Source organism: Dipteris shenzhenensis, chromosome 30, assembly GCF_047967505.1.
Source record: "Dipteris shenzhenensis isolate YYH24624 ecotype China chromosome 30, Dip_SZ_1.0, whole genome shotgun sequence".
NCBI lineage: Eukaryota > Viridiplantae > Streptophyta > Polypodiopsida > Gleicheniales > Dipteridaceae > Dipteris > Dipteris shenzhenensis.
Genome location: NC_141625.1, coordinates 35,762,756 through 35,823,703, shown reverse-complemented (window position 1 = coordinate 35,823,703; position 60,948 = coordinate 35,762,756). Strand labels below are relative to the sequence as shown.

At 40.9% G+C, this 60,948-nt stretch overlaps 1 protein-coding gene across 1 annotated transcript; it reads right to left on the bottom strand.

Moving 5' to 3' along the window:
• Positions 1–23,009: 23,009 nt before the first annotated feature.
• LOC147882039 (mitochondrial import inner membrane translocase subunit Tim9-like) lies at positions 23,010–34,146 on the bottom strand. Its single transcript, XM_087401944.1, has 2 exons — positions 33,912–34,146; positions 23,010–23,593 (listed from the first exon to the last, which is right to left on the bottom strand). The coding sequence occupies exons 1-2, from the start codon at positions 34,010–34,012 to the stop codon at positions 23,404–23,406; spliced, it is 291 nt and encodes a 96-aa protein (XP_087258070.1). The 5' UTR covers positions 34,013–34,146; the 3' UTR covers positions 23,010–23,403.
• Positions 34,147–60,948: the final 26,802 nt, after the last annotated feature.

Sequence of the window (60,948 nt, the reverse complement as noted above, 5' to 3'; positions counted from 1 at the left end):
CACCTGAATCCCATCAGAACTTCTTGGAGCCTGAAAAATTATCCTTCCTTGATGATCTTGCATCCTTTGTCAGTCAAAAGTTGGGGAGGAGGGTTCCTACTTTCAAAAATACCCATCTTCTCATGGTTGATGTTTGAGCCAGCGGCACTACATAAGACCTCAAACTAAGCACCTCCTTCAACTCGGATACCGCTAATAGTGTCCTTGTCAGCCTCATCTTGTATCAACCACCCAAGAAACTCTGTCGCAATAGCAAAAAGCAATGGAGCTGAGGGACATCCCTGTCTAATTGACCACTTAAGTGAAAAAGTAGAAAAGATACCACCATTTATCTCGACCTTCGCTCTTGCCTTTTGAAGCAGGGTGTTAAAAAAATCAACAAAGTTGGTGCCGATTCCCATGTCCTAAAGTGAGGAGAGAATGAAGCCCCATTCCATTCTATGATACGCTTTGACGAAATCAACCTTTGGGAAACATACATATAGTTGGTTTCATTTGTGTGCTCTAGACCCTCCCATAGTGTGAGGATTGCCTCCAAAATGTGTCTACCCTTGATGAAACCCTTTTGATCTTCCTTGATCCATGACTGCATCTTGTCTTGGAGCCTTAATGCTAGGCTCAATATCTTGTAGCTAGTATTTAGCATTGTTAAGGGGCATCAATTCTTCAGGTCATTCTTGGGGCCTCCTTTCGCAATTAACTTTATCATTCCAGGTTTCATTCTTGGGTCCAAGAATCCTCTACCTATAGATTCTTTTCAAAGGTTTAAGAGACCTTCACTCAAGAACTTTGGCATGATTGTTACGCTCTAGCCGAGGTAGCATGACCTCGGAAGAATCAGTCAACATTTCCCTTAAAGGATCTATATTTGTAATATATATTTGTTTGCGCTTCATGTAAATGATAGGGAGGGAATTAATGTCAAGGTCCTAGGTGAGGGTTGATAGCACCAGACTAGGTGGTGGATCTAAGGCTAAGGGCCTAATGCAAGGAATGTGCCTAGGGGCAAAGGATTTTAATGCATCCCAAGAGAGGGGTGAAATGTTGCATTAGGAAGGCCCTGTGATGATGACATGTGGCATCTAGATCCATCTAGGGAGATGGGGCTTGTTGAAGCTAGAGAGAGAAGAGAATATGTAATTCACGTAATGTTTTCTGAAAAACTCTCTGTCTGCTCATTATGCTTCAGTAAGAATTTGGCTGGGTGGATTAACTTCGATGCTGCTCCCGTGATCTACAGTAGGAATAGTTGTATATTGTGTTACATTTGGTATCAGAGCCCAAGGCTAGGAGTCAGAGAGGGATCGTGGTATACGACGGAACCAGCAATGGTCGACAGGAGGCCTTCGGTGATTCGGCGATGAGCGACACAGGATTACGGAGGTTATGGGGAGCTTGTAAAACTCATGCGATCGACGCTCACAAACGACGACGAATTGGAGGGGGCTGCCCGTGATGACGGACAGCAGATGTGGAGTGTAAAGATTGGCGCTGTCCATGGTCTACGGTCGAAGCGATTCGTGAACGGGGAGACCTTCGACGAAGATAGCCCGTGACTGACGCCAGATTAACGGAGAGCCCAACGGAAGGTACTAAGAGCGTGGAGCATTCGGCTATTGCTGACCTGCGATAGATGGACGCACGGTGGTGATTCGTGAACGTGGAGGCCTATAACGCGATGCGTGATCGTTGAGTTCTGGAGCGGACGACAGGCTAGGAGCGAAGAGGCAACGTAGGACAGTCTGGTGGCCCATAATAAGCTATGACCTGCTTCCCTGGCACACATACGCTCAAGATCTCCAACGCCAAGCAGCCAGCTCGTAAGCTATGACTGGAGCGACACTTGAACAAAGCTCTTGGTTGCAGACTGGTCGCAGGAGCACAGGGGCTTGAACAGTGTGGAAGACTGTTGGCTGGATTTGCATGGAACTAAGAAGGCTGTGACGAAATCGTTGATTACCAGGGAGCTCTCTTTGATATCCATCAGTTTCGTGTTTTTTTCTCTTCTCGATTTAGTCGATTGATGCTCTACTTTCATAGATAGGATCTCGTGAGTGATCAGCTTGCATGAGGCTTGGATGTTGTAGCAGGGACAGATTATGCTTGAGGTTATGCCTATGTGCTACAGTCTGAGTTTGTTTGCAGGAGCTTCCCTAGGATAGGGAAAAGCGCTGTTTGAGATATATGCCTATGTCAAATGACTAGTCAGTGTGAATCTGGGATTGCAGGAATTCCCTAGTGTAGGGAATTGTGTCAGAGTGTCAGTACACTGAATTGCGTCAGTTTGTAAATACAGTTTTCTAGCGGTGTTTTTTTTTTTTTTAAACAAAACACCCATTAGACTAAATGGAAGCAGAAGAAGGGGCTTCCAGGAGGGACCCTGGTGAATCAGGAGTCCGACCGACCCAGCAGGTGTCGCGCCCAGTAGCTCATACTTTATCTGGCAGGATTGCATTGCTTGAGGATGCCTTGCAACAGTTATTAGCGCAACAGTTGCAGGCCAATGCAGGGCAGTCTGAACTTAGGAGAGCGATACACAGTATGTCTGCCAGACCTTCTCGAGAGGAGAAGGGAAAGGCTCCAATGGAACCAGAGTCTAGTGTCCATATGGTCGAGCCTAGGAAGGCTAAAGTGCCAAATATTGCCAATTACAAGCCAGAAAAGTATTTTGGTCGGATGAATGACCGTAGCTCCGATGTCATTGAGACCTGGTTACACAAATGGGACAAGGCATTCGCCATTTGTGAAATCAGAAATGACATCAAGAAGATCCGTGAGGCCATCCACATGTTTAGTGAGGCAGCGGATCGGTGGTGGATTAAAACAACAAAAAGATGGTATAGCATCCACTACCTAGGAGGGGTTTAAAAGAGAGTTCAGGAAACACTTCTTACCTCCCGACGAAGCATCCCAAGCTTGGGATCAATATAGGAACCTTCGTCAGAGAAATTTATCAGTGGCAGAATACACTAATAAGTTTCGAGAGAGTGTAATGAAGGTTGACGAACCCCTGCCTCAATCAATCCAAGTGAAAGATTTCATATTTGGATTGAATGATCAAATAAAAATGGAAGTTCGGGCTAAGTACGCGAACACATTAGATGATGCAATAGCCATAGCCATGAACTATGAAGATGCCAAGGGAAGTAGGCCAAGTGGGTTTGCATAGGTCGGAACCCAGTATGGGTACCCGAAGAAATCTGGGTTTAAGAAGAAATGGAATGGACTAGTAGAGGGAGTGGTTCTCAGCCGAGTGGTCAAGCCAAGCAGGCGAAACCGGCTGAAACTCCTAAACCAAGTACCACCAGCCCGGGCTTGGTCTAAGTCTCCCTTAAACCCAGAACAAAGGGAAAAAGCGAGGAGAGAAGGCTTATGTTTTGGTTGCCTTCAGCCTCATCAGTGAAAGGATTGTCCACGTAACAAAGATCATCGGATGGCTGAGAAGGTGATCTCAGAATGCGACGTGGAGATGGAGGGAAGTCCCAGAGTGGAAGAGATGCAGATTCAGCTAGCGGGATCTTCTCAGAGGTTAGTACCTTGTTTGTTATGTGTGTCTCTTGCTAAGCTAGTAACGAGTGCACCTGATAACATCCTATCTAAGCCCGCAGCAATAGGGTATACAGCCTTTAATGATACAGAGCTAATTAAAATAAAAGGGCAAGTGGCCAATCATGATGTCATTGTGTTGTTTGACTCAGCGTCAACTCACAATGTGATTAACTCCAAGCTCGTGAAAAGGTTGAAATTAAAGACAAGTCCATCTGACTATGCGTATATAGTCAGGATGGCGGAAGGAAGTTTCACTGAAGTATGGGACCAAAGGGTTACCCAGTTGGAGCTTCGTATCCAGGAGTATACTGAGAAGCTTGATTTTGAAATGACCAAGCTTGCTCATGTAGATATAGCCCTGGGTATGGCCTGGCATTCTAGGAAGAATCCAGCCATTGATTGGAAAAAGCACGTATATCAATTCAAGATGAATGATGTGCTTTATATCTTGCGAGGTGAGAAAGATATACCTCAGGGACCGTTGGTTTCCATGATGGAAATCCGAAAAGCTCAAGAAGAGTTTTTATTCCTTTGCACAGCATCAGTAGAGCCAATTGATGATTCTTCGGCTAGCACTGATGTTACGCAAAGTGGTGAGATGGCCAAGCTGGCTAATCTTATAACAGAGGAGTTCTCTAAATGTTTTAGGGATGAACTACCTTATGGGTTACCTCTAGAGCGGAATGTTCAACATAAGATTGAACTGATTCCGAGGGCAGAACCTGTAAATAGACCTCCCTATAGAATGAGTTTTACTGAAGAGGCGGAGGAGTGTAGACAACTGGAAGAATACCTCAAGTTGGGGCAGATTCAACCAAGTTTCTCACCTTTTGCTTCGCCAGTGATATTAAAGAAGAAAAAGGATGATACGTTTCGCCTCTGTATAGATTACAGAGCATTGAATAATATCACTATTAAGCACAGGTATCCTATGGCTCGAATTGATGATTTGCTAGATGCATTACATGGAGCCGTGATTTTCAGTAAGATAGATCTTAAGTGTGGCTACCATTAGATCCGGATTAGAGCCGAGGATGTGCATAAAACCGCTTTCAGAAGCAGATTTGGTCATTATAAGTTTTTGGTAATGCCCTTCGGACTTACCAATGCTCCAGCGACATTCGTCATGCTTATGAACGATTTACTACGTCCGTATATCGGAAAGTTCGTAGTACATTTTATTGACGATATCCTGATATTCAGTAAAAGTATTACTGAGCATCGTGAACACTTAAGAGTAGTGTTCAGTACTTTGAGGAAAGCCAGTCTTTATGTAAATAAAAAGAAAACTATACTGTGTATGGTTAGGCTTGAATATTTAGGATTCATAATTACTCCAGAGCGGGTAGAAATGGATCCAAAGAAAGTGGCTGCGATACTAACTTGGCCAATTCCTCAGAGTCTGACTGCACTGCGATCATTCTTGGGGTTTGTCCAGTTTATAGAAGGCATATCAAAGGATATTCCGAGATAGTATCGCCATTGACTGTTCTGACCTCAGATAAAGTACTCTTTATATGGGGACAGAATCAACAAGAAAGTTTTAACACCATAAAACAAGCTGTGGTCACAGGACCAGTGTTAAAAATAGTTGATCCCCAGAAACTATTGTTCCTGGAAACCGATGCAAGTGGCATTGCGGTAGGAGCAGTTCTCCTTCAAGAGGGAAGGCCAGTAGCCTTTGAAAGCAAGAAGCTTTCTCTCTCTCAAAGGAATTGGCCAACTCATGAATTGGAGTTGTATGCTGTTATCCATGCTTTGAAAACATGGAGGCATTATTTGTATGGTTCAGAGTTTTATGTGGATGTGGATCATGATACTCTGAAACATTTTTGTAAACAGCCTGACTTGAGGGGCCGCCAAGCTAGGTGGGTAGAGCTCATGCAGGAGTTTAATTTAACGATTCGGTACCAAAGAGGAAAGGATAATAAGGTGGCTGATGCGTTGTCTCGCATTATGCACAACCTGAGTTTCACGGTATTACAGAGTGCTCTAATGACCGAGATTAGAGAAACTCAAAAGGTGGACGAGTTTGTCCAGAGCTTATGGCCTAAGGCTCATGTGTTAAAACAAATGAAAAGGATGACCTGGCATCCAGAAAAGGCCAAACATATGCAAGATATACCATAAGGGATGGTATGCTAGAAAGAAATGGCAAGGTTGTAGTACCTAGTCAGAATAATCTCAGGCAGAGAGTCATTCGACAGTGCCATGATAGCCCGTGTGCAGGACATCCAGGGGTCGAGAAGACATATGATCTCGTGAAGCGAGATTTCTTTTGGCCAAAGATGAAAAAGCATATTCATGAATATGTGACACGGTGTTTCTCATGTCAGGTAAGCAAGGCCGAGCGGGTGAAGCCACCCGGACTTTTACAGCCCTTGGAAGTACCACTAAGTAAGTGGGAGAGCATTTCCATGGACTTTATTGTAGGGTTGCCTGCAACACAAGGAGGGTATGATTCTATCCTTGTGGTGGTTGATCGTCTAACCAAGATGGCTCACTTCATTTCAACTAGAGAGTCTGTTAGTGCCCCGCAAGTGGCGGATTTGTTCATTAGACATATATTTCGTCTGCATCGATCCATAGTGTCAGACAGAGATGTCAGATTTACCGGTCATTTTTGGACATCGGTATTTGAGGCACTAAGGACTGAGTTGGGAATTAGTGGGGATCATCCTGAGACAGATGGTCAGACGGAGAGAGTCAACCAGACTTTAGAGGATATGCTGAGAGCATATGTGTCATTGAGGCAACATACGTGGAACAAGTGGTTGCCATTGTTGAAGTTTGCCTACAATGATAGAAAACATTCCTCTACTGGGTTCAGTCCGTTTGAGCTGAACTATGGTTATAGACCAGCCAATCCAACTATAGTTGGAGTACCTCAGAAAGTTCCTAATGCCGCGAACTTTGTGGTTCAGATGCGGGAGATGCTAGCACTTGCGAGAGCTAATATCCGCCAGGCTATGGAAAGAGCCAAGGTGTATGCGGATGAAAACTGGTCTATAAGAGTATTTAAGGAAGGAGAAAAAGTTTTTCTCAGAGTTCCTTCGCACTCGAAGTCGTTGACTTCAGGAGAGTGTGCTAAGTTATCACCTCGATACTGTGGGCCGTGGTTAATTCTAAAGAGAATAGGCAAGGTAGCCTATAAATTAGAATTGCCACAGGGGTGTAAGGTGCACCGGGTTTTTCATGTTTCGCGCTTAAAGAAATTTTTACATACAGGTGACTCACTAATCGAAGGTGTGGTTTTGTTTCAGGAGATAGAGGATAATGTGAGGCGCAAACCAACAAGAATCCTGGACCGAGGAACAATGCAAATAAGAAATCGGAAGATACCCACGGTGTTGGTTGCATGGCATGGTCAGCCTCTATCCGAAGCTACCTGGGAATCCGTATACCAGTTGCGGAGAGTGTTCCCAGATTTTATCATCGAGGACGCTGATGTCTAAAGAGGGAAGGAATGTTACGCTCTAGCCGAGGTAGCATGACCTCGGAAGAATCAGTCGACATTTCCCTTAAAGGATCTATATTTGTAATATATATTTGTTTGCACTTCATGTAAATGATCGGGAGGGAATTAATGTCAAGGTCCTAGGTGAGGGTTGATAGCACCAGACTAGGTGGATCTAAGGCTAAGGGCCTAATGCAAGGAATGTGCCTAGGGGCAAAGGATTTTAATGCATCCCAAGAGAGGGGTGAAATGTTGCATTAGGAAGGCCCTGTGATGATGACATGTGGCATCTAGATCCATCTAGGGAGATGGGGCTTGTTGAAGCTAGAGAGAGAAGAGAATATGTAATTCACGTAATGTTTTCTGAAAAACTCTCTGTCTACTCGTTATGCTTCAGCAAGGATTTTGCTGGGTGAATTAACTTCGGTGCTACTCCCGTGATCTGCAGTAGGAATAGTTGTATATTGTGTTACAATGATCCTCGAGGTCGTGTCTCCTCTTGGATCTTGCTTTGTCTGCTCTCTTTTTTATAGCTTTGAGGAATATGTTAGTCCTTTCCATTGCTCTAATCCACTTTTCAGTAATGCTCATTGAGCCTCCAAAGGCGTTGTGCCAGATGCTAATTACTTTGCTTTGGACGTACAAAAGCTAGAAGAAGAAAGTGTTGGCTTTAAACCAGGAGCTCTTCCTCCCTCACCTTTGCCTAAGATGACCAGGATAGCTTGTGATCTGAAAAAGGCAGAGAAGATAGTGAAGTGCTTTTGCAAGTTAAGGCCTCATCTAAAATCATTCTTGAGATGTAAGGTCTATCTATTCTAGCTTTTCGATGGTTTTGGCCTACGATCCAGGTGAAAGACGTGTCTTCTGATACGTCTACCAGTTCAAAGGCTTCTTTGAAGGCATCTAGGGAGTCAACTCTCTACCTTAGAGAACGTTACCAAGTCCTTACCACCTGGCTCTTCTAGATTCAACCAGGTTAAAATCCCCTAGAAGTATCACATTTGGCTACATTAATTTGTCATCCCTCAACAGAGTTCTATCATGAAGTGAATTTAGAGGCAAAATTTGAGAAAATATGGCAGGATAGTTTGCCATGATTAAAATTAATCCCAGTTCCATTGGTCCCAAAAACTGGTGTTCAGAGGCTTCTTTGAAGGCATTCTAGGGAGTCAACTCTCCACCTCAGAGAACGTTACCAAGTCCTTACCACCTGGCTCTTCTAGATTCAACCAGGTTAAAATCCCCTAGAAGTATCACTTTTAGCTACATTAATTTGTCATCCCTCAACAGAGTTCTATCATGAAGTGAATTTAGGGTAAAATTTGAGAAAATATGGCAGGATAGTTTGCCATGATTAAAATTAATCCCAGTTCCATTGGTCCCAAAAATTGGTTGAGTTCCGCCTATGAACTGGCTTAGGCGGACGGCAACCCCCAGAGCCACGCATCCCCTGCCTTCCTCATGGTCTGAGGTGAACCACACTCGATTTTCATCTACTTGTTTTAATTTCCACCTCAACTTGTCTCCTCCCACTTTAACCTCCTAAAGAGCAAGAAAATCTACCCAAACACAACTATTTCTGAGCCACCTCCTAAAAACACGAGGTTTAAGATTGTTTGTCAAGCATTGGACATTGACATTACGAAAAGAAATTTTTTCTTACATGGATGACTGCATTATTGGGTCATACTTTTGTTCCTCTTCTTCTTGAAAACGACTGCGCTATGCTAAGGGGAGATGGCAAGGCCACGTGACATCCTTCTTTTCTCCCTTTCTAATAGATTCTTTTGGGTTACTGATGGTAGGGCTAGCTCTCTGGTTCTTTATTTCTGCCTGGATTATTTTCTTTCCTTTAACTAAAGTAAAAGGTGTCTCTTCCTCCTCCACAGTGAGCATCCTCTTCAAAGGTGCCATCCATTTTGTTGTCGTGATAATTATCAGTTCGTCTTTCTTTCTAGCGGTCTAAAGAAGTTTTTTCATGCTCCATCGAAAGCAGACTAAGTTGTTTGTCTTTCTGAGAGACGGTTTTCTCCTCTTTTGATTCCGTTTGATCTTCCTAGGTGGGATCTCACTACTCTCTTTTCCCTTTCTCCGGTTGGCTCTGGCCGGACTTTAATGAAGTGACCTCCAAGTCCTCACAGGAAACAGGAGTTCAGAATGTTTTTTAAAAAAACTTTCTAAAAGAACCTACTTTTTTCCCCATCAAGGACCCAGATAGAATTTGGAAGATCAATGGCTAGGTCCATCAGTTACCCCTTGGGCTAATAAACCTTTCAGTTTCTAGGCTAAGAAACTGGCCAAGCGAGGCATACAGCACGTCAATCTGCGAGAGAAGAGAAAGTGGAAGGTCTAGGAACTCCACCCAAATTGGCACTTGACGACAGATCATAGATTTGCATAGATAGCGGCTGGTTTCTAATGGTCCAGTTTTTGTTGTGGACGACCTCTATTACCATTTTTGGCTTTTCAAATAGAAAAAGCATATACCTATTGCGAAGAAAGTGAATACTTGTGACATTCAACCCCTTCCTCGTCCAAATATTGCGAACCCATCCCACCTAAAAACCTGCCAGAGGACGCAGACTATGAATGTAACCAATGAGAACACAAGCACACAGCCACTTTGTCATTTCGATAAGGATGCCATTGTGAGCTTTAACCGTGGGGATCTTACCTTTTCTAGGCTTTTCGCCTGGTCATTTACTTCATCTTTTTTGTGTGTTCCTGCTCCTGGAGATCTCCACATCTTCTTGTTCTGGTCTTCTTTGCTCTAGGGGTGAGCATCTCCCGGGTTGTCTACTTCGGGACAGAGGGGCCCTTAAAAAAGCTTCTGCTTCCTCCTTGGAGAGCGCCAGCATAGGAACGCCTTGCTGGCACCTCCAACAGGGGCTTCCACTTCTGTGCATTCTGGAGCATGTCGGAGGGCTTGGGGGCTCCATTGGATAGACAACTCTTGCTAGCGGAACAAAAAGGATGCACCTTTGCTGCACTTTGTATCCTGCTATCTGTCCAAAGCTGGGGAAGTTTACTGGAGCATTTCTAAATTCTATCAATAGTTTTTTTAGCGCACAGCTTCGCCCGTACTTCTCTAGAGTTCTTGGATGTCACTTTTGTCCAACTATAAGGTAAATCCAAGGAGGGGCGATGCGATATTTGGTCTATCTATCTGTCTTTCTTCAATCCCCTAGTGTCCATCACATGTCCGTGTGCTCCTTGATCTTTGTGGCTAGTTCCGTTACTAGTGGCGGCCACACTACTAGGAATCCTATCTCCTCTACCATCGCTGGTGGAATCCATTTTCCTCTGTTAGGCTAAGTTAGCAAATCTCCTTGACTACTTTGATGGATATAAATATGAAGAAAAAGTCAAGATCCAATTTGCAGCACCATTCTTCTCTATGGTTGGCTACTATGGCTAGCATGGGACAACAAGCTCACACTTGGATCAGGTTGAAGACCTTAGCATATAAGACTTAAAGGCCATGAAACCCCTCACCCTTAGATTATGAAAAACCTAAATCCCCTCTCATCTTACCCTTCTATCATAGCATCCCTTGCACAATTCCCGTAATAAGAGAACCCAAATCTAATGCTAAGGCTTTGCCTTTGGCATGCCAAAAAAGGGGAAAACAACACTAAAACCTCAAATCAACTTCACAAAAGCAAAGCACACATTCTTGGGAATTTTCATAGCATATTCCCATGAAAATCCCATTTTTTTCTTTTGTACATGAGAAAAAGAGATAGGGAATCAGAAAAGAACTATGCAAGTTCCTAAAACTTTAGAAATGGAGAGGGAAAGATGGTGGGAGGTGGTGAAAGGAAAAGGGGAAGGGGAAGGGAAAGGGATGGGTAAGGAAAGGGAGAAAGACTCGAAAGGGAAAGGGAAGGGGAAGGGAGAAAATGAATCATGAAAGGGAGAATATGAGGGAGAGGAAGGTTTCCACTTTCTCCTCTTTTTACTTTCATGATTTCTCTCCATCCTCTTCATGAATCTTCCTTCCCTTCTTCTTCTACATGCAAAAAAGAAGTAAAAGAAACCCCTTGAAAAGAATTTGAAAAGATGATGCAAATATTGAGCATAAAACTCACCTCTTCAATGTTGTTTTTGGAGGCTAGAGTATGTCCTTTACCTGGTGTAGGTGTGTCTCCGAAGTAGGAAGTGGGAGAGAGCCGGGTGCATGAGGGATGAGAGTAAGGGGGCTAGAAGCTTGAAAGTTTTGCAATGAAAGCTATGAGATTTGGGAATGTGTGTTTTATGTTGACAGCATCGATATTACCCTCAATATTTTTGTCAAATTTTGAGTCGCTATTTACATGGAGCTAGTGATGTTGACTTTGTTTTGAATAGTATATCTCAACCTGCATAGAAGCTACTCCCTCGACCTCTTTTTATTGAAAGCTTGAACTTTGAGTAAAGTAACTGAATAGCATACACATACTCTTTTGTCTTGTTGTTGTCAAAGGATGTCCCATGTCTCTTTTGAACCCCTACTAGTAGCATGTTCGACCTTTGCTATTGTTCAACGTTGAGGTTCGTTGTCTCCCTGTGTATCGATTTATGCATGTCTGACGAAAACCTCCTGGCTATTCTGTTGTTTCGCGAACCCTCTGAATGCCTTCTCTTGTTCACTCGATTTGCAAACTCTTTGAATGATTGGTTGGCTTCGTCAGATAATCTATTTGGTGACTCTCCGAACGGTGACTTGACAGAAAAAAACTTAAGGAAACAAGTGCATGTTGCGCAAGGCACTCTCGCAAGAAGTTAAGTGGTTTTCTTTGCAGACGCAGTTTGATCAAGAAGTTGACATCCGAGTTGCACAAGTGCACAAAGGAACAGGGCGCGTGTGATGTGGGTATCTTCTTTTCAATTTCTTTCGGATAAAATATCATGGCAAATGTATATTTACTACTGATATCCTGCATCATCTTTTGCAGGACACTTTATTGGGGAGTGTTGCAGCTTCATTTAAAGGTCAAGGACGCTACTGGAGAGTTGTAGCTTTGCTTAGTCAAAGCAAATTTTCCATATTTCTTCCTTCGGACTTAAACTTTCTTTTAAACCTTTTGTATTTTCTCATCTCTATTTCCTATATCTTGAATAGAGCATACCAGTTCATCCCTATATGTTAAATAATGTAGATATCTAGTTGTTCTATGGATATTTGGGTGTTTTCTAGTTGTGAAGATCCGCGTATCTATTTGTATTTTGTGTTGTAAGTTATGCTAAAGATTTTGAACTCTATTTTGAAGTGTTTATTGTCTTTAACATAAGCCAAGGCATTCTTCCTTATGTGACTGAACGAACCTGGTATTGTTTGCTTTGAAGGTTGTGTTTGCGATATAGTGTCAATTTGTCGACTTCTTCCTTGCATGTGGATGTGGATCGATTTGATGTGGATCTTTCTTGTTAGGTCTTGGTTCATTCTACAAGTCTTTGAAGTGGAAATTACAAAGCTTATGCTCCTGCATAGCTACATTTCTATCTAATGAATGATGCTTTCTTTTCTATTGTTTATTTATGAAACCTGAGACCTTAACTGCCATGCAATTTTTGACTGTGGAAAATCTACATTGAAGCTTTGCAACATGACGTAATCTATCTCCTATATGTGTTGAGAATGTGTTTGAGGTCCTGAAATTAAGTTCGTGCTCCTATCTTTGTTTGGAATGTCAATCGATCCGCTGTAGCACTTTCTTGATAGGTCTTGTTCGTTATGAGTTGCCATATGCTCTCTAAATTGCTTTCTTTCAAAATATGGAGCTTATACTTGTGTAGAGTTGTGTTTCTATTTGATGAAGGATGCTATCAAGAAACGTGAGGTCAATTGTTGTATGATTTTGGACTAAACAAACTTCATTGAAACTTTGCATGACATAATCTTTTTCATTCAAACTTCTTGGAATCTTTCTTGCAATACCATCATATGCGTTCTTTGCCTTTTGTTTCTTTTGATGTATGTGAACTGCATTAAAGAAGTCCTTATGTTTAGAAGTAAGTTAAAGAAGTCCTTGTTTACAAGCAAGAATTGTTTCTTTCAAAATGCAGATCGTTTCTAGATGATATTGATGTAAGGCCACGTATGCTTAGCTCATTATTCTTTTCACTAGAATTTTTTGCAAACGAATTGTCTTCTTATGGACTTTAAAACTCTTACAGCATTCCTTTAGAAAGGAAGATGGGCGGTAAACACTTTCTTGTGACACGTTCGTATGCAAATGAATGGATAATTTTTTCAAGATGGAAAGTAAAATCACCATGCTCATTTGTTGAGGTTTGCATCCTTTCATAAAAGAAGCCATGCGTATCATTTCATAATCGAGGTCTTCCATAAACAGTAGAAATACTAGTTAATTTTTACTGTTCTTTGTTTGACAAAGAAAAAGAAAAGAGATATGAATCAAAGTCGCTTGGCTTGCACATCGATGAATAGAAATAGTCCAATCATATAATCACCATCTCTAAAACATTTCATTACAATGGTTGTATCAAGCAAGCAATTTATATTTTTACTTTCAACACTAAAGATGAATGTCTATCCCCCACAAGGTCCCATAAAACGTACATACTTCTCATCCTAACACCTACAGTTAGCATTTTCACCTTGTTTTTCTCCCATCTGTCTATTGAAATGCCGTTGAATTCATTACATCATCTTCAAGGCAAACAATAGCTACACCACAATATGTATCCACACCAAACACAATGTAAGTCACACAAGAATCTTCCAATGTGAATGAGGAATCAACCTCTCACTGACAACTTTTTCAGAAGCAACTTGGGCTCAACAAAACAAAATATCTCCAAGATATGGTGGTCCTACTCGCATTTACTACAAAGAACATATATCACTTTATCATAAACATAGCAGCCCAACTTGTGGTGCTTTCCTCATGGACAACTTCATCCCTCAACCACAACACTTAGAGGTGAGACCTAACAGGTTTGAGTCTACAACACTGTGACATGAAGTTGGGGGTAATAAACTTCACGCACCTCTTCACTTCCTGCTGCTTTCGAACTGACTGACAAAGATATTTATCATTGAGAATGGGACATTAGAAAGAAGCTTTTATGCTAAGATACCACACCATACTTTCTTCCCTCAGATGAGAATGAAGATGGTAACATCCCAAGTGATGTTGTAATCAAGCATAGGGAGAAGGAAAGGATCAGCAGAGGCCATAATCTCAGCGAGCCGGTCTGCGCCAAAGAGAAGAGCGATACGTTGTTGAAAGAAGATCTTGCGGCTCAACATGACATGAACTGATATATGAAGGGGCTGATTGGGTCGGATGGGTAGATTCCGAGGAAACATTACACCTCCTTCATAGACACCCTTATACTTAGCTCAAAACACTCTACAACTGTCATTAGACACAGAGGCCTATAACTTTTAGTAGAGACATGATATCAGAGATTCAATCACACAAAGAGATGCGCCTTGAGATGAGCTTCGCGCTGATATAAGTTTCATTGAAAACAGACAGACGGTTGAAGAGATATGGACAGTTTACTGGAAGGGGGTAAAAACTATCATGAAAACAGACTGTCAGACACAGAGACTCACAACATTTTGCAGCAGTATTTGATTCTAGATCTAAGCACCTAGAGACATGCTCCTTAAAGAGAGCTTTGCGCTGATATATGTTTCATAAGAAATAGAGAAGCGGCCAAAAAGTTATGGACAGTTTACTAGACAGGGGTAAAAACTGTCATGAAAACAGCCCTCCACCCAGGCTAATTTCGCCTGAGCAGGATGCTCCCTCAAGACTCCACCTTCATCAACGATCCACCCCTCATGGATTTCGCCTAGAAGAGGGTAAGAAGCTTGCATGGTGGCTCGAGAAACAAATGGACCATGTGTGCACAGTGAGCAGCCGAATACAAAGAACTTTTAAGGCTTTGAAAGAAAAAAAAGGGAAGAGACACTCAAGAGAGAGAGAACCTGAAGTGACCTTCGTTACAAATAGAGTGAGAATCCACTCCAACACTACAAACACAAGGGAGAAGAAGAGGTTTCATACATACAAGAGGGAGCGGAAGCTCCAAGACTACTCATAGAGAGAGAATAAACTAGAGAGAGATGGACTCAAGAGTCTACATAAGAGAATATCTACAAGAGGGAGAGAAGGCTCATGAAAGAGGCTTGGGGAGACTAGAGCTACAGCAACATGAGGCCTAATGGTGGAAGAGATAGATGAACAAGGGAGAGGAGGGCTCCTTTTATAGAGATTTTGTTACTCTCCTTCACCCATTTACAATTGCTGCCTATAGATTCCTTTCCCCATCAATCACATAAGCACGTATGTCACCATCCATGTCCTTTTTGGCTACTCTTGCCATGTGTCCCATCACAAGATGCTCAAGACTCTTAAAATATTGAGAAAGTCAAGAGTCTCCTCACATGGAGCCCATAGGGACCCTCTCTTTTCCATATGTCCACATCCTCCTTATTCCACATAGGAGTTCTAGAAGGATTCCTCTTGACTTCACACTCCTCCACATGCCTTCCACACGCTTGGCATGTGGCCTCTCTTATATTATTGGAACACATGGACATGAGCCCACCTCTTTATATGACTCACTCTTCCTATTTTCTAAAAAACTCCATAATATCCCACTCACTCTTCCTATTTTCTAAAAAACTCCATAATATCCCATACACAAATAACTCTCACCCCATACCAAGGTATTTATAATTCATACCTATGGTATTTACAATGAGCCATTCCACTCATCCTCTCAATCCCATACAATATCATAGAAAATAGAAATAAGTGAGAGCTGCTAGGCTATCACTTGATACTCAAACTCTTATCAAACATAGAGAAAAACAATACCAATGCCAAATTAAAAATATCAATTTTTGGCGTCACAACACCAACAATGAAGGATACTCAGCTCTAGATACACAAGAACCTGCTCCTAAAAAAGTAGTAGTGACACAAGAACCTACTGTAAGGTCCACAAAGGGCACAGCAATTATCATTTGAGGCCTTCATCAAATTTCTCACAAGGAAATACAAAACCACCCCTTCAGTATGGCATTCAATCCAACTCCATCATAGCAGACCCACAAGAACCTACTTATAAAAATGGAATAGATCCACAAGAGCCTACTGCGAAAAAAGATACTGAAGCTCTTCATAACACATTGCTATTATGGAAAAAGCTCCTCACAACAAAGGTACGGGGGCTAGTCAAAGACAGATTAACCCCCAATATCCCAAGGCATCAACGGCTCTAAGAGATTAGTTTGATTGCAAGGTGAATCTGATCACAATGAAATGGGACTGGATGAGCTTCTGGAAATAATTAATCCCAATAAGGTTATGGCACCATCTACAGCTTTATTTTATCTAAATCATGTCCAAAGGAGTCTGATAATACACAATACAATCTTTCAAAATGAGGACTATGGTTGAAGAGGTTTATAGCATCTTGAATTCTAGGAAAGTCCTCTAAATTAAGATGGCTATTACATTGCGAGGCTAAAATGGTTAATTGGGTACTATTGTTATGCAAAAACAAGAAAAGAGTGCAGAGAAGCAAGACAAAATGTCATGCACAACTCCAAACATTCTGACACAGTCTGAAGAGAATCCAATAAAGTCCCACTCAAAGAAAATACGGGACATTAGGAGGAGCATTATAATTCATTGGTACTTAAACCTCTTACACTAATACTACTCAGATCTTACATGAACACCTACTAACACAATATTCCTACTAACTTAAACCTTAGTTTTTTCTTTTTCTTTCTCTTTCTTTAAACGATCACAAGAACTTGGCTCCAATCCATCCACCCAACGTCTAGCCATTGTAATCACTCTGGACATGTGTGCCAATTACAATGGAATCCGATGCTACTAGATGAAATATCCATCCTTCCAGCAACAATTCCACAACAACGAATCTAGTGAAGACATATGAAGCACTACAAACAGAAAAATTTCACACGTGCACACAAGGAATGATCTTCATCGAGAACGCTCCAACAACCATGACCTTGGCACAGTCTAGGGGACTGGATTGAGAACAGGAAGGGGGGCATGTTAACTACATTAGTTGGCAATGTCACTTGATGGATAGTCACAAGTCCCTAGAGCTAGGATTTTGCCTTGGACCCAAATAGGGCCAAGTTGATTGTAAAGGATGACAAAAGAGAGTGGTATAAAGGGAATAAGGTTGGCCCTCCCTTTAAAAGGTGGCTTGTATAAAAGACCAAATGGTTGACTTTGGTCTTCACTTGTTGGTTGCACACATTAGAATACAAGCTCTCTTCCTCCTCTTTGGAGTTGTCTCTTGTTCCCTCATAGTGCCTTTCGTGGATCTGCATGTTCTCTTCTCCTCTTCTCTGCTTCTTCTCCTCCTCTCCCTTCTCCACTCCCCTCTCCCCTCCCTCTTCTTCTCCTTATGGATTCATGATCGCAACAAGCTAGGAGTCGCTACAGTGACACTAGTGGACGGCATTTGCATGCGTTGCTCTCAACCCAGAGTAGCTTGGAGGAGAACTCCATTGGTGTTCCCGCAAGATCCCCACGACACATGAGTCACCACTGGAGACTACACAGCTAACTATTAAAATCAAACATAATATCAAATAGAAAACACACAAACAAATAATGCATATGTACCCATTGTGATAGTTTTCAAATCAATGTTGATTTTTCCTCAGCGGCATTTTTGTCATTGGATTCTATTGCTCAAGAATAGGAGCATCATTCAAGGCTCTAGGAAGATTTTTTGATAACCACTTTGTCATATCACCATCAATACACTCTCTCTTCATATCATCCAATACTCTACCATTTGCATACATGTGTATAATCCTCTTCTCTGACCAATTGTAAGTGATTCCTAGATACTAAGTGTATGAACTTGTAATTACTCCAATTACTTTTATTATGTGCATGAACTTGTAATTACTATGTTTTGATCTCACAGAATTTTGTGCAAAAGGATGTTGACTGAATCTCAGCTATCCACACCAATTGCCTTTGCTCTGTACAACGTTTTGGTAACAACATTTGCAACTTTAGCAAGCACTCCAACATAACATAGTTTGTTCTAAAACATGTATCTCCAAGCATTAAAAATCTATGGGTTGGATGCATCTTTATGGTTTCCAAATATCCCCAATAATGTTTCATGATTAAGAAAGTACAAACCACCTTTCGACCCTCATGATGGCTATTTTGAAGAAATGGATCTATGTGTTTTTGCACCAATCCTCCAATACAGTAAAATGACAAGAGCAATGTAAGGCCTAAATATTGGGATATTTTGCATTTGGTAATTTCCTAGTTTTTAGAAATTCTTTGCCATATCTATAATGACGTGAATTACATTTTCTAATTCCCAACCCTCAAACTGTTCAAACAATGTACTCCCTTGTCTTTGTATGGCCACTTGTATCAATGGGCTAATGGAAAGCCTCACCTTTGAACCTAATTACCATCGTATTGATAAGAGGTCTCTTAGAAACTTTCTTCCATCCATTGCTCAACAATGGTGCAATTTGTTTTGTCCATGCCATTATAGACAACTTGATGGATCTCTTCTTTCATCTTGTCATAATACCTATCAAACATGTCATTTTGCATGGCATTTTACAATGGCATAGTAAATCTAGGACCCACTCTTATGATGAAAGCATGGCCTTTTGCCAATGGGGGCTTTGCACCATGTTCAAAGGATATGCGATACAACAAATACCCTTGAAAATATGTTGTGCTCTTTCTATGTATTTCATTTTGAAAGATGCTTCCAAGGATTATTGATAAACTCAGGCATGTAGATGTGACATACTACTACATTGTCAATGCCCCGATCCATTCATGCAACTTGGCATTTGTGTGACCAAACTCACGAGATTGCGATCAAGGACTTCTTATGATAAAGTACCTAAACATCTCACTCTTGGATTCTCCATGTGCTATAATGTCATCCACTATGCTATCTATTTCTCTTCGTGTAACTGCCCCCACTTTTCATTCAACTTTCTTGGCTCCTGGCCTAGTATACTTTTTAAATTACTTTTTCGGATCTCCTAAGATGTGTCTACAAATTCTTGTACATGATCCCGTGAGCTCTCTCCCACTATTTTGCAATTCCACTTATTAGATGTTTGGATTGATGTAACCCACTGACATGCATTGTCAAGAATCAAACGTATCTCTCTAGCTATCAAGGTAGAAGAAGAAAAGATAAAAACAATTATACGGATTTGAAAGCATTTGAAACCATAGCATGAAATATTTTCCAAATAGCTTTTAATTCAACATATCCATGACCCAAATTAAGCCTATATCGTTTTTAACTTATGGCTTATTAAATAAGATAACTTTAGTTTCCCAATAATTTCTACATCTTCTACATTTATAATATTTCTCTTGTAACATTCTATGTGAGCGAACTAGACCTTAACTTAGAGGAACCATCCAATTGTCTTATCCCCTCTCAACATAATCAGATCATTACAGATGTGGTAATCTACCTATTTAGATTTGCGTGGGATGGTGGGTTGCCTTTTCCCTTATCTCTCTCTTTCTCAAGTAAGCATCTATCTACACTATGATCGTTCGAGGCATTATGCTCGATTAATCAATGTTGATATATAATATACACTAGTACAATAGCTAGCAATATATACATGGCACTTAACAATGTCTTCTAATTATACCTATAATGTCTTGGACTGTAACTCCTATTTACAACTCATAACATACACACACACACACACCCGATTCAATTGTCTTGTCCCCTCCCAACATAATTGGATGATTAAAGATATGGTAATCTACCTATCAAAATATGCGTGAGATGGCGGGTTGCCTTTTTCCACATCCCACTCTTTCTTGAGTAAGCATCTACATGTACTATTCTTATTTGCAACATCATGCTTTGTTGTAGAATGTCGGGATTTCACAAACACTAGTGCATAGGTAGCGATTCTTACGTTAACAATTATTTTTATTTCTAATTTTCTCTATCATGTTCTCGTTTTGATATCATCGTTTCTTTTTTTCTTCTTGTTTTTGACGTCTGATGTACATGAACTATTAAAAAAAACCTAAATATTCTTATTTGTTAATGTGTATAGATTGAAATCTATATTGCATGCATGTATATATATAATCTATTGACAAATGTTACTTTTTAAAGAAAGAGCATTTAAATCCAAATGCCACATGCAATGTATATATTATTACCTATTACATAATCTATTATATTACATGTTTATTATATAATCTATTGACAAATGTTACTTTTAAGAAGTGTATTTAGCTACAAATGCCGCAATGCTTATTTTATCATGTATCGTCATATCTAATATAGTAATAAATGCTCATACATTCGATATCAAACACACATATCAAGATTTCTAGCAGTTTGATTTGCGAGTTGATTAAGGCCAGCATACACAAGCCACACAACCAACTAGACCACAAATGAGCTAATCACGTCCAACATAAGCAAGCCTCACAATCAATTCAAGTTGAATATTATCTCTTATGTTACAAATACATATTTAATATCCATGTGTGAGTTGTTTCAAGTCGGCATAAGTGAACCTCCCAACTAGCACACAATCATTTCTTAAATAGGGAATTAATTAATTATTACGGATAATAGATTAGTATCATACTCAATACTATGAAATAAACAACAAAACATTGAATAAAAATTTTCAACAGGTTGAAATAAACCTTGCTATGTCTATAAATAATTTAAAATCAAATAACAATATGCTACTATCAACTCTACAAAGTACGTTAAAAAACATTATATGCAACTATCAACTAACAAAAAAACAAACATTATAGTCTCTACCAACTAGAAAGATTAAAATAAAATGCATTTTGCGTGCGAAGAGTTGAATAAACTTCAAATCTCCTCCAAATCTTCTTTTGGTCCACTCCTTACCACCATGAGCCTCCTTGCCTCCTGGAATCCCCACACTATCCCTATTCATCACAATCTCATTAAAGGTCAACACTAATAATATTCAACGAACTCACTTGCAATCCACAAAAGGAAATATGTCTGTCCTTTTTGTAGAGCTTTCCCGAGAATCGCAATTTTAGAGTATTTTTGTATTTCTTGCAAAATTGAAATGATTGACCACCATGATGACCTTGGGTCAAGGTTGAGTGAGAATTTGATGAGATGAGCCAATTTTGAGATGTCATTGGAAATCTGCTTGATGTCATTGAAAATCTACTTGATGAGATACCATCAAACGGAGCCGGTATTTCAAATCTGCTTGATGTGTTTCATCAGCAACATATTTGCACACCACAAGGAAAAGGTTCTTCTCGCTACCCATGATAAAGAAGTGATCGAATGTACGGTATTCTTGTTGTCCTGCTAGATTGCGAACAAGAAGTCGTCCTGTTTTGAATGCGAAGCTTTTCAACTCCATGCCTCTAGTTCAATGCTCAAACATGTGCCCATAGTGCATGATCAATTTGCAAGCTGGGAAATCTCATGGCCTTCTCAAGCTTGTTCTAAGAGTGGTCCTACCAAGAGTGGTCTGAAATCTTGTGCCCTTCTCAAGCTTGTTCTAAGAGCGGTCTTACCGACCGTCTCTTACCCACAAATGAAAAGCTTGGCTATTTGCGTCCTAACCGATTGCTACTCTAAGAGGCTGCCTCCTTGGAGATTACAGTTCCTCTCAGCTTTGCCTCCTTTCAAGCACCATAGGGTGAACCATAGCTTTTGACACAATTGCGAAAGTGAGAGTGCCATAGCCAAACGTAGTCCTGCAACGTAGTCAATCGGTGATTCTACTCCAACGCTTTGATCAAAAGCTTTGACACAATTGCGGAACATTGTAGAAATGTAGAGTCTACAAGGTGCAATGGAAGCATCGCATGGCATTTGCAAACTATCATTCTCCTCGCTGTCAAATCGGATGATGCCGATGCAATAATCCTTGAGTTTGAGGCCCCCAACATTTTGGCAAATTGCTATTGGTAGTAGGATTGCTAGGCATTGTTTTGCTGCAAAACAATGTGAGAAGATAAAACGCAAGAGGGCTACTACCTCTACAAGACGAGCTGGTGTAGGAGAAGAGCTACGGTAGGAGAAAGAAGTTAGTTGTTGTTACTATGGAGTTGTGACGGTGCAGAACTACATGGGTATTGCTGCAAGATTGCGTGGGGAAAAGGGTACTCCAAGGAGGTGCTGCTGCAAGACTGTGTGGGGGAAAGGCTGCTCCAAGGAGGGACTTGTCGCAGAGCTGCCTTGAGAATCAATTGCATAGAATGGTCGATGCATAGAGGACTATTGCAACAGGCCAAAGGACAGTATGCAAGAGGCTATGCACCGGCAAGGGGATGAGAAAATGTGCGCCAATGAAGGGGGGGAGGTCTGTTTCTTTTCTCCCCCTTAGAATTTGGGGGAGTCTCACATCATGGCGTCGAATCAAGGCCTATAGTCTCAATAGCCCCCTTTGAGCATCGAAAGAGCATCAAGCAAGACTAGAGTTCCTACAATGACAAGTGGAGCCATGGTTCATGCATGTTCCACCCCACAAGCTACCATGTGCCCCCTTGACATTTGGAGGGTTGAATGGAGACGGTTGGGGGTGTGGGGGAAGAGGAAAGGAAGTGTGGGGGGGGAGGGGGACAGGCATGCGTGCAACAGGGATGGGCCGAGAGGGAAGGGTTGTGCACAGTTCATGCAAGACCCTCCACATGTCCCCGCAGGCTGCCATGAGCTCTCTGCCACCTTCATGAACTGCCACGTGCCCCATGCCACATGTCATGACTGCCACCACAAGATGCCCCATCAAAAGGCCATGTGTCATGCCGAAATTGTGGACTAAGCTTATTCTAACCATTCTTTATTTGACTAACTAAAATTCAATTTGGGTGGCCAATACTGCTCCAATATTACTTCCATTTTCAGTTTAGGTAAAACTACCACAAAGGGAATATCAAAAACCATGTCCAATTGAACTGAAACAGTCTTGCTTTTATAACAATAGCAATTGAATAAAACATGATTTTATCTGTGACAATTTGCAACAGTGTAGGTGTGAACGCATTTGCAGAGTCTTGCATCCCAGTGTCCTCAACAGAAAAATCAGATCAGCCGAATCAGAAGTTACCCAAAGAGCACCTTACTAGGCCAAGCTTCCTCTTGCTTCCAAAGCGGTAGAGGTGTTGTACCAGCTCTACGAACTATGATATTCCTCAATTTCCATGAAATGAAATTTATGCCTCAAAATTTCTGTACTTGCAAGCAGTTGTGTGGGTGAAAAACATTCACTTGCAAATTCTTATAGACAAAGAGAGCCACCCTCAGGTGTCAGGAATGTGACCAAAAAACAGAAATTCCTCCCAGCCCTAAGGACAGCTGAATCCCAACAGCAGCTGCACCAGTCAAGAGTCGGGTGTCATGGTCCCCTGATTGAGCTCACTGAATCGCAAGCTCACTCGCATGGAATGTTTCAAATACTTCTCAGCACAACGACGTACACAGGCCTCCTCTTGTTTGTCCAAGGTCTTCCGCCGAAAATTGTCAATGCAATGAGTAAAGCACCTCTCTACCAACGAATTGTACATTCTCAGGCTGCAAATATGATCAAAAACTTCCATCACATTGAAAATTCATCAACAATGCTATCATGTCTACATCGCCTTCAACTTGACCTGATACAGATGGTTGCTTATAGTCCAAGATACATCAACAGATAGATACATTGATATTCAAGTTTTGAGTAAAACTCGTGGACATTGCAATGTACTGATTTACGAAATTAATTGCAACAAAAACTATCTTTTTTCCCCCGAGGCGGGCCTGGAATCTCACAGACAATCTTCTTGTAAGGCTTGTTCTTCTCTGCCATAAATTGCAGAACACACAAAAAATTGCACCAACACATCAAAGTTACACCAAATGATTTGAAGAAACATTGATGCTACTGTATGTGGGGCACCTAGAAAAATGTAAAAGCAAATATATCAATGTGAAAAGGATAGTGTCTTTGTAGTACTACACATTGCAGCTTATGCTCAGGGAATGTACCTGTGCTAAATGGATTAACTTTCAACTATCGTCCAGTGTAATATCCTTACTGGATCCAGCCAGCACCCATCTGCCCCCCTCCTAGGTGCTCATTTTTACTCTCCCTATTCTGAAGTTAACCTCTACATCCAATCAATTTTGCATAGGTGCAACAAACATGCAGTTGTGGTACAGTATGGATCTGATATACTTTTGTGTTCTCAATCTTGAGATCCATACACACTGATATTAAGAGATTTTCTAACAAGTTGATTTAATGAATTAAATTATATATACAAATTATTGGGAAACAAAGCTGAGTTTCTGAGTGAAACACTATTGCAGTGTCCCACTCCCCATGCCACTTGCAATGACTCAGTTTTGATGCCAACAGGTCACAGCTTCCTCATGTCCATTGTTGCACTCAAACTAACAGTAGGTAGCTATAAGTAAAATCCCCAAACCTGGTCAAGTCACCTCTGACCTATGGTAGGGTGCAGCCCTTGTGCTAGAATCATTGCTAACCAAATCACAGAATAGAAACACATTAGAGTTGAGCTGCCAGCTCATCTCCTAATATGTCAAGCCATCCCCGAGCGTGAGGTCTAAACCACCACGAGAGCTTGTTAGCCTCAGCAACCCATACTAGTGTTAGAAACTAAGATATGGAGGTTGCTTGATGTAGCCCACACTCCTACAACAGAAGAATATATAAACGTAGCCCAGGACAACATAATGCTAAAATCAAATCTTGCTCCTTTCCGTGGTGCGCACGAATGTAGATAGTGATAGTTACAGCACAGTAGAGTGAGCAGCAAAAAATTTGTGAATTGCTCCCAAGATTTAAAAAACTGATTCCACCATAGAGCAGATGGGTGCTGCCTAGCCGTGGACCCCTTGCAGCTCACAACTATCTTGAAACTCTTCTTGGCACCTTCAAAATGTCTGTCAAGCCTCTGTGCTCCTTTTGAGCTTCAGTTCAGATGCAGCACAAGGCCTCCTTACTGCTCTGTAAAGCAGCCCATGATGAGGCAATGTTCATCTTCTCCTTGACCTCCCTGCACTCTCGATGCAGCCCAAGTGTCAGGCACAAGATGAGCTTGATTCCTAGCCTCCTACAGCAGACTGTGAGGCTCCCTGTGTATAAATGACTGCCCACCATACCTGCAGTACCATGGTGTACCAGTAGAATGTCCCTGATATTGCCAATCACTGCCGCATGCATGCGACGTCCAGAATGTGCATATGTTGTCATGCCGACTCGTCTTGTGTGGACCCGACCAGTCCTTCCTTTGAACTGCTTACTCCAGGCTCTGCCTGCAGCCCTACACATGTGCTCTTCTGCCCACCACTTTGGGCCTGCAAACAGCCTTCCATGAAACTGGCCTTCGATAAACAAAAGGGCAGTGATCTTCTTCTACTCAGCCATAAACTTCATAAATGGCCACAATGCAGGCTGCAGTCACTTCAATCACTTAGCATAACTTAGAAACAAACTTCAACAACAACAAAGGTGAGGCTAGAATGCCCCTACTCAATGAAAATAGTACACAGTGCACCCACTGGCCCCAAATGCCTTGGCGCCACTTACGAACAACAGGGGTTCAACCCTGCATTGTTCCTCTCTGCAAATCCTCTACCTCTCTTCAAGGCATCTAATCCAAGTGCACCACTAGAATTCCCACTGGCAAGGCATACTCGGGAATCCACTTCTGATCTGACCCAACTGAGAGGCATTCAGGCACCCAAACCACTGGCAAACTGAGCTCAAGCAGCCTCAAGGCTATCACATGTATCCACATTGTCCTTGGACCTACCACAGGAACACCTTGCCTCTAGGTGCTTGCTTGAAAGGACTGCAAACAACACGCATGCACTGCAAAAAGCTGCAAAGCAAGAATGAACAAAGAAAAACAGAACCTGAAATCAATTCCCACTGTTTGTAGCAGAGGGGCGAGCTCCTTCCTCACACCTATCCTCTACCCAGGCTCCCCGCTGTAGGGTGCAAGAGGCTTCCAATTATCGGGAGATGAGAGAAATGAAGGAAGAGAGCGAAGAGACTGCAAGAAAGAGCTGTAGAGGTCAACAAGTAACCAGATCTGTCCCAAGCCTCGATCCTGGGATCTAATGCCTCGATCTTCATGCTCCCACAATCCGTACAACACCTTGGGAGGGCTGCACCTTGTTATGCACAGTCCGTATGGCTGTATGACTACACCCAGTTCCGTACAGTCCGTACGGCATACAAACTGTAGCAAATGCCCGACTTTTTGCCTCCGGATCCGTGCCAACTTTTGTACAACCTCTCAAGATGTGTGCTTGCAGCTGAGCTGCCTCGAAAAGCGTGCAAGAGCAGAAGAATAAACCAGAGCAGCAACAAAAGCTGGGAAGAAGCTGAGCCTGACTTTGAAATATGTCCAGAATGCTTCTGCTAGGTCTAGAATGCTCCAGGAGGGTGAGGGGAGAGAGATGGTAGGTGGGAGAAGGGCATGCATCTACTTGCATGATACTTGGCCCTTCATTAAAGCTCTAACCCACCTAACCAAGGACAACCTTGGTTGTCCTTGGGCCGAACTTTTAGACCCCTCTCTAGTGCCTTTGCCTTGCCCCTAGGACCTAGTGGTGCAACTAGATTTTGCCCCTAGGGACATCTAGGAAGTGTGCACTTCCTCTAGCCCCTCACGGCCAAACCTACTACACTTAACCATAGTTAATCTCAGGCTAGGCATAGGTTGAGTTACAAGGATACTTTACATCACTTTTCACGTCCCCGTGACATACCATCCTCTTAAAGCAACAAACTACCCAGGGTACTACTGAAAAATTACAGTGAAAGTAAAGTAAATAGGCTTCTAGAATTAGCCCATACCAGAATATACAGCATCTGTAAGATACAACCTACAATGATAATATGGGCTAGGAGAGCTCGAGAGTCCATCCATACATCAATGCATCCTCTGTGTCGAGTGTCATGAACATCCATCATGGAGACCTCACGATAGAAATACTATCACTAAGCAGCATCTCGGGTGAGACAATCGGTGCCACCAAGCGATCTCCAGATACATGAGCAGTCTGAATCAAAGAAGGGGAGCTACTACCCTCCTATCGAGCACCAAGCAATGCTCCAAATCTCTGCTTTGCTGAACCTGTAGGAGCCTATACCGCAGTGGGCGCAAGCTGAAACGCGTCGAGGTAGAGCGGCAAAATCTGAGAATACTCTGTCAGGTCACCCTCCTCCATCTACTTCGCATCCAGTGCAGGATAATTCCTAAACTTCACCAGCTAGCGACGAAAAACTCTACCTTTCACTTTTCTTTCCATATGTGCCAAAATATGTTCCGGAACCAAGATTTCATCCAACTCTTCAACCTCGGGCTGATCCTCATGAAGCAGGTCAACAGGCACATCTCCCTGGAAAGACTTCAATAAACTCACATGACAAGCATTGTGTATGGTCCAAGTGGCAAGTAGCTTCAGCCTATAAGCTACATCATTAATGCGTTCAAAAACCTAAAAAGGACCATAATACCTCATCTTCAGCTTTGGGTACACTTTGGTCTTGCCTTTCATCTTCCTGAGTTGTGCTTTCTGAAAACGCAACAGCACCCAATCGCCCTCTTTGAAGAGTAACTCTTGGCGATGCTTATATGCTGCCCGTTTGTGCTTCTCTTGGCTTTTCTGGAGGGCTGTTTTGACCTTCTAGTTAGCAACATCCCAGCTCTCCACAAATCTGTCCGCTTCAAAAAAATTATCTTTCGTATGTAGAATGGGAAGTACCTTCCGTTCTCCTGCCACAATTTCAAAGGGGCTTTCCCTATGGATGAGTGTAAAAGGTGGTTGTATGCGAACTCAACAAGTGGCAAAAATTGCTCCCATTTCGATTGTTAAGCACTTGAGAAGAACAAGGGTAGTGGAGTTAGCTTCTTCTGACTGCCAAGCAGTTTCCGGATGGAAAGAGGATGAGAAATTCAGCGTGGCACCCATATTCTCAAAGATACCCCTCCAGAAAAGACTCGTCATCCGCGGGTCTCGATTACTGACAATTGATTGAGGTATCCCGTGATGTTTAAACACATGAGACATAAAAAGTCTCGCCATCTAGTATGCTGTAATCTTTGTCCATACGGGAATAAAATGGGCCTGCTTGCTAAATTTGCAAATAATGGTCCATATCCCATCAAGTCCTGATGGTGTACGAGCAAGATCAAAGATAAAATCCATGGCAATGCTTTGTCAAGGTCGATCGAGAATAGGTAGAGGCTGCAGCAGTCCAAGCCAGCTTCTGTCTGTCATATTTCACCTTTTGGCAAGTGAGGCATGTCTTGACATATGCCTCGACATCCTTCCTCAACAATGGCCAAAAGAAATAATGCTCCATAGCTTTGATGATGGCATCAATGCCTCTGTGTCCTGCATAGGGTGCTTGACTTTCAATCAACATATTTGGCCTCAGCTGTGTCGTGACACACAATCTGCCATGCATCAGCAGAAAACCCTCTTTGAGAGTATAGTGCTCATGCCTCTGTCCATTGACCAACTGTTCATAAATCCGTACAAAATCAGCATCGTTGGCATATTGATCCTTCATGGCATCAAGCTCATCATGATATGCAATGGTCACGGCTGAAACTTGCGGCTTAACAGACACTGCATCTGGGGTGGGCTTTCATGAGAGTGCATCTGCAACAACAATCGTCTTCCCAAGCACATGCACAATCTGAAAATGAAACATAGAAAGAAATTTGCCCACTTCATGTGCTTCTCAGATAACTTTCTCTGAGTGAGAAAGTACCACAATGACTTATAATTGGTCTGAACATGAAAATCAGCACCCAAAAGATAGTGCTTCCAAGTCGAAAGAGCATGTATGACAACCAACATCTCTTTCTCTCAACGTCCTGGAGCACTCTACTCTCATATGCCACCACTCTACCATCCTGCATAAGTACCCCTCCTACGCTGTTCCCACATGCATATGCTTGGACAGCAAAAGGCTTGCGAAGATCAGGCAGTATGATAACAGAATCGGAGCAAAGCTTCTCTTTCAGATTATCAAAAGCTGCAATTTCTTTGGGACCCCATATGAAAGCGACCCCTTTCTTCTGTGAGGCATGGAGTGGTGAGGCAATCTCTGCAAAATACTGGATAAATCTCCCGTAGTACGAGCACAAGCCCAAAAAGCTACGTACTTCATGGATGTTCTTCAGGTGTGGCCAATTCCTGATGGCCTCTACCTTGGCGGGGTTCAACCTAACTCCATCCTTGGAAACAATGTGCCCGAGAGAATGGATCTCATGTATGAAAACATCGCTTTTCTTGGCATTGACAAGCAACTTATGCTTATGAATCTCCTCAAAAACAATTGCCAAGTGCTTCTTATGTTCAGCCTCGTCCTGAGAGAGCACGATGATGTCATCAAAGAAGGTCCCAACAAAGGCTCGTTGTTCCCTAAAAATCATGTCCATCATTCTGTTGAAGGTGGCAAGTGCATTCGTTAACCCAAAAGGCATGACAAGAAACTCGTACAGACCAAAAAGTGGTACAAAATGCTGTTTTGTGGACATCCTCTGGCTGAATTCGGATCTAGTGATAGCCACTCTTGAGATCAATGCAGCTAAACATTCCAGACCCCTGTAACCTATCCAAAATATCATCTATCCTGGGTACAGGTAAACTGTTCTTGATGGTAATCTTGTTGAGGGCTCTATAGTCAATGCACATCCCCCAAGATCCATCCTTCTTCTAGACCAAGAGCATGGGTGAGCAGCAAGGTGTAGAGCTGGGCTGAATCAGCCCCTTCTCCAGCAGGTCCTTGACCTGGTTCATGATTTCCTCTTGCTGGGCTGCACTAACCCTGTAAGGAGGTCGGTTAGGAGGACTACTACCAGGGATTATATCTATCGTGTGGTCTTCTTATCTATCGTGTGGTCTTCTAGCCTTTCAAGGGGCAACTCCTGTGGAAGTGAGTCACAAAAACAGTCCCTAAACTGAAAAAGATAATCTGTCTGCTACTTTTCCAGCTTAGAAAAATGAGACTTTTCTTCTACTAACTTCTTTTCAGATGCAAACACAAGTACGCTGAAAGGTGTTTTTTCTTTACATTGCCAATGGCAGAAGCAAATACAACATGGATGGATTCTCCCTTTAGCTTAGCATCAAGAACATGGGTTTTGCCACGGTGAGTGATTGTGATTGTTTCATTCTTCGTATCCAAAACAGCCCCAACACGAAAGTGCCAAGGTATCCTCAATAACACATCACAACCATTCAACGGCATAATATAGAACTCTTCTGTGTACACGTAGCTCTAAATATGCATCTGCAGCTTGCCTATCACCGGAGTAACTGACTGGCTGAGTCCCGGAGAAGCCATATCTGCATCACACAAGGGACCCATCTCTTCTGCTCGAATTCCCAACTTTCCAGCCAGCTTTGGAGAGATGAAGTTGGCCTTTGCTCTTGGCTCGAAAAACATCAGAGCTGTCTGGTCTCTTATCTTGCCCCATGCCCAGCATAACTCCATAGCAACTGTAGTTTGAACAGCCCCAATCAAGTCTGGCAAAAGACTAGAAGTGGGCTTGGGCTTTTTATTCTTCTCATCAGTCCTCTTTTCCTCCTTGTGCTCACCCTGCTCAATAGGAGGGAACTTCCTCTTCTTATGTCGGCGCTTAAAAGCCCTGTGGCCCTCCTCCTTGCAAATATAACACTTGTTGGCATCATAAAGAATTTGTTTTTCCTCATCTGACATACGGGTGCGAGACAGTACTCGTCTCTATCTTGCAACAAATTTTGCCTTCATGGGCTGAGCAATGAGATCCCCGTCACCAAGTTCTCTGTAGAAAGCCTGGACCAGAAGCTCCAAATGAGCTCACACTTGAGTAATCCACCAACAACTTGTCTCTAAATCTGTTATGTCCTTGTCTCTACCATAAAGGCTTCATCACAATCTGCTTCCAGTATCCTGCAACTGAGGCTTGAAGAAGGCTCCAGTACTCTTGTCCCAGTTAGCAAGTCGTATGCTCCTCGAAGCACTCATCACTGTCTTTGACAAAAGTCAGGCAGCAGGCATTGATGGCCTCTGCAACAAGACTTCCCCCTCTATTTGCCAAGACGACTTTCATCCTCCATTCTCTCAAGCCTCAAAAACACAAGGCATACACTTTGCCCAACACAAGCTACTGGAGTTTAAATGTATGCACAGAGAATATACATATCATTGGATCCACCCTTTCCACTACTTGCTTTGAAAGCAAAACATGTTGAGCATGAGCATCGACAACTGAACCAGGTCTGCCTTATACCCAACTGCTCCTAGTTGATCTCTCAACACCTCCACTTTCATGAGGTACTCCCACACAGTGTCCCCCTCTCCCTCCATCCTCATGGTGAACAGTTGGTTTTGGAGGTTGCTCATTTCATAGAGGTCCTTCAAGATGTCCTATGCTTCCTTCGAAGTATCCGCCAACTGACTATGCGGAATCACTTCATCTATTGTTGTCTCAATTGATCATTGACAACGCTTCGACAGACTTTTCTTCCCACTCTTCCACCTCATTGGATAAGCTAGATTTGTTACGTGTTACTTTTTCTACCTGATCCACTTCATTTTTTAGTTTTAAATACTCTCCAATCGTTATGTTCCACAACTTGCTTGCACCAAGTGGCTCCATAGCTTCACCTTCCAGATAGGGTAGTTATCCAACCTAGCTTGCCAGTATCTCCAAAGTTCAGAATCAGCACATGTATTGCAACTGATACAAACACTAGCAATCAATCCCTAAGGCACACCTGTCTGACTCTTGGTCATCTTCCTTTGTTTGCAAAGGTACTTGTCCTTCAAATGTAGGAGATCATTAGCCTAAACTGAGATCTCCTTCCAAAGGTTCTCACCTCTAAGATCGACGTACTTCCTCAAGGTACTTGTGAATCTTCCTCAAGGTTCTGATACTGCACAAACATGCCTCCTTGCTGCTCTTCAGAGCAGCCAATAGTAAGGTACTATACACCGTCTCCTTAGTGTGAGACACAAGGTGAGCATGATTTTTGGCCTCCTTGCTGCTCTTGATGCAACCCAAGTGCGATACACAAGATAAGCTTGATTCCTGGCCTCCTTGCTGTTCTGGTATGCAGTCAATTGTGAACCTCTCTGTGTATAAATGACTGTCCCCTCATGGGGCCTATTTGTAGGCATAAGTCCTCTGAGCTGACCGAACAGTCTGTCAACCAACCAGACTAGGCCGACCCACTCTCCCCTTCCTCTGATCGGACTACCTATTCATGGGCCTATTTAAGGCCCTGCTACAGGCAGGACCTTCCCCAGCCCATCTGCAATCTTCTCAGGCCCTGTTCCATCCCACTGTATCCGCAGTACTTTGCTGTACCAGTCGACTGTCCTGCCTGCAAGAGGACACAGGCGTGTATGCTAAAGGGCTACAATCTATCCCATCCCTATGTTGTTAGCTTCCAAATTATGTGCATGGCTAGCTGACAGGCAAGCTATGGTATGATAACACCACAAATCTCTCCAATCCCTATGCCATTTCGGCAACAAAAAAAGTAGCCATCATGCTCAAATTGAATGTCCACTCTCCACCTGAGTCTAGTTATAAGTACAATTGTAAGCCATGCATCTCAGAACATACCCTGAGGATATCCTTGTAGTTGTCATCGTGTAGATCAATGGACTACTCTAGGAGTCAGCGCTGCACACTTATGAATAGTACACTGCACACCTAGACCATGAATAGTACACTTGACACCCCTTGGCACATGCCTCTAGCATCATTAACTCCTTTGAATTCTAAACCTTAAGTAATACCCACTCTCCCCAAGCATACTTCGCACATATTAGGTACAAACTAGGAAAGGTTAGCTCAGCACATAAAGTGTTAGCTACACTAATAGTCAAAGCTGCACAGTAGCAACTTGCCACTTATATTACCTCAACCCCTAGTGTGCTATATTTAGCTCATCTTGCACTTAACCCTAGGTCCCCCTTGGACAAATGTATCTAATATCATTAGTCCTTGAATTTCAGTAATTCATAATCTTCTAACGCACAGCATAGACCCACTATGCAGATCAAGTAAACTACACAAGTGCCTTCTTGAGAAAAAACTGAAATTCAAGTATCGTTATACAACCATTAACAGCAGCTAGTTTACAGACGTTCACAATCCAGGTAATGATCCATTCCCTGGAACACCTACAACTTTATTTCGTTGTCACAAATGAAAGGAGTGAGAACTGCTTATATAGAAGCTCTAAACTGCCCCTCCTTTCACGGGGTATCCATTCCAAAGGGCCCAATATGACGTTGCTCCCCACAGCATATCTCCTGAAAAGAGGACATTCATCTAGTGTTTGTCGTAAATGTATAAATTTATCCTACGGTTTCCTCCACGTGAGTGTCCTGAGTAGCAGCCTACTCGTTTACTAGTCATCACTGCAACAGATGGATCTAACAAGCTATATATGCATGTGAGACTGCATTACTTTGCGCAGTGCCCTTTACTATAACAAGTGACTTAAAGAGGTTATAGAGGGAGGAAGTTCTAAGCCAGATCATCGACACTCTCTGTATCTTTGCCAGTCTCGTAGGAATTTTACCAATGGAAGTTATTCAAAACTTCGACCCATCTATCTTTTCGTGGCAAGCCAGGGAAATACGTATAGAATAACCTTGAACTCTTACCGCACTGCGAAGATGAGTCTGTGATCGTATTACACTGTTTTCAAAATCTGGACGCTAGACACTCTGGCAACTGAACGAGCTCTTTCGTGCTCGCATGAACTTCTCGACGTCCCCGTAAATTAACAGGGTCCTATTCCTGTTAATTGGCAAGCGAACGATAGAGAGGATGACAAAAGAAAGGCAAACCTGTCACGAATCTGGAGCTGGTCGATCATGGTAACCATTCTCATCTTGTCCTCCTCCGGCAGGTTATCCAAGTCTGCCATGTCCATTCCTTTCCTATCCATGGAAGCTTCTCCCAGCGGCCTTTGAAGAGGACGATTAGGTTGCTTCAAACCTATAACATTAGCACACCATAAATCTCCAAGAGAGTTTAAGGTTCGTGCAGTTTACACACGCATGAAGCTGCCCAACACGTGCTCGTCCTGAGTTGGCGTGGCGACGCTATTGGCACTTTCAATTTCACATTCTTTCCTCATAAAGCTCAATTTTTGAGTCCAAAAATGAAGAACCAAACAATTGCTCTCTCCTAGGGCACTCATGGGAGGGCGAGTTGTCATGGGCACGCACTTTACACATACAGTGCACGCTCGAAGCTTGGTTGTGGAGAAATGCGCAATTGACGAAAATGTAGCACATGTACTAGCGTGCAGCTTAGCTATGGAGGGCCCTCCGATTGGTTGGTTTACAAGGTGTCATCCCTAGTCTCCCAAATTGATGTACCGGCACAAAAAGCTCAATTGTATGCTTGCACACCAGTCCAAATTTACGGTGTGTAGCCATTTTTGAGAGTTTGGGCATGTACACATAGTGCTTGCACATATGTGCACATCATATTCCATCCTATGCGATGAGTCATCCGTAGGCTCGGTAACAAACACGTTGTGCTTCACCTCGTCAACCACTTTGTCAATGAGGACTGTGCATCATAAGAATAATGTCTAAAGAATGTGCTCATGTGTTGCTTGCATATACCACTCCTATATTTTTCTCGACACCCCTCGTGCTCATTATGCAATTTGACAAACTTGAGGCCATATGCATGCGCCTAAGGTACAGTCTTCAAATCAAATCCCCGAACCATCAATAGGTTCGCCTCTAGCTATGTGATGTAACTTCTATCGACGATAAGCTATTTCAAGGGTATGGGGCTAATGCTCCGACTTAGATTGTGTGTCTCATATCCCTACTACAAAATCACACGAACTATGCATGGGCCTCATTGGGGTGTGCCTTTGTTACATTAGGTTGTGCACTTGTTACATAGAAGAAAGGTGCAACAATGGTATTCAATGAGCATCCTGTATTGTGCCTCTTCCAATCCACCCACCCCCATGCATTTCACACATCTTTGCAAATGAATCCTCCTTAATACCCACTGAAAGGTCTTGTGCACCAGGTGCTCCACTATAGACTCCCCCTTGAAAACAATAGCTACACACATTGTCCCTTGTAGGATTCACCTCCTCTTGGAATTGTATTCACCGTGGATGGTCTTTAGGTCTACAATTGACTGTGTGCACAACAAACTCTAGCTTGTGGGTGCTATCATCCTCAAGAGTCCACATCAACAAAATGGCATTCAGTTTTCATTTGTATCATGATATCTTCCTATCTCCCTCTAGCATGTATGGACCTTTAGACATTGGAGTTTGAAAAACATATGCTATAGTATTTGTGGTATGTGTGAAGGTGTTGGTGCCTCAGCCTTTGACCTCCTAATGAGCTCCTCCAAGGAAGGTCCTTCTCCAAATTCTCTATTGTAAACATATTCCTTCATATTTTGGAGAACAACATTTGCAATGTTTCAAACAAGGTGTCATATAAAGATATACGCCTCCAAAACCTCTCCCCTGCTAGTAGCCAATTCTCTTGCTTTGATTTTGCCATGTTAGTGCACTCTCTACCTAGGTCAAGTGTTAAAAATGACTACTTAACACTATCTTATAGTAAGTTTCCCCAATGCATTATCCACAAATTTCCACCAATGCAACCATGAGTCGATTGTCGGGGTGTCATTTGCCATGCACTAGACCTATTTTCCACCATTGCTTAACTAGGTGGCCTTGCAATAATGCATCTTCCTTCGTTGTTGTCCACCACCTCTCACAAATTTTTTTGTGCTCTTATTGATTTATGTGCCTCACATACTTCATAGTGTGCAATCACAAGCTTTGCTCCTAGTGGTAAATGCAATACACTCCAATTTACTTATTCCTCGTCTAGCATAAATCCAAAGAATTGGCTACATCATTCCTAGCTTCAATCTCATGACTCCATTCAATAGATGCTAAGATATCATTTATGATTGCTTGTCCTCCTTCCTTATTTCACATGTCGTGGTGATAATCAGACATGAAGGTCATGGAATGTTAAAAATGGAGGTTACTACCTTGGATCATAGATGTAGTTGCTCATGGTAACCAACTCTCTTGATCTCCTTGTGCTCATCACGTATCCCCATTTCTATTATATTCACAAGGTCTGCAAGAGGCAAGACCCATTATAGACATCAAGATGAAGCACTTGTCCTTAGGTGACCCCTAGCCTAGAAACTTGCGGCCATGGAAAAAATCACCCATTCAATCCCCCTTAACCTTCAAATATTTTCATATCTTGGGTGATTTCATGTACTCCCGTTTGAGCCCTGTTTGCCATTCTTCAAAACTAGTGTTCTAAGAAATGAATAAGCAATCCTTTAAACAGGTATTCCTTAGATATTGGCCTCACCTTTTGCTCTCTACTAAGGGGGCACCATATGGAAGAATTCTTGCTAGATACTATGTTCTTTACTCATTTTCTGAGTCATACCTTTACTAGGCTAGATGAGTTTGGTGTTTAGGTGTTTGTCTATTTGTGAGGGTATTGAGTGAGTTTGTCGCTTTGTGTGGATTAAGTTTTTGGCCTTACATGAAGGATAGTGAATTATTCTATCTTTACCTGTATGACACCACCTTTATTAAAATCATGATATTATTCAAACAAGGGTCTCTTGCCAAAATGGTGATATCCCCAGTCATATTTTATGGTCCACACCTCTTTTCACTCATTTACCTTTCCCTATAAATGCTCACCTTCACGTGCTTTTGCTTGTTTCCCTTTCCTTCCAATTTACACCTTTATTGTAATATTTGTTCGAGCTACTTTACTTTTCTCTAAATGGGGACCTAGCGATTGTGCTACCTTGTTGAATGCAAGGCTGTGGTGATGACTTGAACCTAGATATGCCTCAAAATATACCACAATCAACAAATCTGCAAACCATGATGGGCTACATTTGCTTCAACTTAGAATACAACACACATTTTATTAATTTTGGACTTATTTTTAATCTTTGGACAAATCCTAAAAATCCTTCCCAAATCAAAATTTTACTTCATGAAAATATCATTCGAGAATCACAAGTTTAATTCTTGCACTATCATTTCCTCATAATAAATTTTGCAATATCTCTCTATAATGTTGCACTAATAATGCAAAAACTAGTATTAAATCCTACTTCTGTATTTTTTGCATTTAAGATGCCTATTTAATATACAAATTTTTTGTGAAGTTATTAATTTAAATCCATGAAAAAACACTTAAATTCAATGTAGACAACAATGGTACTCATAATATTCACCAATTTAAATGTTTAAATAGAGAAGATACATGGAAGACTCTTTTGTATTCCAAAGAATAGCAATAGCTATGCTTGCAAATTTACATTGTCATATGCTTACAAGAAAAAGTGCTCTGGATGAGTTTCTCTACAAGGTATTCTATGACCTTTTCAATCATTTAATTCTGACTTTACAATGGTCTATGTGCAAATGGATGATCCTGATATTTGCTCATTTGAAGGTCCAATTCGTTATCATAGTATTTATCATGTGTCCCAGCACTTGTCACTTTGATGCCATCTTCATTTACTCCCATCTTACCACTGTCATCTCTCATTTTTATTGATAATTCAACGGTGTTATCATGGGAATTCTTCATATGCATTATCTCCTTCTACTTTCTCCTTAGCGGGCATCCTTAAAAGCTCCTATATATGCAAAATACTTGGTTGCGGTATTTTAATTTTTTCTTCTACATCATACTCCATGTGCTTCCTTGATTTCCAAGATCCTATGATTGTCTTTGTTGAAATCTCTGAAACTCCTTCATGGTTTGGGACCCATTCCTTTTTCATAGCATATAGTGTGTTGCTATCCATATTCTCCTTCCTGCTCTTTGGCTCATACCATACTACTATAAATGGCACTCTCTTGATCATCCATGCTCACGTCCACAACTTTTGCAACCCAAAACTTCACATTCTCATTGTCATCATCTGATGGTCGAACTGCAACAAAACAATGGACTTCTATATCCACTTGTGCCATGAACTCTCTCTTCTTCAGTACACAATATGTACATGGGAGTAGCGACTCGAATTCATCTCCAAAGACTAGAGCTCGGTGCAAGTCGTTACCAACATTTGGCCAAAATAGCATTCTTCCTCGACATCCTCTTCTCGCATTTTCTCAAGGTCTTTATCAACTTGTAGGTCTTGTTAATTATAGTAGTAGTGTGTTCCTTCCAAGAAGGCTTCCAATCAGGAAATCTACGAATCATTTCCTCTTTGTATGTAATAAAGCTTTAAGCCTTCTATTTCACACTTGGATTTCTCGGTGAGTTCTTTTATAGGAGCCCATTCTGGAGACATTTCCATGCTTGGAATTGAAGATAAGAGAGTGCAAGGTTCTTCAAGTTTCTATGTTTATCATGAGAATATTGTTGCCACTGCATCAATGGTTTTTCATCCTTAAAAAACAAGTGAAAGTAGTATGGATTACTATGACCTCTCAAGGCATCACCACCTATTTGAATGAAAGGTGGAATAAAGCTCTTCCAATCATAGATTCTTTTGACCCTGGAGCCAACTGTACCTTCCTTACAAGTTACGGCCACAAACTTGCCTCCTATATCTTCTTATCAAGTCATCCATCGTCTCCATGTCCTTGTGTTTTAGCTCCCTTGAGAGTGTGCTAAAAACCTGATCAATATCCTCATGTATGCCCAACCACCAAAAATCCAACTTCAATCTCATTAAAGATTCAATGAGTGATTAGCATTGAGAAAAATGCAAAGAGAGGGGTCTAAAGAAGATGATAGTTTATGTTTAGGTAAAACTATGACTACATATTTAGAAGGTTCCTTTGTAATCACCACTTAGTTAGAAGATCCAAGAGGAATAGTCATTTGTTGGAGGTGAAAGAGGTGAAATCCTGGAAGAGGAAGAAGATCGTGCAATAGCTTCCAAAATTCCACCTTATTTCAGCTTTTACTTTCTCTTTCAATTTTGTTGTGAAGAGGTAAGGGAAATGGAAGAGGAAAAGAGGAAGGGGGAAGGAGAAAAAAGAGAGGTAGATAGCAGGAAATGGGGAGGGAAGGGAATGGAGGAAGGAGGAAAGATGGAGGAGGGGGAGGGAAGGGAACGGAGGAAGGAGAAGGATGGACGAGGGCAAGGAAAGGAAAAAGAGGAAGGATGGAGGAGGGGAGCCCCCTACCCCCATGGGACAGCCACACAATGGAGGAAACCAGGAGGTTTTTGACTCTGGCTGTTGTCTCTGAGACTCTTGTTGCTGTGTCCGCCTAGGTGGCCTCCGAGTCCCCTCCTCTCTCATGTTGCTATGTTGTCCCTGTGTCTCTTGGGGAGAGGGATGAGTTTGGTGCTAGCTACGTGTGCAATCTCAAGCTAAGTGCCCCATCTGTCTACATCTCAAACATTGGCTTGGTAAGCCTGAGACCTCCATCCGCTGACGAAGAGTACCCCCTCCAAAGTCTCCAAGAGAATCACGTTTGGGATTGTATCCAGGCTCTCTACCACGAGTCTGAGTCAAAGAACCCCATCATTTGTCACCACTGCCACCTCCAACTCTATTGGGTACTCCAAAACTATGCCAAATGCTCGTCCAATGGAAGAAAGGATGGACCTGTATTCCCTTGGAAGTCCCAGGAATCACTGCATCACTAGGAAGCTAGGAACATGATTAGTCGAGTCCGGATGCGTCAATTTTACGAGCAAAAACCTATGAGCAGGTTTATCCGAGCGTGCTTTTCAAGAGATTTTAAAAATAGTTTCTTTAGGAAACATGGTTTTTACACTTTTATTTTCACTAGAACTAGATCCCTTTATCATAAAAATATATATAGTCACTCATTCATTTCTACATAACATAAATCTTCTTATTCATAGACATCCCTCGTTATTACCTAAAAAAAGTATTGAAAATAATTCCTTTAAGAAACATCCCTCATAAGCACTCTCAATGTAATAATATTATAGATAAATAATTACTTATTAAACACATTTATATCATATGGCAATATCTTTCTAGTGTTTTTATAGTATTAATAACAAGATATTTATGGACATGTTTCTAAAGAAGCTTAAATTACTATAAATAAGTATTAACTTGGGCATATATATCACTCTCATAAAATACATGTAACATTTAATACTATATATGCAAGGTTTTCCAAAATATAACCCTATAGATGTGCTCAAACGGGGTTTTCCGATCAATTTGAGTGGCTGAATGACTATATTTGGACATTAGATGTGAAAGTTATGTCACTTTGAAAAGTGTTGTCCAAGGTAGGTTTGCCAGTGAAACTACCTTGGAAGACCTTGTTCAAAGGGGTTTCGCTAGCGAAACTACCTTGATGGCTTGCTTCAATGAGTTTTCTTTGGAGAAACCATTTCATGAAGATAGGCTGAGAGAGGTTTTTCAATGTCACCCCATATTAAGTAAAAACTTGTAAGAAGGATCATAAGGGAATTTTCATAGAGAAGTCTACTCTACATGTGGGTTTCTTCAAAAGCCATCCCATTATGTTCTCACCATTCCCAAAGATTCACGTAAAGATTCGTGTATAAAATAGGCATTGCTATAATACTTTTCATATTTCTAAGTGAAACTATGTTTTCTTCCGATCCATTTTTGCCATATTTTTGCATAGTTGGAAGCTCTTTTTTTCCTTCGCTCGGATGCTCGGAAGATTTTGCTCAGAAAATGCTCATCCCCGTCGAGTCCATGTCCTCCACATGAAGCCATGATACCAAGGGATGAGGTAAACCAAATGGGATCCCAGGAGGATAGGGCTACACTCAATGAGAGTCAAAGCTATATCCAAGGCACCTTGTTGGAGGAGGAAGACACCATGCCCATAGATAGTGACCTCTTGAATGTGGTCACCATCTAATGCCAAGCTGGCTTGTATCCAATCCCAAAATCTGCCTCCTCAAGGGAGTGAGGCCTACTATCCTACCTATAGCAGCCCCGTCCTATAAGCGATTCATTGCCTTCTGTACCTGTTGCTTATCTACTGGTGACATAAGAACTTTGATAGCTAGGGGAGTCAAGGGTGCTACCATAGAGCCCCTCTGGTCAAACCAAAGGTCACCACCAATGTCCTAGTCACTAGCAATAAGCAAAAAACTGCACTAACCGCAAAAGGCGAGAAAGGAAGGAGAGAGAGAGAAGTAAAGAGGGCTCGGAGATGGAGAAGGAACCAGCTAAATAAGGACCCCAAAATTGCCACGATGAAATACTGAACTGTACAAGTAAGCTACCACACGAGGAAGAGCAAGCCACAAAGAAGCTTCTACTACGAGCTCGGGAGCAGCTTCATATCTCCTTCTTGAGGGGGCTGGTCAAGCTACTAGAGGAAGGAAATGAAAGTACAATGCTAGTCCCTAGACCCAAAATTGTCTACACGAGTGGGGGGTGCCTCCTTTGGTTGATGAAGGTGTGGTTTGAGGTCGAAGAACGCCAAAGGGAGGACTGGATGATCCACAATGAATTGTGGGTGTCATGTGTGCTCAAGGTTGCTTCACATCGATCTTAATGGCACTTGGAGACTTGAATGTGACTTGGTCCAAAGGCTAGCCCATAGTGAGCTGAGGGCGACTTTGTTATTCGAGATTAGCTCTAGGCTACCAGCGCAAACGGAGATGCTTCTGCGAGTTGAGGGCGGCTTTGTTATTTGATATTAGCTCCAAGCTACTAGTGTGAACGAAGATGCTTCTCAAGGTCACGGGTCATGCATGAAGGAGCTAGGCCATGGCCCAAGATGATACCCGCACGCAGGGAAGCAACCCGAATGCTTGTCGCTCGGATGGTAGCCACCACAACCCATACGACTCTGGTGATGAGTATCGTGAAGTGGTCGTGGGCTCACATTGCCCCTTTCATGGTCACAGGTCCTGAGCCGGAGCAGAAGCTAACATGGGTTGTGGGGGGTGGGAGAGCTGGTGTAGCTTGCAGGTAGAGGTAGCCGCTTGCATATAATGTTTTTTAAATTACATTGAAGAGTTGATAATAGCATATTATTATTTGATTTAAAATTATTTATAGACATAGCAAGGATTATTTCAACATGTTGAAAATGTTTATTCAATGTTTTGTTGTTTATTTCATAGTATTGAAAAAGACACTAATCTATTATATGTAATAATTAATTAATACCCTATTTAAGAAATGATTGTGTGCTAGTTTGGAAGGTTCACTCATGCCGACTTGAAACAACTCACACATGGATATTAAATATATATTTGTAACATAAGAGATAATATTCAACTTGAATCTATTGTGAGGCTTGCTTATGCTGGCCGTGATTAGCTCATTTGTGGTCTACTTGGTTGTGTGGCTTGCCTATGCTGGCCTTGATCAACTCGCAAATCAAACTGCTAGAAATCTTGAAATGTGTGTTTGATATCCAATGTATGAGCATTCTTACTATATTAGATATGATGATACATGATAAAATAAGAATTGTGGCATTCATATCTAAATACAGTTCTTAAAAAGTAACATTTGTCAATAGATTATATAATAAACATGCAATATAATAGATTATATAATAGGCTATATTATATACACTGCATGTGGCATTTGTATCTAAATACACTTCCTTAAAAAAGTAACATTTGTCAGTAGGTTATATACATACATGCATGCGATATCAATCTATACACATTAACAAATAAGAATGTTTAGTTTTTTTTTTTGTAGTTCATGCACGTCAGAATTCAAAAACAAGAAAAAAAGAAACTGTGATATGAAAACGAGAACATGATAGAGAAAATCAGAAATAAAAATAATTGTTAGTGTAAGAATCGCTACCTATGCACTAGTGTTTCTGAAATCCCGACATTCTACAACAAAGCATGATGTTGCAAATAAGAATAGTATAGGTTCATGAAAGTGTGGGATGTGGAAAAAGGCGACCCGCATCTCATGCATATTTTGATAGGTAGATTACCATATGTTTAATCATCCAATTATGTTGGGAGGGGACAAGACAATTGAACGGGGGGTGTGTTTGTATGTGTATTATAAGTTATAAATAGGCATTAAGGTGTAAAACATTTTAGGTACAATCATAAGACATTGTTAAGCGCCATGCAAATATTGCTAGCTATTGTACTGGTGTATATTATATATCAACATTGATTAATTGAGCATAATGCCTCGAACGATCATAGTGTAGATAGATGCTTACTTGAGAAAGAGAGAGATAAGGGAAAAGGCAACCCACCATCCCATGTAAATTTAAATAGGTAGATTACCACATCTGTAATCATCCGATTATGTCGAGAGAGGGGATAAGACAATTGGATGATTTCCTTATCTTAAGGTCTAGCTAGCTTACATAGAATGTTACAAGAGAAATATTATAAATGAAAAAGATATAGAAATTATTGAGAAACTAAAGTTATTTCAACTAATAAGCCATAATTTAAAATTCATATATATGTTGAATAAAAGCTATTCAAATTCTTTCGAATCCATAGAATTGTTTTTATCTTTTCTTCTTCTACCTTGATAGCTAGAGAGTTAGACAATGCATGTCAGTGGATTACATCAATCCAAACATCTAATAAGTGGAATTGTAAAATTATGGGAGAGAGCTCACGGGATCAGGCACAAGACTTTGTATACACATCCTAGGAGATCCGGAAAAGTAAACTCAAAAGTATACTAGGCCAAGAGCCAAGAAAGTTGAATGAAAACTAGGGGTAGTTACACAAAGAGAAATAGATAGCATAGTGGATGACATTATAGCACACAAAGAATCCAAGAGTGGGATGTTGAGGTACTTTATCATCAGAAGTCCTTGATCGCAATCTTGGGAGTTCAGTCACACAAATGCCAAGTTGCATGAATGCATCAGAACATGGACAATGTAGTAATATGTCACATCCACATGCATGAGTCTATAATCCTTGGAAGCATCCTTCAAAATGAAATACATAGAAAGAGCATGACAAGATATTTTCGAGACTATTTGTTTCATCGCATATCCTTTAAACATGATACAAAGTCCCCATTGGCAAAAGGCCATGACTTTCATCATAAGAGTGGGTCCTAGATTTACTATGCCATTGGAAAATGCCATACAAAATGACATGTTTGATAGAAATTATGACAACATGAAAGAAGAGATCCATCAAGTTGTTTATAATGGCAGGGACAAGACAACTTGCACCAAGAAAGTTTCTAAGAGACCTCTTATTTAATATGATCGTCATCAGGTTCAAAGGCGAGGCTTTCCATTAGCCCATTGATACAAGTTGCCATACAAAGACAAGAGAGTACATTGTTGAACAATTTGAGGGTTTGGAATTAGAAAATATCATTTAGGTTAGCATAGATATAGCAAAGAATTGCTAAAAACTAGGAAATTAACAAATGCAAATTATCCCACTATTTAGGCCTTGTCATTGTTGTATTAGAGGATTGGTGCAAAAACACATAGATCCATTTCTTCAAAATAGCCATCATGAGGGTCAAAAGATGATTTTGTACTTTCTTAATCACAAAAGATTACTAGGGATATTTAGAAACCATACAGATGCATCCAAACCATAGATTTCTAATACACAATGATGCTAAAGCTCATAAATCAATTCACTATGCCATCTATCGACTAAACCATACATGATGGGGGAATATTGTCTAGAACCGGTGTGCCAATCATGCAAGCTTGGCATGGGCTCTTAGGACGTTGCTTTGAAGATAATGATGAATATGCCTCTATTGTTGAAGAATCTTCCACCTTTCAAAACAAAGGAAGGGTTGTTTGCAAAATTAGAGCATACAATTGTTGGCAAAAAACGTGCCAACATTGAGATGCTCAGAAATAAGTAGTGCATTGATACCCTCACTTTAAGGCTATGGATATGTAAGTTCTCTCACAGCCTTTTAGTAATTGGAGTAATTACAAGTTCATGCACATAGCAAATGTAATTGGAGTAATTACAAGTTCATGTACTTAGTATCTAGGAATCACTTACAATTGGTCAGAGAAGAGAATTATATACATGCATACAAATGCTAGAGTATTGGATGATATGAAGGGAGAGTGTATTGATGGTGATACAACAAAGTGGTTATCAAAAAATCTTCCCAAAGTCTTGAATGATGCTCCTATTCTTGAGCAATAGAATCCAGTGACAAAAATGCCATTGAGGAAAAATCAGCATTGATTTGAAAATTGTCACAATGGGTATATATGCATTATTTGTTTGTGTGTTTTCGATTTGGTATTATGTTTGATTTTAACATAGTTAGTTGTGTTGTCTCCAGCGATGACTCATGTGTCATGGGGATCAACAATGGAGTACTCCTCTAAGCTACTCTGGGTTGAGAGAAATGCATGCAAATGATGTCCACTAGTGTCACTCTAGCAACTCATGGCTTGTTGCGATCATGAATCTATAAGTAGAAGAAGAGGGAGGAGGGAGAGGAGGAGAAGAAAAAGAGAAGAGGAGAAGAGAGCATGCCAATCCACGAAAGGCACTATGAGGGAACAAGAGACAACTCCAAAGAGGAGGAAGAGAGCTTGTATTATAATGTGTGCAACCAACAAGTGAAGACCAAAGTCAACCATTTGGTCTTTTATACATGCCACCTTTTGAAGGGAGGGCCAACCTTATTCCTTTTATACCACTCTCTTTTGTCATCCTTTACAATCAACTTGGGCCTATTTGGGTCCAAGGCACAACCCTAGCTCTAGGGACTTGCAACTATCCATCAAATGACACTGCCAACTAATGTCGTTAACATGCCCCCCTTCCTGTTCTCAATCCAGTCCCCTAGACTGTGCGAAGTTTATGGGTGTTGGAGCATTGTTAATGAAGATCATTCCTTGTCTGCATGTGTGAAATTTTCCTGTTTGCAGTGCTTCATATGTCCTTACTGGATCCTTTATTGTGGAATTGTTGCTGGAAGGATGGATATTTCATCTAGCAGCATTGGATCCCACTGTAATTAGCATAGCATGGCCATAGTGATTGCAATGGCTGGAAATTGGGTAGATGGATTGGATCCAAGTACTTGTGACCATTCAAAGAAAGAGAAAGAGAAAGAGAGAGAGAAAACTAAGGTCTAAGTTAGTAGGAAGATTGTGTTAGTAGGTGTTCATGTAAGATCCGAGTGGTGTGTGTTAGAGGAGTAAGTACCAATGTATTATCATGCTCCTCCTTAAGTCCCATATTTGCTTTGAGTGGGGCTTTATTGGATTCTCTTCACACCGTGTCTTTGACAGGCCATGTTTGAACGTCTAGGGTCGTGCATGACATTTGGTCTTGCTTTTTCGCACTCTTTTCTTTTTTTTGCTCAACACTAGTACCCAACTAACCATTTCAGCCTCCAAATGTAATATCCATATTAACTTAGAGGACTTTCCTGGAATTCAAGATGCTATAAACCTCTTCAACCATAGTCCTCATTTTAGGAGTTTGTACTGTGTATTATCACACTCCTTTAGATTTGATGACTCAAATAAAATAAAGCTCCAGATGGTGCCATAACCTTATTGGGATCAACTACTTCCAAGCAAATCCCTCAATGAAATATAATCCATAAAGCTTTGAGAATTATAAGAAACTCATCCAGTCCCATTTCATTGTCATCAGATTCCCCTTGCAATCAAACTCATCCCTTGGAGCCATTGGTCTAGAACCACTTGTTGTTTAGTATGTGGAGGAGTGCCTTGGGATACTGGGGGTTGATGTGGAGGAGTGCCTTGGGATACCTTTGTTGGTGAGGAGATTTTTTCCATGGTAGCAATCTGTTATGAAGAGGTCTAGTATCTTTTGTTGCAGTAGGCTCTTGTGGATCTATTCCATTTTTATGGGGAGCTTCTTGTGGGTCTACTACAATGGAGTTGGACTATTGAAGGCATAGCCTCCACCCACGTGGACACTGACCATGGGATAGGTTAAATACACCTCTGGTAAGAGGGAGTTACTAGAACAAGGTGGTGGGATCATTTTGTAACTATAGGGACAATACGTGGACACTGACCATGGGATAGGTTAAATACACCTCTGGTAAGAGGGAGTTACTAGAACAAGGTAGTGGGATCATTTTGTAACTATAGGGACAGTTGTAACTATCCCTAACAGCACTCCTTAGTGGCCTAATCCACCACATAATGTTTTTGACTATGATTGTTACACTTTGAAACTTACTGTTGCCTTACAATAGTCGGACTGATCTCGGATGGCTATAAACCTTGTATCAGCTCCTGTTGAGAGTTTGAGTTGTTGAGTTGATGTATTCTCTGCCAAAACAAAATATACAAGAAGCATAATACCTTTTGCAAGATTTCCTCTTTGTCCTTTTTACATCTTGTGATAGTTTTTTGTAGTCCTTACTTTCTGACTATACTCCAACTGCTGGCACCTTGTTGTCAAGAGTGGAGATGCGTTTGTGTTTTTCACTTATCTGAAGACACTCTGAACACTATTGGCATCTCTATTAGCGTTCCTACCCAGAAATTCTGATTTTCGCTCATAACACAACAAGCAACACTGTCAATTATGACATGAAACAACAACAGAGAAACATACAAAACAAAGCAAAAGAAGATACTGAAGATGAGGAAGACGACTCATCATAAAATGATGAGGATGATGAGGAATACTCAAAGAAAAAGAAGAAAGACAAAAAGCAAAAGCTGAAACAAAAATCCATATCAAAAAAGACAGTAGACAAACTCTCCAAGTTGGAGAAAATAATTAAAGACCAACTGCAAAGCTTAAAGCCACCCCTACAACAACAAAAGGTTCCATGTGAATTCTGCAAAAAGCACAATCACGACAAAGAAAGATGCTGGTACGACCCCAATTATAGAGGCAGAGTACCACCTTACATTCAGCAAGAATAGAATCAAGCACCAGCAATACCCTCTAATCAAATAGTAGTGGCAAGACCACCACAACAAAGATATCAAAATGTAGCTCCAAGAAGGCTGAATCAACAACCATGGGGGAGCCAGCAGCAAAGGCAAATGCAAGACCAAGCTTACACCTATTGTGGTATGGATGGCCATAGGCAAGGTCCACCATGTGAGCTTTGGTGCAAGCACAGAGAAGAAAGAGGTATACCCATTATTCAATACAATGGAAGGAACAATCAAAATCATCAACAACAGCCTCCTCCAAGAGTACATATGGTTTATCTAGAGCCCATCCATTAGGAGTATAACTACAACAATCAACACAATCAAAGAAATGTTCAAGCTTTGGCAGTTACGAGATTAAAGAATACAAAGCTATTACGAGGGCTAGGAGATGCCCCAAGGGAAACAGCCAGGCCAATGAACTAACCAAATCAAACTGAGACAAGGAACAAAGCATTGCAATAAGTACTACAGAACAATGCCTCACAAGATGTGAGAAAAGAACACTGGAATAACAAAGACAAAGGGATAATGCAGTACTAATAGGTCTGACTGCGACGACTGTCCACCTGCACAACAACAACATAAAAATCATGCTATAAATTTACAATGCAGTAGCAATCCATCAGGGTAGTTTCCTGGGAAGAGCCAACATCCACAAAATACTTACTCAAGTCAAAATGCAACTCCAAAACAAAAAATAAACTTTCAGGATGGAACAGCGTCAGAGTTCCCAAAATTACAGAATACAACTGAACAGACAGAACCACGGACTATGATACATCAACTCCAAGAAGTGAGGATACTACGACAAGAGCCCAAGAGATGCAGTAAGACATGAGCATGCAAAATGAGGACAACACGATCTTTTTCTAAGAGGTAATGGACTCCAAGGTACAAATTACTCTTGATCAATGACTGAACTTAGTTGCAACTTTCAAACATCAAATTTGTAAGAGATCGCATCTAGAAGAGTCACATCCAACAAAAGCTCAACAACCAAGTAATGATAAAGAGGAAATTCCCAATATTTACACATCAACAGTAAGATGTGGACTGCCAAGTACCACTCATTGATGTAGAATACAAAAGGTAGAGAATCCCAAAAGTTTTGGTTGATGGAGGCTCAGGTGTCAATATCCTCTCAGAAGATTTATTCAAAAAAATTTGATGCAATGAATTGGTTCCAGCATTCCAGGTGGGGATGGTTGACCAAAGGAGAATTCAACCTCTTGAAATATTGAGAGGGCAAGAGATTACAATCATGGGACTTACATTCACAGTCACATTTGTAGTGCTTGTAGTGCTCCAAATGGAGGAAAAGGATTCTGCTTACTCAATGCTATTAGGTAGAAGAGCTGCCAAGGTTAAGCAAGATTGGGGCTATCCTCAAGAAAGTGTTTTCCAAGAAAAACACAGCCACTACAAGCAGAGGGAATCAATATGATTCCATATTTTGATGAAGATGAAGAAGAAATTTTCCTCAAAAGAAACCACACTGTATATCCTATTTTTGAGATTGATATTATTAAGATTATTGATCAATATAGAGGTCCAAATCAGCAAATACCACATTCCGACACAGATCCAACTGCTGCAGAACAGAACAAAGTCAAAAACCAGTCGGATCAGGTTTTCACAGAAAAAAATACAACAGAGGCCACTGATGAAAACGAACATGATACACCAGAGGATATCACAGCAGAGGAAGCAATCATGGAGGCAAAAATACAATTTGAAGAACATATGCAAAAAAGTGCTAGGGTCAGGCAAGATGACTTGGAGGAGATGAACTTGGGAAACAGTGACAACCCACAACCAATTATGGTAAGTACAAATCTCTCTTCACCTTTTAAAATGGCACTCAAAGAATTATTGATGCAGTACAAATATATTTTTGCATGGCACTACACTAATATGAAAGGGGTAGATCCTAAATTCTGCCAACATAGAATCAATATGAAGACTGTTGATGCAGTACCAATCATACAAAGTAGATATATAATGAATCCAAATTATGCCAAGCTGGTCAAAGAGGAGATTGACAAGTTATTAAGAGTTGGTTTCATATATCCCCTGACACATGTCACATGGTTATCTCCTATTGTCATGTTCCAAAGAAAAATGGGAAACTGAGAATGTGTGTAGATTAATTGATGCTGTAGCTGGACACGAAATTTATAGTTTTTTGAATGGTTTCAGTGGGTACAACCAAATCAAAATGGCTTTAGAAGACAGAGATAAAACTTCTTTTGTCATAGAATGGGGTGTGTTTGCATCAAATGTGATGACTTTTGGACTGAAGAATGCCCCACCTACTTTTCAAAAATATATACAAGAGGTATTTGCAGAGTACCTGACATCCTTCATGAAGGTATTTTTGGATGATTTCTCACTTTTTGGAAAAATGGTAAAACACTTGAATCACTTAGCATTATGCTTTGCTAGATGCAAATTTGCTAGTCTCAGTTTAAATCCAGCAAAGTGTGCTTTTGCTGTTAGTAGAGGAATTCTACTATTACATATTATCTCCCAACAAGGTATGGAGATTGATTCTAACAAGGTTTTAGCAATTCAGAATGTAAAGGCCCCAAAAAACATCAAAGAACTTCAAAGATTTCTAGGCCAAATCAAATGGCATTGCAGATTTCTAAGATACCTTGTAGATATTTGTTATCCTCTCACAAAGCTGACTAGAGATACAGAACCATTCATCTGGGAAAACCCTCAAGAATATGCATTCAGCATTTTGAAAAAGATGCTCATAGTGGCACCTATCCTACAACCCCCTGATTGGTCTCTTCCTTTTGAAGTATTTGTGGATGCTTCAAATTCAGTAGTTGGTGCAATACTAATGCAACAGAAAACACCAAAATGGTTCAGACCTGTGTATTATGCAAGCAGGATCTTAACCCAACATGAAAGAAACTATGCAGTTACAGAAAGAGAGGCACTTGGTATGATTTTATACATTGCATAAGTTTACTGGCTAATAAGGTGAATTTTCATGTTGACCACCAGGCTTTGATTTATTTGGTCAATAAATAGCAACTAGTAGGAAGGCTTGCAAGATGTATGCTTTTGTTACAAGAGTTTGATTACACTATGGTGCATAGACTAGGAAATCAACATGCCATAGTAGATTATTTGAGCAGACTCCAGTCAGGAGAAGCTCCAACTGGCATCCCAGATGAACTCCCTGATGCATGTATATTTATGGTGAGGATAGAAGAACCACCAAATTGGTATGACAAGATGTTATTTTTCCTTACTGATGGACTAATCCTAGAAACATTGAATAGGGATCAAAGAAAAAAGTTAGTATTGCAAGGCAGACCTTTCCTTATCATTGCTGGAGTGTTGTACAAAAGAGGTATTGACCAGGTCATCAGAAGGTGTGTCCAAGACCATGAGCAAAAAACTGTGTTAGCAGAGGCACATGGAGGGCTAGCAAGAGGCCACTTCTTAGGTGATATTGCAGGCAAGAGAATCTTGCAGGCTGGATTATGGTGGCCCACACTGTTAAAAGATGCACACAATTATGATGTGCAAGCCAAGCAACTTTGATTCAGATCTCTTTTCTTTTTCTTTGTCAAACAAATAAAAGTAAAAATTAACTATTATTTCTACTCTTTATGGAAGTCTTCGATTATGAAATGATAAGCATGGCTTCTTTTATGAAAGGATGCAAACCATTAGGGGAGAATTGGGGTCTCAAAAGGGCCTCATAAGGAATGGGTTAAGAAATGGATTAGGCCTAATGCAAGCCCTCTTGTGGGGTCCAAGGGAGTCCTAACCCCCCTACCTAGGTGGGTTAAGCCCAATTGATCCCACCTCTTACACCAAGGAGGGGGGACTTTTCCCAAAGTCAAAATTTTGAAATTTGAATTTGAATTCCCTCTCTCTCCCTCCTTCCCCCATTCTCCAAAGTCATACTTTTGAATTTTGAATTTTGAATTGAACTCCCTCCCCCCCCCATCCTCCTCCTTGTCTCCCTCCTCCTCCTCCTCTTCCACACGTCCCATTCCTCCTCCTCCTCCTCCTCCCTCCCCCTTCCTCCCTCCTCCCTCCCCCCCCCTCTCCCTTTGTCCACACGCCTCCTCCTCCCCCCCTGCTACTTTTTCCTACTCCTCGTCCTCCCTCATGCTCATGCCTACTCCTCCTTCCTCCTACTCATGCAAGCTCCTCTTGCATCATGCTCATGCCTGCTCCTGTTGCTTCTACTCCTCCTACTCATGCATATTCGTTTGCCCTCATCCTCACACCTAGTCCTCCACTTGCTTCTCCTCCCTTGTAATCATTCATGGTCCTTATCATCCCTACTCAAACATCACCTACCTTCTATCATGCTCTATCACAATCTCTGTAAACTCTGCGACAACTATTGATGGCACCATTTGAGGAGATCTCCCATGTTACCATGTGACCGTATAGTTGTAGGATCAATATGTGATGCATGATTTTCTTTTTCAAGAAAAGAAGCATCTTGGACCTCAGGGGGTGCTCTAAAGAGGATAATATGAGCGAAAATGTTATTTTCATAGTGTTTCAATGTAATTTCTTACTTTGGATTATCCACAATGGTGCATTGCTTTTGCTAAAGTTCCCTTAGTTGTTCTTTCAAGAACTTCATGGAGGATAATATGAGAATGGTGGGTTGGATGATATGTACTCTTCATATCAAAAGACACGAAGTCATGCATGAGCAGGTTGTTTGGGAGTTGATGTAGGACTTGATGCAGGACTTGAAGGGAATGGTGATGCAAAGGAGATGCCTGGAGCTCCTGATGCTGCTAATGTAAGTCTTGAAGCTCAAAAGTTGATTGAAGAAGAAGAATTCACATGATGCATTACATCTATTTAAATTTAAATATCTTAAATGATGTTTCTTCATGTGTGTAGTAGCAAGTAGGAATGGAGAATCTATCCGTTTGGAACAAGAAGGCATGGAGAATTCACAGACCCAAGGTAACCTATGTGATCCATTCACAAGTTGAATGTGAGATTCCAAATAGCATAGCGGTCCTTCTAAGGACTTAGCCGAGGATTCAAAGACCCTATTATTGGTGTATTAGAGCTGAAGAAGAAGAGAAGCAGGCTATGAAGCCTCTTTGTAATACAATTTGAAATACAAAGACCTATTTCTAATAATGTTCTTCTATCTAAAGCTAAAAATTTTCATGTATCTATGGCTAAATGGTAAATCTTTTGCTATGGCTATTTTAATTATTTACTGTTTTTAATATTATATCTTTTTTATATCAGCTTGTACATACATATGTAAAAGGGGTTTGACCATGGCACCACATTGATTAGATGAAGTGTTAAAATACCAAAATTTGGGATTTTCCTACATCACCTTGTAAAGGATTGATGCATTTCATGATTTTCTACGAAGAAATATAGATTTTGAAGGGATAGATGAAGAAATTTGACAACTTTGGCCATTTCAATGTCCATTTTTGGAAAATGTAGGAGGAATTTAACCGTGACAGAGAAGGCAAAGTTGGTCGGGACATCATGGGGTGTCTAAAAATGCCAAAACCCACCTGGCGCAAATTTGGCCATTTGGACACCCTCCAAATGGCCAAATTTCCATCGTGGTGGGTTTTTGCATTTTTGGACACCCCGTGATGTCCCGACCAACTTTATCTTTTGTGCTGCAGTCAAATTCCTTCAACATTTGCCAAAAATGGACATTGAAATGGCCCAAATTGTCAAATTCATTCATCTACCTGTTTAAAATCCATGTGTCTTTATAGATGCATCAACTTCAACATAGATAAACATGAAAAAGAAAATATTTACAAAGTAACTTAGCAAATGACGATTGGTCAATATGACAACTTATGTGCCTTATAGCACAACTTTGGTAAGACCCTTTTGCAATATATTTTCTATATAATTTCTTGTGCTTTAGAGGAACCTTGTAGGTTGGCTATGTCAATGTAATTTGTTATTTAGTCCAAAAGACTTTGATCTTCCACTACACCTTGTAAATTTTCATTTTCTTTATTTATCTTGCCTTTGGAGCCACCTTTTAGGTTGCCTATGTCAATGTAATATTTCATATCACTATATCACCTCGAAATAATTTGATGCATTACATGAGAAAATATATATTTGGAAGAGGAATCTAAAATTTTCATTTTGTATGTTTTCTTGGTCATGGAGGTTGGCTATGTCCATGTATCTTTTATTTTAATTTTTAGGTTGGCTACTATATTACCTTGTAAAGGATTGATGCATTTCATGATTTTCTATGAAGAAATATAGATTTTGAAGGGGTAGATGAAGGAGTTTGACAACTTTGGCCCTTTCAATGTCCATTTTTGGCAAATGTAGGAGGAATTTGAGTTGGTCAAGACATCATGGGGTGTCCAAAAATGCCAAAACCCACCACGGTGCAAATTTGGCCATTTGGATACCCTCCAAATGGCCAAATTCATGTCGTGGTGGGTTTTGGCATTTTTGGACACCCCATGATGTCCTGACCAACTTTGCCTTCTGCACCGTGATCAAATTCCTCCTTTATTTGCTAAAAATGGTCACCAAAATGACCAAACTTGATCGAGAATATTTTTTTGACTTGAAATATTCATAATATTTTTCTAAATTAATTTTACAAAAATATATATACGAGTAATAGAACTTAATTTCATGGAATATAAAGAGAATAGGAAAATAGCTATAACTTTTGCGTATAACTCCGATTATAAAATTTTAAGTTCAAAATTGAGAGCATGAGTAGCTCTATGCTCTCTCTCTCTCTCTCTCTCTCTCATCTCTCTAACTATCGCCACGTGCTCTCTCTCTTTGTCTCTCTCTCATCAGCTTTGTGTGTGTGTCGCAGTCAAAAATTACATGGCAGGTAAGATCTCAAGTTTCATAAATAAACAATAGAAAGGAAAGCATCCTTCATGAAATAGAAATGTAGCAATGCAAGAGCATAAGCTTTGTAAGAATTGTATGGCATTCTAGAATTAACCAAGCCCTAACAAGAAAGATCCACATCAAATCAATCCACATCCACATGCAAGGAAGAAGTCCACAAATTGACACTATATCACAAACACCACCTTCCAAAGAAAACAATACCAGGTTGGTTCAGTTGTAGAAGGCAGACACTCCAAAATAGAGTTCAAAATCTCTAGAATAAATTACAACACAAAATACAAATAGATATGCGGATCTTCACAACTAGAAAACACCCAAATATCCATAGACCAACCATCTGCTTTACTTAACATATAGGGATGGAATGGTCTGTTCTATTCAAGATATAGGAAATAGAGATGATAAAATACAAAAGGTTTAAAGGGCAGTCAAAATTTGAAGGAAGAAATATGCAAAAGTTGCTTTGACTAAGCAAAGCTACAACTCCCCAATAGTGTCTTTGACCTTTAAATGAAGCTACAACTCCCCAATAAAGTGTCCTACAAAAGATGATGCAAGGCATTAGAAGTAAACATGCATTTGCCAATATATTTTATCTAAAAGACATAAAAAAGAAGATACCCACATCACACCCACATCACACACACCCTATTCGTTTGTGCACTTGTGCAACTTGGATGTCAACTTCTTGATCAAACTGCGTTTGCAAAGAAAACCACTTGCACTTCTTCTTGTTGCGAGAGTGCCTTGTGCAACATGCACCTATTTCCTTAAGCTTTATTAGCTGTCAAGTAACCATTCAGAGAGTCACCAAACAAACTATCTCATGAAGCCAGCCAATCATTTAGAGAGTTTACAAATCAAGAGAACAAGAGAAGGCATTCAGAGGGTCCATGAGACAATGGAATAGTAGGAGCAAGGAGCTTCTTGTCAGACACGCATAAACCAATACACAGGGAGACAATGAACCTCAACATCGAACAATAGCAAAGGTTGAACATGCTACAAAAAACTTTACACCAAGAGTAGCGAAGGTGAATACACAATGTAGAGCGAGGAGCAAATAGAGGTGAGGCCCACTACCACCAGTAGGCCTTTGTAAGGTCATTTCTTGCCAAAGGAGTTCAAAAGAGACATGCTAGTGCATGTGTGTGTGTGTATGTGGAAATCACCTACTATATGCTGATCTCTTATACCAACAACATAACAAGAGAACTTTTATAAACACAACAAACATACTAATATCTAAATGAAAATGACATACTTTAACAAAAAACGTGTTCTATGAATAAGTGTACTTCAAATGATACATCTGAGAGCAATGTATGAATATGTGAGGATATAATACTTGCATAAGCTTCCCAAAGAGAAAACCCCAAAGCCCACATAGTCCCTCTATTCTAAAAAGGACATAGAGGTGTTATGTGGTCTAATGATCCCAGCAACTCCTTGGGGAACCACACCACAAAACCCCCCGTGTATCTATCCCCCAAAAAGTAGGTCGCAGACATGGATAGATAAGTAAAGGAACAGAGCCATATATGAGGTCCACGCATAAAGGGGCAACAAAATGAACTGTCCTAATAAAAAAAGATGCATCTATTTACTGCAGTCCCACATGGGAGTCATTCATGGTTGTACTATGGAGTCTCAAAAATCCATATCACACCTATGCAAGGCAAATAAATCAAGTTAAACAATTGCAATTGCCAAACCAAAAGACTTTAGTTAGAATACTTATGTGTAGGAGAACGGATAAGGCATAAAATATGTAATCTATGTTTTACCTGCAAAAGAAAGCATTCCATCCTACATGCTTTTCATATCCCAAGAAGCACACAGAGACACTTTGAGGTCCATTGGCCCTTGCAACTTGCTGAGGAAGGATCCGATAGTATCCTTGATGCATCTATCCCCCAAAGACATAATCTTGGACTTGGAGTTCCAACAAAATTTCGAATTGGGAATGAATCTATAAGAAAGAATAATATCAATCTTACACACCATTACATAGCTAAAATCAATCTCACCTATTGCAAAAAAAATAAAGCCACAAAGGATAGTTTATTCACCCAAGAAAAGATACCCACTGTAGCAAGTCAACCAGTGACTGTGGTATCACTGGAGCTGACCAATACCTGGGACTTGTATATATCGAAATGTCAACAAATATATGTTATTAAGCTGAATACATGGCCTTTATATTTCTAAATGTTAACAGATTTGTAAAGCTGAATACAAGGCAGCCTTCATAGCTATAATAGAGTGTCTGGATCCGTAAGCTACTCTCAATCTTGACATCAGCCAGCCAGCTTCTACTACCATCTACACTAATAGCCGAAGTGCTTTGGCTATTGCAAGAAACCCAATGTTTCATGCGCGCACAAAGCACATTGATCAGGTTAGCATGCATGGACGTCATTTCTAAGGGAATTTTTCATTTAGAAGAAAACAGAAATCTAAGGCATAAAACAATGCCCACACAGAAAAATTTACTCCATGCATAGAAAAATCATGGCCGGCAGTACCTTGCCAATTGTCATTACGTAAACAATATACAATACATTAGTAATGAATTTTGGGGGTGGATCCACCTAATCCTTCACTGCACATCAGTTTACCTTTCCCAGATTTCCACTTTGCAGTGGATAAAAACTGCCGGCACTTCATTAAAGTAGCCTCAGCTGCTGCTTCCTCATTTATAAGAAATTCGAACTCCACCTGCAAGTGTTTCTGATTTTCAACAGACAGGATTTGAAGATGAATTCCAATATCGTTTTTTAGTCCCCTGCATACAAAAAACTGCAATCAATGCCACCACTCTACAGATTTTACATGATGCGTAGAATATCTAGCAATCCTTGCCTCTAAACAAGAGGACATCTGCAATGCAGTTAAAAGCTCAATAATTTGCCCTGCAGTAAATTTGTTTCTGCAACTTGGCAGGCTTTAAAATACTGCTTGGCTATCCTTTGCTGCCTTTTTGAGCCAGATTTATGTTCCAGACCAATTATACACCATATTTTAATAATTACGTTTGAAACAATTACTTTTTGAGGTGCAGAAACAATAGAACATATTTTGAACTCTGAAGGTTCCCATACCCTTCACGTAGACTACAAGAATGGATACACATGAAATATCATTGCAGAAGGACATCAGCCAGACACATGAGCAGAGCCCCAACAAGAGAAAAGCCCAAGAAAAGATTATGTATCACAGGAGTTGCACCTTACACTCGAAGTGGTTAGAGTTCAGTCAAAAATGAAATCGTTTAAAAGCATGCCTCACCAGCCTAACTACAAAAATTGATGACTAGAAGGTGGCCTGTCCCGCACTCCTAGCTCTCGTGTCTAAGATTTCCAACTCGTACAGGAGATTTCTATAGCTTGTACAGCACATCTTCATGAAAATGCTCCATCAGTTTCTCCATAACTTTCTCCAATTGCTGCAAACCCTGGACCCTGGATATTCAAAGCAACCACTTGAGACACTTTGCTGACTGTGGACACCAGCTCCTTGGCCTTTGTGTTCCTAACAAAGGTAATTATAGGGACACGCTTTTTTTTTTTGGTGAAAGCACATTACTATATTATTAACATGAAATCAATGTACATGACATTAGACTCCAAAAGAGAGCCCAATGGAAGAACTCAAAAACAGTCAGAAAACACTTCAAGGTTAGTAGCATCCAAGTCCCTTGCAGCAGAACTATCATATAAGGATTGCTTGAGGGACATTCTGAAGAAAACATATGCCTGAGGAAACTGTTGACCCATCCTAGAATGCAATCTCTGTGTCCAAATGGTCCATAGTACCCAAAAACGAGTCCAGTGAAAGAAGAGGAGGAATGGAGACATCTGAGATGAGAAGCATCCAAACATCCAGAAGAGTTTCCCAAATCTGATAGAGGGAAACCGAAGCCGCAGCAAATGAGAGACATGAGTGATCAATTATAATTATGAAATAATTATAATTTGCATACTTCATAATTATAGGGACACGCACATGAAGTCCCCTACTGTTGGGACCATTGTTGGGAGCACTTATGGAAGACATGGCTGTTTTCTCTAAAACATCAACTGAATTCAACATGAGCTCTGTGATGACTTGCTACACGCTCTACGTACCATTGCTGAGGACTATGACCTCCAAATTTAAGTTTAACATGAGGATTTTTACAGCAAATAATCAGGAAAACCAATCCAGATTCACAGATACAAGTCTTCATCAATGAACTATCTGAAGGGGATGACCAACCAACAGGAGGGTCTATGTGAAGGAAGTCACTAAGTTAAAAGAAGCATCATTTCTTTGGAGCTCGGGAAAGATGTTCACGAGGTAGATACTAGAAATAGAATCTTCTACATCTTAGGTGACTGGTACGCAAGAAGCACCAACTACAATGATGGAGACCAAAGGTATAAAGCTAAGTACGAGGACCTCGAAAGTACGGAAAATGTAGAAAGTGAAGATCAGCCTCACAAATCTGCAGTGGTAGACCCTCTTGTATGGCTTGATGTTGCTTGATAATCTTTTAGCTTGTTGTCCTAATAAGCATTTTGCTACTGTTATAGTTTTGTGGAAGCCAATATGATAAGACATGGGACCATGAATGAGGATGAGTGAGAGGGAATGAAGACAAGGGAAAGGAGAAGAGGAGGATACTAGAAACGGACCAGGAGATCATATGATGGGCACGTGGAGACAAGGATTGAGGCAAAAGACGGATGTTGATTGATGTTGATAGCAAAGTACAAGCCTCATTTTATAGGTTAGGCTGGCCTCATCTTCCATGCACACATACCTCAATGATGATGTCAATGAAGTGATGGCACACAACCGAATCAAATCTGAAGAGATCTAGTAGCTAGCTAGGAACAGAAGCATAATGAAAAGCAAAATGGAAAGGCAAATGGAAGAACAAGTGCTAGGCAATGATAACCAAAATACTCACATGATATAAAGCTTGATGTTGACTGTATGTCATAGACAATAGACAAGTACAACACTATATAGTGTGACACTGCATATGGGATAACTCCTAAAATGACACATGGCATGTCTAGGACTCACTAGACTATAAAACACACCTAGAACAATAAATTTAGACTCACTTTGGCTTCATATTCCAACACCCCCCCATGAAGGCAAGGTGAGAGACTACTGGAATGGAACCAAGAACAGAACATGACAATGACGGTCTAAGGTTAGGGACTATTGGAATGGAACCAAGAACATAACATGACAATGACGGTCATCAAACTGTGCACTCTATGTAACTCAGAGGTTAAAGTCTGAGCGTGTTCGGAGGTTGATCCAAGCACTCTCATGGCTTGAGACTCAACATGCTCAGAGGCTCACGTTATAGCATGGCTACATGAGCAGCTCATAGGTCTAGGAATACACCAACATCCTGGAACTCAACCAGGCCTTATCAAAGCCATGCGAGTGCTTGGATCAACCTCTGAACACGCTCGGAGGCTCACGTTATAGCATGGCTACATGACCAACTCATAGGTCTAGGAATACACCAACATCCTAGAACTTGGCCCAGACCGATAACGAGAGCTGTGAGAGCCATGTATTGGCTTTGATAGATTTAGAGGGGGATGTATTGTGGGAGCCATATATTTTCTAAGCATGTTCTATTTGGGTACTCTGCCCTGGGATGTTTGCCCTAGGATGTTTCCAAAAAATGAATGCAATAAATCATGTGTGTTGAGTCAATAAAGGTCATTTGCCTTGGATAGTCCTCCTAAAATGATGTATTGCTTTTATATTTATGGTGTGTGACTCCATGTCCCTACTTAGTCCTTGGAGCGAAGAGGGGGAAATCAAGAAGTAACGTGTATTCAATGAATTCATGTCAATGTCCATAATGAGTTTAGAGATGTATCAATAGTTTTAAAATTCAAAGTATTTTTATCTTACTCTTTGAACGGTTCAAATGTGATTTTGGAATTAGGCAATGATGTGTGGCACTTAATTAAGATGATCCATTGGATCAAAGAGTGTATCCCATGGGACCCGAGTCACCCCTCTTAACCATGGTTAGATCTCCTTCATCCAAGGATCACGATCCACTCTGTCCATCCAA

Excerpts from the sequence above, each read along its gene's own strand:
- LOC147882039 (XM_087401944.1), bottom strand. The coding sequence starts at position 34,012 with ATGGATAGGAAAGGAATGGACATGGCAGACTTGGATAACCTGCCGGAG. Across the intron at positions 23,594-33,911 it reads CAGCTCCAGATTCGTGACAG|CCTGAGAATGTACAATTCGT; the intron begins GTTTGCCTTTCT and ends TCATATTTGCAG.